We start from the raw sequence: 60,948 nt of genomic DNA, 5'->3' as shown, positions 1-60,948 counted from the left end.
TGAAGTTGATGCAAAGATATTTGCAGTGTTGACCCTTCTTTTTCAAGACCTCTGCAATCCGCCCTGGCATGCTGTCATCCTGACTGACGGCTGCCCATTCTTGCATAATCAATGCTTAGAGTTTGTCACAATATATGTTTTTTTTTTGTCCACCCGCCTTTTGAGGATTGACCACAAGTTCTCAATGGGATTAAGATCTGGGGAGTTTCCTGGCCATGGACCCAAAATATAGATGTTTTGTCCCCCGAGCCACTTAGTTGTAACTTTTGTCTTATGGCAAGGTGCTCCATCATGCTGGAAAATGCATTGTTTGTCCCCAAACTGTTCCTGGATGGTTGGGACAAGTTGCTCTCAGAGGATTCTTTATTCATGGTTGTGTTCTTAGGCAAAATTGTGAGTGAGCCCACTCCCTTGGCTGAGAAGCAACCCCACACATGAATGGTCTCAGGATGCTTTACTGTTGGCATGACACAGGACTGATGATAGCGCTCACCTTGTCTTCTCCGTACAAGCTTTTTTCCGGATGCCCCAAACAATCGGAAAGGGGATTCATCAGAGAAAAGGACTTTACCCCAGTCCTCAGCAGTCCAATACCTGTACCTTTCACAGAATATCAGTCTGTTCCTGATGTTTTTCCTGGAGATAAGTGGCTTCTTTGCTGCCCTTCTTGACACCAGGCCATCCTCCAAAAGTCTTCACCTCACTGTGCGTGCAGATGCACTCACACCTGCCTGCTGCCATTCCTGAGCAAGCTCTGTACTAGTGGTGTCCCGATCCCGCAGCTGAATCAACTTTAGGAGACGGTCCTGGCGCTTGCTGGACTTTCTTGGGCGCCCTGAAGCCTTCTTCACAACAATTGAACCGCTCTCCTTGAAGATCTTGATGATCCGATAAATGGTTGATTTAGGTGCAATCTTACTGGCAGCAATATCCTTGCCTGTGAAGCCCTTTTTGTGCAAAGCAATGATAATGGCACGTGTTTCCTTGCAGATAACCATGTTTGACAGAGGAAGAACAATGATTCCAAGCACCACCCTCCTTTTGAAGCTTCCGGTCTGTTATTCGAACTCACTCAGCATGACAGAGTGATCTCCAGCCTTGTCCTCGTTAACACTCACACCTGTGTTAACGAGAGAATCACTGACATGATGTCAGCTTGTCCTTTTGTGGCAGGGCTGAAATGCAATGGAAATGTTATTTTTGGGATTCAGCTCATTTGCATGGCAAAGAGGGACTTTGCAATTATTTGAAATTCATCTGATCACTCTTCATAACATTCTGGAGTATATGCAAATTGTCATCATACAAACTGAGGCAGCAGACTTTGTGAAAATAAATATTTTTGTCATTCCCCAAATTTTGGCCACGACTGTACAGTACAGTATGGTCCAGTTCTTGCTGAAGGGGTGAAGGTGTGTCTCCCTCACTAGTAATATATACATAATTTATTCGAAATGGATTTTAAAGCATTTTACCATACAGTTCCCTCAGAAACTATTCACACCCCTTGACTTTTTCAACATGTTGTTGTGTTAAAGTGGTATTAAAATGGATTTAATTGTCATTTTTTTGTCAACGATCTACACAAAATACTCATGTCTAAGTGGAAGAAAAATTATAACATTAGTAACAAAATAAAATAAGTCACTATTATATCTTGATTAGATAAGTATTCGATACATTTTAGTATCACCTTTGGCAGCAGTTACAGCTGTGAGTCTTTCTGGGTAAATCTCTAAGAGCTTTCCACACCTGGATTCTGCAACATTTGCCCATTATTCTTTTCAAAATTCTTCAAAATCTGTCAATTTGTTGTCGATTATTGCCAACCATTTTCAGGTCTTTCCATAGATTTTCAAGGAAATTTAAGTCAACGCTGTAATTTGGTGACTCAGGATCATTCACTGTCTTCTTGGTAAGCAACTCCAATGTAGATTTGGCCTTGTGTTTTAGGTTATTGTCTGGTGGAAAGCAGACTGGACCAGGTTTTCCTATAGGATTTTGCCCGTGCTTAGCTCCATTCTGTTTATTTTCTGTCCTGAAAAACTCCCCAGTCCTTAACGATTACAGGCATAACCATAAGATGATGCAGCCACCATTATGCTTGCAGATATGGAGAGTGGTACTCAGTAATGTGTTGTATTGGATTTGCCCCAAACATAACACTTTATGTTCAGGACAGAAAGTGAATTGCTTTGCCACATTTGTTTGCAGTATTATTTTAGTACCTTGTTGCAAACACTCTGTCAATTAGGTTAGAATTTTGGAGTAACTACAATGTCAGTTTTCTCCTATCACAGCCATTAAATTCTGTAACTGCTTTTTAAAGTCCCTGTTGGCCTCATGCTGAAACCCCTGAGCATGAGCATTTTCCTTCCTCTCCAGTAACGGAGTTACAGTAGGAAGGACACCTGTGTCTTTTTAGCGACTGGGTGTATTCATATACCATCCAAAGTGTAATTAATAACTTCACCATCCTCAAAGGAAATCCTAATAATACATACAAAAATACAAAAGGATATTCAATGTCTGCTTTTGACATTTTTAACCATTTACCAATAGGTGACCTTCTTTGCGATAATTTCATTAAAAACCCTCCCTGGTCTTTGTGATTTAATCTGTGTTTGAAAATCACTGCTCGACTGAGAGACCGTACAGATAATTGTATGTGTGGGGTACAGAGATGAGGTAGTTATTCAAAAATACTGTTAAACACTATTATTGCACACAGAGTGAGTTGATGCAACTAATTATATGACTTGTTGAGCTAATTTTTACTCCTGAACCTTTTTTTAGCCTGCCATAACAAAGAGGTTGAATATGTCTTGACTCAAGACATTTCAGCTTTAAATAAAAAAATGTTATTGAATGAAATTGAAAAACGTCATTCCACTTTGACATTATGGGGTATTGTATGTAAGCCAGCGGGGGGCGGGGGGGAAATCAACATTAAACCATTTTAAATTCAGGCTGTAATACAACAAAAGTGGAAAAAGTCAAGGTCTGTGTATACTTTCTGAAGGCACTGTAAATTACATTCCACCACTAATGATTGTATTAACCAGATGGTATTTAGTCAGAAATTCTATAGTGCTTCAGTGCTGTTTTCCAAATAAAATCTTCATGTATGACTGACTTATTTTGGTGAAAAGATTTCGTACTGATGTGATATTTTTTTAAAGGTGGGGAGAGGAAGGGAAGAGAGGACAGGATGAGAGAACATGAGGAGAAGAAGAAACAAGAGGACATGAGGACACAAGTAAAGACTATTGAGTAAAATCCCCTGTGTGAAATGTCATGGTCTCCTATTTCCATAGGGGGGCAATAGAGAATCAACACTAGCTGACTATCGGTGAGAGGACATTGGTGCGTCACCTATAACGTATTACATTAGCCACATTCAGTATAATAATTGTGAAGTGTATGTGAGATACAACTCAAAGGATTATCCTATCACTGTGTGGACAGGACATTGGATTCAGGGAAATCCAGATGGGGAGGGGTATGTCTCTTCATCAACAACAGATGGTGTGCAGACTCTAGTGCAGAGAAAGTCTTGACGTATTGTTCACCTATCTTGGAATACTTGATGGTCAAATGCTGACCCTTCCACCCTCCATCTGTTATCATGAATGCTTTATGGTAACCATAAAGAACAGCCTCAATTCGTCGGAACATGGACTCAACAAGGTGTTAAAAGCGTTCCACAGGGATGCTGGCCCATGTTGACTCCAATGCTTCCCACTGTTGTGTCAAGTTGGCTGGATGTCCTTTCGGTGGTGGACCATTCTTGATACACATGAGAAACTGTTGAGTGTGAAAACCCCAGGAGAGTTGCAGTTATTGATGCAAACCGGTGTGGCTGGCACCTACTACAATACCCTGTTCAAAAGCACTTACATTTTTTGTCTTGACATTCACCCTCTGAATGGTACATATACACAATCCATGTCTCAGTTGTCTCAAGGCTTAAATGTCCTTCTTATGGCTGCAGGGGCAGTATTGAGTAGCTTGGATGAAAGGTGCCCAGAGGTGCCCAGAGTAAACGGCTTGCTCCTCAGTCTCAGTTGCTAATATATGCATAGTATTATTAGTATTGGATAGAAAACACTCTGAAGTTTCTAAAACTGTTTTAATGATGTCTGTGAGTATAAAATAACTCATATGGCAGGCAAAAACCTGAGAAGAAATCCAAACAGGAATGAACAACATGAATGAAGTTGCACTTCCTAGGGCTTCCATTAGATGTCAACCATCTTTAGAAACTTGAATGAGGCTTTTACTGTGTTGTGGGACTGAATAACAGCTGAATGAGTCAGGTTACTGGCAGAGAGACATTTTCTGGTCACGCGTATTCCACATGATATCGACTTGTTAGTTGCTTCTATAGAGACAAAGAAATTCTCCGGTTGGAACTTTATTGAAGATTTATGAAAAAACATCCTAATGATTGATTCTATACTTAGTTTGAAATGTTTCTTCGACCTGTAATATAACTTTTTGATGTTTTTGTCTGAAGTAATGCACAAGCGTTTGGATATGTATACCAAACGCGTTAACAAAAGTAGCTACTTGGACATAAATAACGGACATTATTGAACAAATCAAGCATTTATTGTGGACCTTGGATTCCTGGGAGTGCATTCTGATGAAGATCATCAAAGGTAAGGGAATATTTATCATGTAATTTCTGGTTTCTGTTGACTCCAACATGGCGGCTAATTTGATGACCTTTCTGAGCGCCTTCTCAGATTATTGCATGCTTTTTGCTTTTTGCAAAAATTTAACAACAAATCTGGCACAGTGGTTGCATTAAGGAGAGGTATATCTATAATTCCATGTGTATAACTTGTATTATCAACTACATTTATGATGAGTATTTCTGTTGAATGATGTGGCTATGCAAAATCACTGGATGTTTTTGGAACTAGTGAACGTAACGCGCCAATGTAAACTCAGATTATTTTATATGAACTTTATCAAACAAAAGATACATGTGTTGTGTAACATGAAGTCCTATGAATGTCATGATGAAGATCTTCAAAGGTTAGTGATTCATTTTATCTCTATTTGTGCTTTCTGTGACTCCTCTCATTGGCTGGAAAAATGGCTGTGTTTTTCTGTGGCTTGGTGGTGACCCAACATAATCATTTGTGGTGCTTTCACCATAAAGTCTATTTGAAATCGGACACTGTGGTGGGATTAACAACAAGATTACCTTTAAAACAGTATAAAATACATGTATGTTTGAGAAATTTTAATTATGGGATTTCTGTTGTTTTGAATTTGGCGCCCTGCACTTTCACTGGCTGTTGTCATATCAATCCGTTAACGGGATTGCAGCCCTAAGCCTGTCTCCTCCCCTTCATCTCCACTGCTTGAAGTGGATTTAATAAGTGACATCAATAAGGGATCCTAGCTTTCATCTGGATTCACCTGGTCAGTCAATGTCATGGAAAGAGCAGGTGTCCTTAATGTTTTGAATACTCAGTGTATATTCCACCTGAGGACACCAAGCTGGCACTCTGTATGAGGCTATAAAAATAATCAGGAAACAATGTACCTGGAGGCTGCTTTTCTTGTTGCTGGTGAATGTAATTATGCGTCACAAGACGTGATGCCCAACCCGGAGGCTATGGCTGAGGACACAAACACATACAAGAAGTTACACTACGACCATCAAACAGGCAAAAGGACAATATAGGAACAAGGTTGAATCCTATTAAACTGGCTCCGACGCTCGTCACATGTCGCATGGGCAACAATCCATTATGGATTACATAGGAAGACCTAGCTTCAATCTATCCAATAATGCCTCTCTACCTGACAAACTCAATGAATTCTATTCATGCTTCGACAAAAACAACACAGAGCTGTGCATGGGGCCCCCCGTTGTCCCAGAGGACTGGGTGATGTGAGGAAAGTTTAATTAGGTCAACACTTGTACGGCCATGGGCCAGACAGTATTGCAGGGAACGTTCACAGAGCACGGGCAGACCAGCTGACAGGCGTCTTCACTGTAATTTTCAACCTCTCCCAGTCTGTAATCCCCACCATCATTCCTGTTCCCAAGAACTCTAAGGCTACCTGCCATAATTACTACCGCCCTGTAGCACTAACATCTGTAATTATGAAGTACTTTGAAAGGCTGGTCAGCGCAAACATCACCTTTATCATCCCAGACACCCTAGACCCACTCCAATGTGCATACCGTCCCAACAGATCTACAGATGATGCAATCTCAATTGCACTCCACACTGTCCTCTCCCACCTGGACAAGAGGAATACCTTTGTGAGAATGCTGTTCATCGACTACAGCTAGGCGTTCAACATCTTAGTGCCCTCCAAGTTCAAGACCCTGGGACTGAACACCCCTCCATGTGGAATGGTCCCTCAGATGCTCAGGAACATTTACAGCTGTACCATAGAGAGCATTCTAACTGGTTGTATCACCATCTGGCAAGGCAACTGCACCGCCCACGTCCGGAAGGCCCTACACAGTGTGGTGCAGACGGCCCAGCGATTCACTGGGGGTGAGCCAGATGGTGTCTGACTCCAGCCAACCGAGACATGGGCTGTTCTCCATGCTCCCATACGACACAAGACTCAGACAAACAGAATACTAAATAGCTTCTTTACCCTGGCTAACAACTACTGCTCTCTCTCTCCCACAGATTATGCACACTGACTCTATGCCCATCCACAGGTCTCTGCCCACTCAGACACAACCTACGCTGCTGCTAAAATTATTATTGATTACATTTATTACTCCATTACGTTGCTGTCCATTGGTTATTGAGTGCCATTATCATTAGTATTTACCTATTTATCCTACTAATAGTCACTATTATGCCTGTTTACGTGCATTTATTTCCATTACCATAAGTATTTATTTATTCCTGCTACCAGTCACTTTTCAGCTCTGTTTACATGTATGTCCTACTACCAGTCACTTTTTATGTATAAACCCATCTCAACCACTCCATTATCCCTACACATTGAATAAGGTACTGGCACTGACCTGTATATACTTGCATTCTCCTATTCTTTGACTCTCATCGTAGTTCTTGTGTGGTTTTTATTCATACTTAATTTTTTAACTTGTTGAATCTAGGGGTCATTTTTTTATTTTTGGAAAAATAACGTTCCCAACGTAAACGGGCTATTTTTCAGGACCAGAAAATAGAATATGCATATAATAGACAGCTCATGGTAGAAAACACTCTGAAGTTTCCAAAACTGTAAAGATATTGTCTGTGAGTACAACAGAACTGATATTGCAGGCAAAATAATGAGAAAAATCCAGTCAGGAACGCAGCGGTTTCTAAATAAGTGTCCCTTCCTATGATTCCCTATTGAGCAGTGAATGGGATATCAATGAGATTCCATTTTCTATGGCTTCCTTAATGTGTCTAGTATCACAAGACATAGTTTCAGGCTTTTATTTTGAAAAATTACCGTGTACAACAACATTGCGTCAGTGTCGACCTGATGGCTCTTTGTGTATTTCTCACGCAAAAGACAGAGGTAGCCATTTTTCCACCCGGTCTTACTGAAAAAAGCTTTGTCCCGGTTGATATATTATCAATAGATATTTGAAAAACACCTTGAGGATTGATTATTAACAACGTTTGCCATGTTTCTGTTGATATTATGGAGCTAATTTGGAATATTTTTCAGCCCGGTCGTTTTCTCAGCCAAACTTGAAGAACTAGCAGGGAGCTATTTTTGGCTACAAAAATACATTTTCGATAAACTTACACAAATGCTTGTTTTGCTTTGGCTGTAAAGCATATTTTCAAAATCTGAGATGACAGGGTGATTAACAAAAGGCTAAGCTGTGTTTGAAAATATTTCACTTGTGATTTCATGAATATGAATATTTTCTAGTAAGATTTTTTGTCCTTTGTGTCATGCTACTTAGTGTCAGTTGATGACAATTCTCCCGGATCCGGGATGGGTAGATCCAAGAGGTTTTAAATAATGTTTTATATTATTATCTATATTATTATTATTATCAGGGTATTGTTAGGAAAGAGCTCTCATGGTAAGAATTTCACTGTACTGTTTTAAACCTGTTGTATCCTGTGCACGTGACAAATATACTTTGAAACTTTGAGAATATGTCTCCACAATGAACACACATTTGGTTATCGGTAGGGTAACAATTTACTTTTGGCTATCCATAACGCATTTAATACACATCTATAAGTGTTTCATGAATGTGTTATAGCAGGTCCCAACCACATTATTAAAGGTTAAGTAAATATATCCATACCAAAACTTGAGCCTTCATGTCATGCACAAGCTCCTATTTAGGTTTCTTAATAGATGCATTATTACAATGACAGCACAGGGTTATCAATATGGCTGTTCTCAAAAGTGCTTCTGTTAGTGAATATGCCAAAAGGCCAAACCACTTTTGAAAATGATGCTGCTATATAGCCTGAACCATCCACATTTCCCCCACTGGCCAGTAAAGGCCCATGACTTACCTTCTTCTTCTCACTGAGGTCAATGGTGCATGAAAATCCCCACATGGTTGAATCTTCAGGGCAACTTTTACAAATTGTGTAGTTGAGGGTCATATCATAACTATTTCTCCCTCATTAACAACCCCCCTCCACATCACAATTAAGTTGGTCGATACCAACTTATAACACACGGTCAAAGTAAAGTCAAATCTATTAATTCATAAAACATTTATAGCTAAACACTTTATGGTAATTAACTGTGCAGTTTGCCAATGATCTATAACACCACATTAAATGTCTATGTTTGAATTCTATGCAGTCAATTTAATGTCATTTATATTTTCCCATTTATAAAGCATTTTCCAGATGTAGCAAATAAAACAATTGCTGAGCACATCCCCGAAAAATCTAACTATTGACATTTTTCTGTTTGAATTTTCTTAAATAGATTTAACAAATGTTAATATTCAATGCATTCAAATTCAATTCCCTGTTTCAGACTCATAGCTAGTAAGAAATGTTTTGGTGAGAAAAAATAAGAATCAGGGGATACATTTACATCAATAGATAGGTAGAGACTTCAGCATTCTCTTCATTTGTACATTATATCATTCCTATAAGACATAAAATGAAGGCATGGCACGTTACACAAGCCCTGCACTTTTAAAATGGCTGTGTTCCAATGGCAATTTTACGATGTGTAGAGCACCACCATCAGGTAAAAGATCTGATTCTTCTTGGTACAGGGGACATATTTGGGGACATATTTTATTTCCAACCTAGATTTTCAAATCTCTTATTCCTCAACAAGAAGAAAATTGTGACCCCAACCCTGAGAGACCAGAAGGTCATTGTTGGGCTGCAGCCTTCACACACTTTAGTTTACCCTTTTCTTCTTGGAGTTTGGGCGATATTCATTTGGAACAAAACCGGGAGCAAACGGGACAAAACAGGGAGAGACTACTTGAACTTGTCAATTAAGAATGCTACTTTTCATTTTCCGTTGCAAAGCGTTATGCTACGTGTGCAATATTGAGTATGACCCTGAACTGGTTTACAATACCTTCCTGTGGGAACCGGGCCAGGAAAAGTTACCACTTCTAATTAGTCACAGAGTGTAGGGCGGGCTAATCACCACTTAGGCTATGCGTTCTTGTGATATCGTTGGCTATCTAAGTGTGTTTGTGAGATCCTGTTGCCATATCACTATGATATTCATATCTCAATTTTGGCTCACTCTACAAAGCTTCGTGTGCAAATTCTTCTTTCTCCTTTCCATATCAAGTGGAAAGTGACTTTTTTTTAAAACCTGGACCCTATTGAGTTGTCATTGTCCTCTGTAATGTAAAGTCTCTATTGGATCAGATGAGTAGATCCGGCTATAATCATAGAAGCAGGCAGAACATAGTTTCCTCTCTAGGTATTTATATCCTGCAGCAGGGAGGGTCTCGCCCCTCTCCCTGGGCCTGAGCCTGGGTATGGGGAAGTGATCCACACACCAGAGCCCCTTTGAAAATTCCAGCCAGGCCAGTCTCACTTTCCCAATATAACCCACTTGCTGCTGACCACGCCCGTGTAAACAGCCTGGTTGGTCACCCTCTGCCTTAGAGTGTCACAGTTTGACAGTGTGTGAGTGTGTAGGTATTTTTGTGGGTGGAGCGAGTCTATTTCTGGCCCTGGGCTTGTGAGTCCTGTTGCTCTCTCGTGTTTGAATACTTTTTTTATTCAGTTCAAATCAATTCGAAAAACGTTTTGTTTGTTCTTTTGAATGGGCACCATGATGAGGGAAACAGATCCAGTGGGGACAGAGATTGACCTAGGAGACTCTGATGATGAAGACCTTGCCGAAGACCTGGATGAGGACCGTGAGGAGCCTCAGCTGCTATGGAAGGCTGAACTGGGGGATGGAATGGATGAAGAGGAGGCTGTGTCCCCGTTAGTTGACGTTAGTGACACCAAGCCCCTGCTGAAAGAAAGAGACCCTAGAGGAGTCAACGACTGTCTGAAGGTATTTCACACAACCATGTATCAATGCATCAACGCAGGCGCTAACTGCTAACAAGACCGCATTTGTTGTGTTAATTTGCATGACTTCATGAATGAGTTCTTTGTGATTTCTGGATTGTCATCTGAAAGGAGTAATGCTGTCACAATAGTAATATTAGGTGATGTGGGGTCAAGCATATAATCTGTCTTAACCCAATTAGTCAAACCTAATTACTAAAACTAGCAAACAGATCTGAAACATTTTATTGTTCTACAGTAATACAGTCTGTGGTTTGTCACAGTTGGTTTTCTATGCTTGTACTGCCCTCTTGTGGGCATGTTATTGACTGCACTTATCCATATTTATTTGAGTGGCGGAAATGTGCAGTAGTTTGAAAGGAAACTGTGGGAACGTCCACCCTGAGACTATGACTCTGCCTTTAGGTGACCTTTGAGGATGTGATAGCGGAGCCAGTGTCAGTGCGTAGCGGAGACAGAGTGTGGATCTGGAGTAATGCCCTGTTCGAGGTCACCAGGGTCTGGATCTACCGGATAGTAACTGTCTTGCTGGCCGTCCCTATATCCATCATCACTGCACTGCTCTTCGCCATCCTCAGCTTCCTACACATATGGTAGGTATATAATATCAGTTCAAGGCCCACTGATAGTATATGAACTATAAATGTTGAAACATGTTGAAATTCTCTCTTCTCTTTTCTTCTCTTTTCTTCTCTTTTCTTCTGTTCCTCCATGTATTCGCTATCTAACCGTGATAGGTTCTTCAGCCCATGCGTCCATTACATCCTTATTATCACATACTGGCTGCAGAGCCTATGGAGCATCGTACTGGACATTGGTGTCCGCCCATTCCTCACTAGTGCTGCAAGATGCCACAGTGGAATCAGACTTCGCCTGACACAGGAATGAAGGAATGATAGAACTTCACACAGGGATAATGGCAAAAACAGGATTGGGAATATGGGATTGTTTATAACATTACCCTACTATGGAATGCCCTCTGGGGAGACTGTCAGTGCTGGACTAAGCTTTGTAGGATGCTCTAGGATCCGACCAGGGGCACAACTACAGGCCTTTTGGTGGATCATGGGACCTTACAGCTGAACTGAGATCAGTGTGATTGATCAAGACTGAAGAAAAGTGTTTATCAAGCTCCAACAAGAAGATTGGTTACCTATTTGAGAAGTTGTCACAAGTGAAGGTGAAAAGGAGAATGTGTAAAGGATGCACAATCATTTAGGGTCAAATTTGTATCTAGTATAAACTGGAAGTGTGCTTTGAAGTGTACTTTTTACGCATTATGTGATAGCGTTTAGATCATTCACTTGTTTGATGACCACATTTAATATAATTCAGATACGTAACTGGAATAATGTGTTGTCTTTATCAAATCTGACCACGCAGTTCAAAATGTGCCTCCGCTATTTTTGTTGTATTGCAGAAAATGTCAAGTTTGTCTTCATCTATTCTGATAAAAAATGAAATATATCTTAAATAAAGTGTTATAGATTATGATCAATATATCAATATCAGACCTGTTTTCTTACACAAAATCAATCCATTAAAATATCTCTCTTCTTCAAAGAGACACACCCTTTTCTGAATATCAATGTTGTACTGAGTACAGAAACAAGATTCAAATGGATGGGTAAAAAGGCTCTTGTTCATGAATGGTGGTTCAATCCAAATCTTGAATTTATTCATTCACACCCAATCTGCTTGCAGGTGACCTCATTATGTATGATTAGCCTTTCTCATGCTAACATCCAGTAGGATGAACTCCTTGGCCCTCCCTTTATCTTCACTTCACAGCTCAGGGTATGGACGCATCTCTCTTCATCCTGGAAAGACATCTGCCTTCACCAAAATAGTACATGGGCAGTTCAATGAATTCAACAATAGCACAGGCAAACTCACTGTATTTGAAGTGAACCATGTTTCACAAATTCATCATTTTTAGTTGTATTTGTATTTATTACGGATCCCCGTTAGCTGCTACCAAGGTAGCTACTCTTCCTTCCAAAATTAAGGCAGTTATGCAATTTTAAAAACATTACAATACATTCATAACAGATTTCACAACACACCAAGTGTGTGCCCTCAGGCCCATACTCCACTACTACATATCTACAACACAAAATCCATGTGTACTTGTGCGTATAGTGCGTATGTTATCATGTGTGTCTATGCATGTGTCTGTGCCTATGTTTGTTTTGCTTCGCGATCCCCGCTGTTCCACAAGGTGTATTTTAATCTGTTTTTTGGAATCTGATTCTATTGCCTGCATCAGTTACCTGAGGTGGAATAGAGTTCCATGTAGTCATCACTCTATGTAGTACTCTGCGCCTGCCATGGTCTGTTCAGACAGCTCAGTGCTTTCAACATGTCAATACCTCTCACAAATACAAGTAGTGATGAAGTCAATCTCTCCTGCACTTTGAGCCAGGAGAGATTGACATGCATATTATTCATGTTTGCTCTCTGTGTACATCCAAGGGCCAGCCGTGCTAACCTGTTCTGAGCCAATTGCAATTTTCCTACGTCCCTCTTTGTGGCACCTGACCACATGACTGAACAGTAGTCCAGGTGCGACAAAACTAGAGCCTGTAGGACCTGCCTTGTTGTAGTGCTGTTAAGAAGGTAGAGCAGTGCTTTATTATGGACAGACTTCTCCCCAACTTAGCTACTGTTTTATCAATATGTTTTGACCATCACAGTTTACAATCCAGGGTAGTTTAAACTCCAAGTAGTTTAGTCACCTGAACTTGCTCAATTTCCACATTATTTATTACAATATTTAGTTGAGGTTTAGGGTTTAGTGAATGATTTGTCCCAAATACAATGCTTTTAGTTTTTGAAATATTAGGACTAACTTATTCCTTGCCACCCAATCTGAAACTAACTGCAGCTCTTTGTTAAGTGTTGCAGTCATTTCAGTCGCTGTAGTAGCTGATGTGTATAGTGTTGAGTCATCCGCATACATAGACACACTGGCTTTACTCAAAGCCAGTGGCATGTCATTAGTAAAGTTAGAAAAAAGTAAGACAGCTGCACTGGGGAATTCCTGTTTCTATTATGTTGGAGAGCCTTTCATTAAAGAACACTCTCTGTGTTCTGTTAGACAGGTAACTCTTTATCCAAAATATAGCAGGTGGTGTAAAGCCGTAACACATACATTTTTCCAGCAGCAGACTATGATCAATAATGTCAAAGGCTGCACTGAAGTCTAAAGAAAACAGCCCCCACAATCTTTTTAGAATCAATTTCTCTCAGCTAATCATCTGCCATTGGTATAAATGCTGTGTATGTTGAATATCCATCCCTATAAGTGTACTGAAAGTCTGTTGTCAATTTGTTTACTATAAAATAGATATGTAACTGGTCAAACAACATTTTTTCCAAAACTTTACTAAGGGTTGGTAACAGGCTGATTGGTCGTGCTATTCTTAGGTAGTGGAATGACTTTTGCTTCCCTCCAGGCCTTAGGGCACACCATTTCTAGCAGACCTAAATTTAAGATATTTCAAATAGGAGTGGCAATATTGTCTGCTATTATCCTCAGTAATTTTCCATCCAAGTTGTCAGACCCCGGTGGCTTGTCATTATGGATAGACAACAATCATTTTTTCAACTCTTCCACACTCACTTTACAGAATTCAACATTACAATACTTGTCTTTCATAATTTGGTCAGATATACTTGGATGTGTAGTGTCAGTGTTTGTTGCTGGCATGTCATGCCTAAGTTTGCTAATCTTGCCAGTTGAAAAATGATTAAAGTAGTTGGCAAAGTCAGTCAGTTTTATGATGAATGAGCCATCTGATTCAATGAAAGTGTCACACCCTGACCTTAAAGATCCTATATTCTCTATTTTGGTTAGGTCGGGGTGTGACTCGGGTGGGCATTCTAGTTGCTTTATTTCTAGGTTGGCTTGGTATGGTTCCCAATCAGAGGCAGCTGTCTATCGTTGTCTCTGATTGGGGATCATATTTAGGCAGCTTTTTCCCACCTGTTTGTTGTGGGATCTTGTTTGTGTATAGTTGCCTTGAGCACTGCACTGCACGTTCGTTTCTTTATTTATTTTTTTGCCGGTTCACATTAACTTCTTTGGGGGAGGGGGCAGTATTTTCACGTCCGGATGAAAAGCATGCCCAGAGTAAAGTGCCTGCTATTCAGGCCCAGATTCTAGGATATGCATATTATTAGTAGATTTGGATAGAAAACACTCTGAAGTTTCTACAGCTGTTTGAATGATGTCTGTGAGTATAACATAACTCATATGACAGGCAAAAACCATGTGGCCATGTGCTCAGTCAGGCGTGCGCCGGTGAGAGTTAGCTCTGTTCCTTTTCATTTCTACAGACAACGGAATTCTCCGGTTTAAACATTATTGAAGTTTGATAAAAACATCCTAAAGATTTATTATATACACATCGTTTGACATGTTTCTACGAACTGTAATATAACTTTTTTGACTTTGTCTGGACCTAGTGCCTGCGCATTTGGATTACTGTACTAAATGCACGAACAAAAAGAAGGTATTTGGACATAAATGATGGACTTTATCAAACAAAACTAACATTTATTGTGGAACTGGGATTCCTGGGAGTATATTTTGATGAAGATCATCAAAGGTAAGTGAATATTTATAATGCTATTTTTGACTTTTGTTGACTCCATAACATGTCAGGTATCTGTTTAGCTTGTTATGGTCTCTGAGCGCTGTACTCAAATTACTCCATGGTGTGCTTTTTCCGTAAAGCTTTTTTGAAATCTGACACAGAAGGTTGCATTAAGGAGAAGTATATCTTCAATCCCATGCATAACAGTTGTATTTTCATCAACATTTATGATGAGTATTTCTGTAAATTGAGCTCTCTGCACTTTCACCGGATGTTTTGGAGGCCAAACATAACAACGTGCCAATGTAAACAGAGATTGTTGGATATAAATATGAACTTTATCAAACAAAACATACATGTACTGTGTAACATGAAGTCCTATGAGTGCCATCTGATGAAGATCATCAAAGGTTAGTGATTCATTTTATCTATATTTCTGCTTCTTGTGACTCCTCTCTTTGGCTGGAAAAATGTCTGTGTTTTTGTGACTAGGTACTGACCTAACATAATTGCATTGCATCTTTTGTCGTAAAGCCTTTTTGAAATCGGACACTGTGGTGTGATTAACAAGAAGTTTATCTATAAAATGGTGCATAATACATGTATGTTTGAGGAATTTTATTTATGAGATTTCTGTTGTTTGAATTTGGCGCTCTGCACTTTCACTGGATGTTGGTCAGGTGGGACGTTAGCGTCCCACGTACCCTAGAGAAGTTAAATAAAGATGATGAACCCAAACCACACTGCATTTTGGTCCGATTCTTACAACAACGATCGTGTCAGAAGATCCCACCACCCACGGACCAAGCAGCGTGCCCAGGAGGAGCAGGGATCCTGGGAGTGGAGGATATCCTGGACTTGGGACAAAATATTGTCAGGAGACAAAAGCCTGCCATGGAAGCAGGCGAAAGCAGCAAAGGAGGGACAGCGACGACACCAGGGTTCACGGCCACGACGTAGGCCCAAGAAGCAGCCTCAAAACAATTTGGGGGCGGCACACGGGGTGGTCGGCGACGCTGAGTCAGAGACCATGGAGGAAGCGTTGGATAGATTGAGAGAGGGTGAACAGAGGGGTGAGATGGAGACCTTCGAGGAGTGGTTGGTGAAATGTGAAGAGAGTGAAGCGGAAGAGCTGTTGGTTTGGCTGGAGAGGCAAGACAGGAGGAGCGTGTTAGCCGTCCGACGCCTCCTGTGCCAGCTCTCCGCACTCGCTTTGAGGAGAGTGTCATCGTTACGGTACAATGTGTGCCGGTTCTCCGCACCGTGTCTCCAGTGCGCCTCCACAGCCCGGTACATCCTGTGCCATCTCCCTGTACTTGTCGTGCGATGGTTGTCATCTGTCCAGGACACGTTGTGCCAGCTCTACACTCCAGACCTCCAGGGCACCTCCACGGCCCAGTACGTCCTGCGCCGGTTCTAAGCACCATGTCTCGAGTGCGCCTCCACAGCCCGGTATGTCCTGTGCCAGCTCCCCGCTCTTGCCATGCGAAGGTTGTCATCTGTCCAGGACACGTTGTGCCAGTTTTACGCTCCAGACCTCCAGTGCGCCTCCACGGCCCATCCCTCTCAACCATACCATTTTTCAATTCTTCACCAATCCACTGGGATTTAACAGTTTGTACAGTCATTTTCTAATTAGGTGCATGCTTATTAGTAACCAGGGAAAAGCAATTTCTGTTTGCTCCTCATTACACACCATGGACCAACAAATATTCTTTACATCAACAACATAGGAATCACTACAAAACGTATTGTATGACCTTTTATACAATAAATTAGGCACAGCCTTTGGAACTTTGGTTTTCCTAAATATAGCTACTATATTGCGATCATTGCTTTCAAGAACATTTCTGCAGCATTAGTAAAGATCTGATCAATACATGTTGATTCCATTCCTGTGCTGTTTGTAACTACCCTGGTAGGTTGACTGATAACCTGGCACTGGCTACAGTTTGAAGTATTTTCTTGAGTGGGCAGCTTAATGAAAGCCAGTCAATATATAAATCACCCAGAAAATATACGTCTCTGTTGATATCACATATATTATCAAGCATTTCAAACATGTTATCCAGATAGCACTTGGTGGTCTATAGCAGCCTACCACAAGAATGGGCTTTAGTTGAGGTAGATGAACCTGTAGTGGTGTGGGGGCTGTGCTTTGGCAAAGTGGGTGGGGTTATATCCTTCCTGTTTGGCCCTGTCCGGGGGTGTCCTCGGAGTGGGCCACAGTGTCTCCTGACCCCTCCTGTCTCAGCCTCCAGTATTTATGCTGCAGTAGTTTATGTGTCGGGGGGCTAGGGTCAGTTTGTTATATCTGGAGTACTTCTCCTGTCCTATTCGGTGTCCTGTGTGAATCTAAGTGTGCGTTCTCTAATTCTCTCCTTCTCTCTTTCTCTCTCTCGGAGGACCTGAGCCCTAGGACCATGCCCCAGGACTACCTGACATGATGACTCCTTGCTGTCCCCAGTCCACCTGGCTGTGCTGCTGCTCCAGTTTCAACTGTTCTGCCTTATTATTATTCGACCATGCTGATCATTTATGAACATTTGAACATCTTGGCCATGTTCTGTTATAATCTCCACCCGGCACAGCCAGAAGAGGACTGGCCATCCCACATATGCTCTCTCTAATTCTCTCTTTCTTTCTCTCTCTCGGAGGACCTGAGCCCTAGGACCATGCCCCAGGAATACCTGACATGATGACTCCTTGCTGTCCCCAGTCCACCTGACTGTGCTGCTGCTCCAGTTTCAACTATTCTGCCTTATTATTATTCGACCATGCTGGTCATTTATGAACATTTGAACATCTTGACCATGTTTTGTTATAATCTCCACCCGGCACAGCCAGAAGAGGACTGGCCACCCCACATAGCCTGGTTCCGCTCTAGGTTTCTTCCTAGGTTTTGGCCTTTCTAGGGAGTTTTTCCTAGCCACCGTGCTTCTACACCTGCATTGCTTGCTGTTTGGGGTTTTAGGCTGGGTTTCTGTACAGCACTTTGAGATATCAGCTGATGTACGAAGGGCTATATAAAATAAATTTGATTTGATTTGATTTAGCCATATTACTTCAGTAGTACTGAACACATGATCCTCTTTAATCTTCACAGGAATGTGGTTCTGAATATAAACAGCAACACCTCCACCACTGGCATTTCTGTATTTTCTGTAAATGTTATAACGTTGTATTGCTACTACTTTCATCAAAGGTATTGTCTAAGGGGGTCTCACAGATAGTCAGAATATGAATCTCATCTGTTACTAGCAAGTTATTACATTTCATGAACCTTGTTTCTTAAGCTACATATGATTACAACATAATGGTAGTGATTAACTGATCTGGGCTTGGGTCATTGATAAGTCATTGTCTCAACGCAGCCTTATAAGGCTGTGAAAGGATCCAGGGACCCAAATGATTTGGGTGGATCCCATCCTCATAAAATTTGTTTTGTTTCCAAAAGGTATCGAAATTGTCAACAAAAGTTATACCCATTGAGCTGCAATAATCACGTAAGGCAGTGAAGAGAGAGATTCCTGCTAAAACATACAAAGCCACGATTCAGAGAGGGCACAGGGCCAGATATGATGGGTATTTTATTAGTGTCTAGCAGAGAGTCAATCAGCTCTTTGAAATTCAGTTTCAGCTGTTAAGAGTTGCCCTTCATAATGTCATTAAAACTCACTACGATAGAATCGATGTGCATGTCTTGGTGTAGTACATTTGGAAGCAGCATAGTAATGTCATTTACTTGAGCTCTGGGAGAGGACATTGTTTTGCAACCAGGAACAGTCACATTTCTTACCATAGATCTGCCCAAAATCAGAGCTGGAGAGAAGGACAAGGAAATCCATTCCCACGTTTCACAGGATGGTGCAGGCCTCAGACAGATGGAGAAACCCCGCTCGATCCAGAGCAGGGACGGAAGGTTGCCGACATCGACTTCGATTTGGTGGAGAAGGAGTAGGAGTAGGCACAACTGCCACAGACACAGGTACCCCACAGCAACGAAGGTGCAAGCTCCAGGGCGGCAAAACTTTCCGGACAAGCAATAGCAGTCCTTTTTATTATTATTATTTCACCTTTATTTAACCAGGTAGGCCAGTTGAGAAAAAGTTCTCATTTACAACTGCGAACTGGCCAAGATAAAGCAAACCAATGCAACAAAAACAACACTGTAACGGCTTTCTTCCTGGGAAGGAGAGGCGGACCAAAACGCAGCGTGGTTATAGTTCATGGTTCTTTAATAAGAGACACTTGACATGAACTAACTACAAAACAATAAACGTGAAAACCGAAACAGTCCTAACTGGTGCAGAAAACACAAAGACAGGAAACAACCACCCACAAAACCCAACACAAAACAGGCTACCTAAATATGGTTCCCAATCATGACTAACACCTGCCTCTGATTGAGAACCATATCAGGCCAAACATAGAAATAGACAAACCAGACACACAACATAGAATGCCCACCCAGCTCACGAGTGTTGTATTGCATTGAAATTTGTTTGAAGGTTTGTTAGCACAGTAGCCAAAGAAGGTATATGTATACAGAATGGTGTCGTCTACGTAGATGTGGATCAGAGAATCAACAGCAGCAAGAGCGACTTCATTGATATATACAGAAAAAAGAGTCGGCCCGAGAATTGAACCCTGTGGCACCCCCATAGAGACTGCCAGAGGTCCGGACAAAAAGCCCTCTGATTTGACACACTGAACTCTATCTGTGAAGTAGTTGGTGAACCAGGCGAGGCAGTCATTTGAGAAGCCAAGGCTGTTGAGTCTGCCGATAGGAATGTGGTGATTGACAGAGTAGAAAGCCTTGGCCAGGTCGATGAAGACGACTGTACTGTCTTTTATCGATGGCGATTATCATATCATTTAGGACCTCAAGCGTGGCTGAGATGCACTCATTACCAACTCAGAAACCAGATTGCATAGTGGAGAAGGTACGGTGGGATTTGAAATTGTCTGTGATTTGTTTGTTAACTTGGCTTTCAAAGATTTTAGAAAGGCAGGGCAGGATGGATATAGTTCTATAACAGTTTGGGTCTAGAATGTCTCCCCATTTGAAGAGGGGGATGACCGCGGCAGCTTTCCAATGTTTGGGGATCTCAGACCATTTCGAAGGTTGAAGAGACTAGTAATAGGGGTTGCAACAATTTCGGCGGATAATTTTAGAAACATAGGGTCAAGATTGTCTAGCCCAGCTGATTTGTAGGGATCTGGATTTGGCTGAAGGAGAAGCGGGGAGGAGGGGGGGACCTGGGCAAGTTGCAGCAGGGGGTGCTGAGATGTTGGCCGGGGTAGGGTTGGCCAGGGTGAAAGCATGGCCAGCCTTAGGAAAATGCTTATTGAAATTATTAATGGACAGCTGGGAGGGGGCGCTCTTTTTCTCCATGGACTTTACAGTGTCCGAAAAACATTTTGGAATTAGTGCTTCGGGATGCAAATTTCAGTTTGAAAAAGCTTTTCTTAGCTTTCCTAACTAACTGAGTATATTGGTTCCTGACTTACCTGAAAAGTTGCATATCACGAGGGCTATTCTTTGCTAATGCGGAATGCCCCAGGATGTCAAGGGCAGTCAAGTCTGGGGTGAACCCAGGGCTATACCTGTTCTTAGTTCTACATTTTTTGAATGGGGCGTGCTTATTTAAGATGGTGAGGAAAGCACTTTTAAAGAGCAACCAGGAATCCTCTACTGACGGAATGAGGTCAATATCCTTCCAGGATACCCGGGCCAGGTCGATTAGAAAGGCCTGCTCGCTGAAGTGTTTTAGGGAGCATTTGACTGTGATGAGGGGTGGTCGTTTGACCGCGGACCCATTGCGCACACAGGCAATGAGGCAGTGATTGCTGAGATTCTGGTTGAAGACAGCAGAGGTGTATTTAGAGGGCAAGTTGGTCAGTATGATATCTAAGAGGGTGCCCATGGTTACGGATTTAGGGTGGTACCTGGTAGGTTCCTTGATAATTTGTGTGAGATTGAGGGCATCTAGCTTAGATTGTAGGACGGCCGGGGTGTTAAGCATCTGCCATTTTAGGTCACCTAACAAACTCTGAAGATAGATGGGGGGCAATCAATTCACATATGGTGTCCAGGGCACAGCTGGGGATGAAGGGGGTCTATAACAAGCGGCAACAGTGAGAGTCTTGTTTCTGGAAAGGTGAATTTTTAATAATAGAAGCTTGAGTTGTTTGGGCACAGACCTGGATAGTATGACAGAACTGCAGACTATCTCTGCAGTAGATTGCAACTCTGCCCCCTTTGGCAGTTGTATCTTGTGGGAAAATGTTTTAGTTAGTGATGGAAATTTCAGGATTTTTGGTGGCCTTCCTAAGCCAGGCTTCAGACAAGGCTAGGACGTCCGGGTTGGCAGAGTGTGCTAAAGCAGTGAATAAAGCAAACTTAGGGAGCAGGCTTCTAATGTTAACATGCATGAAATGAAGGATTTTATGGTTACAGAAGTCAACAAATGAGAGCGCCTGGTGAATGGGAGTGGTGCTGGGGGCTGCAGGGCCCGGGTTAACCTTTACATCACCAGAGAAAAAGAGTAGGATAAGGGTACGGCTAAAAGCTATAAGAACTGGTCGTCTAGTGCGTTCGGAACAGAGAGTAAAAGAAGTAGATTTCTCTAAGCGGAAGAATAAATTCAAGGCATACTGTACAGACAAGGGTATGGTAGGATGTGAGTACAGTGGAGGTAAATCTAGGTATTGAGTGACGATGAGAGAGGTTTTGTCTCTAAAGGCACCATTTAAGCCAGGTGAGGTATGTGTGGGTGGGTGGAACAAAGCTCTACAGTGAAATAATACAATAATCACTAACCAAAACAGCTATAGACAAGGCATATTGACATGTGGCATGTGTAGCTGAGTGATCATAGGGTCCAGTGAGTAGCAATAGATGGGAGTCAGTGAGCCAATTCAGTAGTCGCTAATATGCTAGGCGAGCTGGAGACACGGCGATTCAGACAGCTAGCGGGCCGGGGCTAGCAGATGGGCCTCCGGGGACGTCGCAACGGAAGAGCCTGTTGAATCCACCTCGGACGGTTACGTCGGCAGACCAGTCGTGATGGATCGGTGGGGCTCCGTGTCGGCAGTAAAGGGTCCAGGCCAATTGGCAAAAGAGGTATTGTAGCCCAAGAATTGGCTGATGGACCTCTCCGGTTAGCCGGGAGACGGGCCTAGCTCGAGGCTAACTGGTGCTTGCTTCGGGACAGAGACATTAGCCAGGAGTAGCCACTCAGATAGCAGCTAGCTCGCTGTGATGATCCTGTGTAAAGGTTCAGCGCTTGCTGTAGCAATCCGGAGATGTGGTAGAGAAAAAACAGTCCGATATGCTCTGGGTTGATATTGCGCTGTGCAGACTGGCAGGAATTGACTGGGCTGAGGCTGGCTGATGTCCGAGTTAACGGTGATGACCGCTAGCAGTGGCTAACTGACTACTAGCTAGTAGCTAGTTAGCTGACTAGCTCTGATGGGGGTTCCGGTTCTAAAATATAACAAATAGCAGATCCGTACCACATTGGGTGAGGCGGATAGCAGGAGAGTATGTTCAGTCCGTTGATGGATATTGAGATTACGTAGCCGGAGTCCATGCAAAAACAAGTTTGAATGTGGTTGGTTTGAATGTGATTTGCTTGACAATACTGTTCCTGGTAGGCCGTCATTGTAAAATAAGCATTTGTTCTTAACTGACTTGCCTAGTTAAATAAAGGTTAAATAAAAAAAATACCAAAATTAGCTGCAATACTCCAGACCTCCTATGAGGAGAGGCGGTTGTACTGTACTGATGTTAGCATAAAAAGGCTTGATTTTACATAATCAGATAAGCATGGGTGTGAAGGAATAAATCAAACATTTTGTTTATACGGTACCACTTTTAAAAAACAAAGCAAAATATCATGTTACCCAACCCCATGGATATTATAATCAAGCGAAAGGGGAAACTGTGATTGAAATAAAGCAGATATATTTTTGTTGTTGTTGTAAAGTCATCCTACCATTCTATAACTGTATACTGCAATGGCGATGAAAAGAGTGTCACTTAATTAATGACATGGTTGCTGTGGAAACACAGGTGTGAGTGACAAGAAAAAAACAGTCAGATATTCATGGTATATTCCATTATCAGCAGCATGCTACATCTCCTGCCAAGTTGTGTTTTAGATTTATGGAGTTAATGTTAGAAGGGAAATAATTGTTATGTTGTTTATCACCACACTCGGCTCCCAACTGAATGTGTAGGAGTCAATGTATCATACTGCATAGGCATACATGTCAGTCTCAGATCGTTGCACAGTTCTCTGTCCCAGCAGCAGATCCACCCGCTCAGACATATACTATAAGTCTCTCCATAGAGGGAATAACCAGAACATATCTTGGTAGTGTATCACAAGGCACTATGAATAGATAGATGCCTCATAGAAAGTGTCAAGTTTCAAGTTTTCATAGTTGTATGGGATACGCATGGTATACACCGTCCACTGAAATTATTACTTGCAGGTTCTTTCGCATCAACGCAACAACAATAAGAAATACGAAAAGAGAAGAATATGAACATAAAGTAAATGGCACAGTAGAATTGAATAAACATTTTAGTATGAGTATCATACATTGAATGTCACACCGGTGTGTGTGTGTGTGTGTGTTTACAATATATTGTCATCACAGCATATGTAGGAAAGGGGACAGGGAATGCATTCAACCAAAATGTGTCTTCCACATTTAACCCAACCCCTCTGAATCAGAGAAGTGGGGCTGACTTAGTCAATGTTCACGGAGCAATTGTTGGGGATTAACTGCCTTGCTCAAGGGCAGAACGGCAGATTTCAGGGTTTCGAACCAGCGACCTTTCAGTTACTGGCCCCACGCTCTTAACTGCTAGGCTACCTGCTGCCCCTGTAGTCTATGTGTGTTTGTGTGTTTATGCTATTCTATGGCTACAGTGGCTACAGTCTGACAGGACATCTAGGGGCTGTCAGTAGTTGCAGCTGCCTGCTGGGTGCTGCTGGAATTCCAGGAGTGACATCACGTGATTGGTGATCCAGAAGCCTGGGCACAGCCACTCCCTGTCCCACTCCCCACTCTGCCCCTTTGACTACTACATCTACTACTGCCCAGCTCCAGGATAGGTAACAGCCCTGCTCAGACCACTCTTCTCAGACCCCTGTACTCTTCCAGGACCTGGGCCCTGCCTTGTACCTCTCTGCCGCCCTCCTCTGACTATCCTATGACCGTGACCATGGCTGACATCAACAACGGTTATGAACAGAAGTTCCAGACGGACAGACATCATAAAGAGATTGACCTGATCAACAGAGACCCCAAGCAAGTCAACGAGGATGTAGTGAAGGTAGGCTACATTACGTGTGCGTGCGTGTGCGCACCAGATAGCTAAGTATGGGCCTATTGAAGTATTGTCGCCCCGGACTGGACTTGGAAATGTCTTTTTTTGTGTCAGTGACAGAGCTTCTGGTTTTGCAATTTGTTGTCTCATTGAATAGAGGGTTCTGAGTCAGGTTGGAAGGAGAAGGACTGGAATCACTCTGTTATATGCGCACATTGGTCTATGTTAATGATTTATTCAGTTATTATTTATTGCTCGTGCTATGGAGTAGCCAGGTGGATATCTTGAGCTGGCAGTGTATCCTTTGGGTTATGATTGTGCCCCATCAAAATGTTCCCTGAAATAGCCTGTATTCCTATAGCGTTTTACCAGCCCAGCTACAGATAGTAGCTCTATTTCTGGGAAGGCCAATGTAAGGGCGTGAGATGCAGTTAAACATGTTTATCTGCCAATACTGCCATCATTGAATTTGTTCTAATCTTGTTATTTTAACATAATGTCTTTGATGGTTTTCTGTGGTATTCTTTGATTTGCTCATTAAGCATTGGCCAGGTCGCAGTTGCAAATGAGAACTTGTTCTCAACTAGCCTACCTGGTTAAATAAAGGTGAAATAAAATAAAAAAATTCAGCCTTAGTGGTTTTTAAAGCACACATGGGCCTCTGTATAGATATACAGTAAGTGTATTCATAAGTACCGTTAGTGATATCAGATACTGTTCCATTAATTAGATCTGTGACTTTAAAATAGGCAGGATGTTAGAAAGAGAACATCTATGTGTTCATGCGGTGAGAATGTATCCAATTGGTCTGTCTTAAGTGATTACTTAAAGAAACTGTTCAGTGTCTCCAGATTTCTATGAAATATGACCCAGAATGAATTACCATATAAGTGAAATAATTTTCCTTACAAAAATTGTCAAATTATGTATGTTAAAAAGCTTCTCCTGTGTTGGATTAGTCTGGGTGTATTTCAACAACAGAATGGTGTGGGCATATACTGGTCATTAAAATATTAATACGAATAGACCGCTGATTGGCCAGCTCATCCTCCTCACGAGGATAACATCATCCTCTGAGGAAATAGCAGACATTTTGAAATGGTCTGTTTGAGATACAAGTTTGAGGTCAGGCTTTTAAAGTTTTTTTTTGTCCTCTAAAATGTATACTTTGGCCACAAATATGAGTATAGGATGAGAAAAAAACTATTTCTGTTTGATATTTTCACTGGACAGTTACTTTAAGGTATTTGCTCGTGATATAAGTATTTGCATTGGACAGTGAGAGGTATCACACAATATAATGATGGTTAAGCAACAGTTTTGCGCAAAAAATGATTTATCTAAAAGAAGGTCTAGCTGTGGATGGCTGTAGCATGATGTACTACAATACCCATAATGCTTTGAGTAAGACATTAGGTTTTATTTTAGTACAGATGTGCCTGAAGCTAGCATAATGGTGTCTTGTCTAATTAGCATTTGTGTCAGAAGTGGAATTCTGATATCAATTACAATGGCCTCTCTGTCTCCAACTGCAGGTGGACTTTGAGGACGTGATCGCTGAGCCTGACGGGACTCACAGTCTGGACGGGGTGTGGAAGGCCAGTTACACCACCTTCACTGTGTCCAAATACTGGTGCTACCGTATCCTGTCTGCCATTTTGGGGATCCCCATGGCTCTACTGTGGGGCTTCCTATTTGCCTGCCTCTCCTTCTGCCACATCTGGGCTGTGGTGCCGTGCATTAAGAGCTGCATGATAGAGTCCCAGTGTTTCAGCCGTATCTACTCCCTGGCCATACACATCTTCTGCGACCCACTATTTGAAGCCCTGGGAAAGATATTCTCAAATGTTCGGGTGGTGCTACAGAAGGATGTGTAAGGTTCAGAAGCATGGGTCAGATTAATAATTGGATAGGGTAGTGATGGTGCTGCACTGTCTACTCTCCACTCTAAAGTAGGCCACTTCCCTGGCCACATGTCTGGTTACTGATGCTGGGTCTGACTCATTTTCCAAAAAGAGCTTGTGATTGATAGAGATTAGTGTGTTCAATCGGAAGACAAAAAGAATAGTGCTCTTAATTTGACCTCTCTTTTGTTGCTGAGAATTGCAAATGTTTAGTGTATTCAAGGTTTAAAATGCCTTCTAAAAATTTTAATTCCCACTTTAAAATGTCAGAATTTACTTTAAAATGTTTCAAGTCCCTGTTGTTGCAGGATTATTTTCCTGCTGTGGCAAACTGCCTTAAAATAAGGTCCTACTGTACATTTGTACATGTAGATGGGGGGTCAATTATGGTCTATACAACATGGTACACTACAAAAAACACTCATCCATGATTGATATAATGGTATTCCATACTTTATTTTACAAACTTTATTTAAAAAAAAAGATATGTTGTGTTATTTTTTATTTTTGTAATTTTTTTTAGTCATTTTTCACACATTGATTCTACAACAAATGAATTATTGTAACAGTTAGCTGTTATGTCAGTCTTTAGCGCTAGTTGTGACTTGCCTACAGTACGTAATTGATATAGAAAATATTTAGTGAAAGAATTCCCAGTATGTTCAGGCAAGGGTGAGGCCAGATGGATCTGCACACTCATGTCTTAGTACCAATGGGGAACATTATACCTAATGTATCTATTTGTTGAATGATATGGAAATGCAATCTATAGGAACTGACAGCATGTTTAGCCATAACAGAAAATAATCTTATGACCCAGAGATGAAATGTATAAAGACGCCACGTTTGGTCTTATTCAACCCAGGTAACCATCAACAAAGGATGAGGAATATTCTGTAATCTGATCCAAAGATACACCATAAAATCCAATTTTAGATAAAGAATTTATTTTTTATTTTTTTTTAAACAGGAAGGCCCACACACTGTTTATGCTCCCAATTCACTGCTTTATTGACAATGACTGAGTGCTCACATCCTAAAATCTAAACATTTCACCTCACATCAAATTCAAATCAAATCAAATCAAATTTATTTTATATAGCCCTTCGTACATCAGCTGATATCTCAAAGTGCTGTACAGAAACCCAGCCTAAAACCCCAAACAGCAAGCAATGCAGGTGAAGAAGCACGGTGGCTAGGAAAAACTCCCTAGAAAGGCCAAAACCTAGGAAGAAACCTAGAGAGGAACCAGGCTATGTGGGGTGGCCAGTCCTCTTCTGGCTGTGCCGGGTGGAGATTATAACAAAACATGGTCAAGATGTTCAAATGACCATTACGCACACGACGCATGGTGGGTGGGGAAACAATTCAATTACCATTTGCGCATAATCACAGAGGTGCATATGGTCATAACGGGTTATATACATACAAATCTGTTCAAGTTCCTATACAACAGTAAAAAATGAGATTACATTGGAAACTGTTGGAATACCCGCCCATATGACCAATATGCGCATGACAAGTGGTGGCAGTAGATATAATTAGAGTGACCTATTTCAAAAACAACTCTAATAATTGTATATGAATGAGATGGGCACATGTAGTAAATACAGAAAATATGATATGATCAAATGGGGAAAAAGGATTGAAACACGGAGTGACTACCTGGACTTGTCCAATATGAAACAGTCATTTTAGTTTTTCATTGCAAAACATTTTGCATTGTGAGCCCTAAAGAACACTACCCAGCTTCAGAGTAAATCCACACTTTTTTTTGAAAGACATAAACCTTTTTGGCCACTAGGTAGAACTAAATGGTACATTTTCCAGCCTCTACATGCTGTTCAATGCTATCTGGCAGGGAGTGACTTGATCTGAATCATAGACATTGAGAGGACTTGAGTAAAACAAGACCTTTACAAACATGACACCTTATTCATTCATTTGTTCATTCATTCATTCATTCATACTGACAACAATCTGACTACTTATTAACTTATTTAGTGTGGATGGACCAAGCTCCTCTATCTATGCATTAAGAAGAACAGAAAATGAAGCACACACAAATCCTTTATTTTTTTCTCATACATTAGTGATACATTTATTCTATTTACATTGAAATAAATAATTGATATAAAGGGAATCTTTACTTCCTGAATATATTGTGAACACTGTACGTCAGAGGTCTCCAACAGGTAGATCGTTAGCTACCAATTAGCTCTCAGCCCACCTATGAGTACCTCGCCAAGCAATTCTGAAAGTACATGCATTTTTTTAACGTGTTCCATCACAAACTTCCATCAACACAAAGCTACTATCCAATCAAAGCCAAATTGACATTATCCCACTACTGGTTAGCCTCTATTGCTTGTAAAGCCAATGGTAACACAATATCTACCACTTCATTTCCAGCAATATTTCCCGTCTGTCCATTTGGTGCGTGCATTTGGCTATCATTCTGTATGTAGCCAGTTATCGATGCTAATGATAACCATCTAGTGGGTAGATAACTGCAAAGTAGGCTTACCGCTGCAACCTGGTCTCAGAGCATTTTGTTTTATTCTGTACTTAAATCCGAGACACCCCATTTAGTATGATATGTTATGTTTCAAATGGTATTTATTAATTTGTGGATGTATATCACCAATTTCGTATTGTATGTTACGAATTACAATTTGTATTATATGTTACTAATTTGCAAAACATATGATATGTTACGAATTCTAGCTAGGTGGTGAGGTGGCTATCGTCAGCTAGCTTGCTAACATTAGCTAGGCTAGGGGTTAGGGGTTAGGGTTAAGTTTATGAGTTAGGTTCAAGGTTTAAGGTTAGGGGAAGGGTTGGCTAAAAGAGTTAAGGTTAGGGAAGGGTTGGCTAAAAGAGTTAAGGTTAGGGTTAGGGGAAGAGTTAGCTAAAAGGGTTAAGGTTAGGGTTAGGGTTTGTGGGAAGGGTTGGCTAGCATGCTAAGTAATTGCAAAGTAGCTAAAAAATATTAAGTAGTTGATTCAAACTCACAACCTTTGGGTTGCTAGACGTTCGCTTTATACGCCTACCCCACTTTCGTTGTTGCCTTAAGTAACCATCTGTCTTACGTAACCATACCAAACGTAACATACAGTATCATACTAATTTGAGTGTTCCGGATTTACATTTACTATGTTACCTCTAGTCTATAAGACCAGGCTGGCTTACCTGATATTATGACAATTTGCATCAATTGGGTGGCCCTTGTTTTGAAAACTCTGCCATGACATGTGCTGCAGCAGTACACTTAACAGGAGAAGATCAGCTAGACCAACACATTCTTCTCCTACTTAAAAACAGATACATTGGACCTTTATCTCAAAATCAAATCATTTCTGAGTAACACTTAAGTACCTTGCTGTGATTGTTTCCGAATTAAATATTCAAAAATAAAATAAAATTGCTTCTTAACAAAGACCAATTTCTCGAGCAATAATTTAACTAGGATTGTCTAGGAGTGGTCTGAGTGGGGAGGGGAAAACTGAAAATGTGCTGTTATTGACAGAAAGGTTTGGAAATATCTTTCTTATTGGTCTATTAACGAATTGCCTGCATGGTTATGTCACCATGGAAGGTCAAAATAGTCTGACATTTTCAGGCAGTCTTACACATCATTTTCAAAAATGTATGGGGCCCCATTAGAGTTGTTTATTAACCATTATTTTCGAAGGTGAAAAACGAATAGCCTATTTAAAAGCTATGAAATTCAATTGTAGCTCGCAACGTTTCATAATTAAAAAAAAAAAAGTAGCTCTCACGCTAGAAAAGATTGGTGAAACCTACTGGAAAGGTGAATGAGCAGATACATATATACACAAAATAACACCTGCGTTGATCTACTGTAATCACCCACACAACAATAAAGAAAAAATATACATGTGTTGGAGCACATTTCAAAGCATATGCACGTTTATTATTTTACAAAGCTACAGTATAACTTACATTGCGTCAGAAATTGAGCCCTGTTCCTCTACACTACATTTTTACCAGAACCCTATATGCCCAGGTCAAAAGTAGTGCAGTGTATAGGGAAAAAGGTGCAAATTGGGACACACAGCCTTAGATAAATAACAATAAAGTGTCTTTAATATCCCCTCCATGGTTTGAAGATATAGGCAATCTAATCTAACATCTCTCTGTGTAGAGATCAATAACAATGCAATATCCCTGGCTGAGCAGTAAGGTCACCAAGAGAACAGGTTTCATTGCGAAACTTCATTCTATTTCCCATTTTGTTATTGTGGTGACTGAAAGGTCAGCTTGGTGTGTGAATAAGCTCTGCTGAGTTTCTCTACCTAGACCTGAGAAATACAGAGAGTAATAGAGCTGTGTGTAGAAACAAATCTTACGTCAAGTGTATATAATAAGAATTCAATATAACCTTTTTTTGCTGAAGAAGAGGAGGAGGGGAAAGGTTTGCGCGGAAACACAGTCTCTTTTAATATTTTCCTTAAAAAAAGCAATACAGGTAGAGATGAAAATCTTTAATTTATGGTACACATTGACTGACAGTCTGATCATCAGCTGTACAGTATATGGAAAACTCAAATGAAACAGGAATGAATATGTGTGCTACAAAGACATACCATAACAACAACTTATGGGCAAAGTACATTTCTTCCTCAGAAAATTTTCATTTTAGAGGGATTTCAGTAAGGTGCTGGAGAGGTTTGTGAGACTAAAACACAGAGTAAATGTTATAACCGACGATAACAAGCATACACTACCCATAACATGATGCAGAACCATGTTTGAAATATGAAAAGTGGTACTAAGTGAGGTGTTGGATTTGCACCAAACATAACACTTCGTATTCAGGACATAGAGTTAATTTCTTGGCCAATTTTTTTGCAGTTTTACTTTTAGTGCCATATAGCAATAAGGACACATGTTTTGAAATATTGTTTATTCTGTACATGCTTCCATCTTTTCACTGTCATTTAAGTTGGTATTGTGGAGTAACTACAATGTGGTTGATCCATCCTCAGTTTTCTCGTATCACAGCCATTAAACTCTGTAACTGTTTTAAAATCACCATTGGCCTCATGGTGAAATCCCTAAGTGGTTTCCTTCCTCTTCTGCAACTGAGTTATGAAGGACGCCTGTATCTTTGTAGTGACTGGATGTATTTGGATGTATTAATACACCATCCAAAGTGTAATTAATAACTTCATCATACTCAAAGGGATATTCAATGTCTAAATGTTTTTTTTACCCATCTACCAATAGGTGTCCTTCTTCGCGAGGAATTGGAAACCCCCATGATCTCTGTGGTTGAATCTGTGTTTGAAATTCACTGCTCGACTGAGGGACTTTACAGATAATTGCACACAAAGTGGCTCGATGCAAATTATTATGTGACTTGTTAAGCACATTTTTACTTCTGAACTTATTTAGACTTGCCATAACAAAGTGGTTGAATACTTATTGACTCAAAACATTTTAGCTTTTCATTTTTTATGCATTTTTAAAAGCACATTTCCACTTTGATATTATGGGATATTTCAAATCTGGCTGTAGCACAACAAAATGTGGAAAAAGTCAAGGGGTGTGATCATTTTCTGAAGGCACTGAATAGGCCCATGAAGCCTATTTATCTTTCAATGAAGTCATCTCAGTTTTAATTTGAAGCATTGTTTTATCCTCCACTTATAACAATGGCAAATACTTGGGCCACTTTATATCTGTATTGAACTTCGCTCAGAAGTTATCGGCGGTCACAGTCAGACAGAGGGCTGAACATAGAATCAAGATGTTTAGGCTAAGATATTCTGTGAATAAAAGGGCAATGCACACTAACTATGCACTTAGCTGTTCTACGAGTGGTCTGAGGCATTCGGAAACTAATGAGGGTTTTCAAGTGCAATTTTAGTAATGATGGTTTTGGGAAACAGCTTGGCTACTAAAGATACATCGTAAGATCATTCTAACGATGATCTTAACGCTACAAAGGTTCTGGGAAATGAGGCCCTGGTCTTACAGGGGTACTTGGCCCACACCAAGCCTCGGATGAAGGTCTTTCAGGTTTAGAGTACGCAACTTAACCTCTCTTCATGGTCTTATGTGCTGGAGATCTGTGTGCTGCACCTCTTGCTGGTATCTGGCCCACCCCATCGATAAGCATTGCATGGTGAAGATCTAAGTCTTCACCATGCAACCCACTCTTTGACTGATATGAAGAAGGGCTTTCAGTAGTAGTGAGTTCCTGTCCCACCCCAACTCATCTCCTCCATGGTCCTCACTCCTCATGTGCTGGTGGTCTGAGTGATGCTCCTCTGACTACTATGGTTCTTGATGACGAAGGTGGAGGTGGAGGTGGAGATGCTCCTGCGGCTCTGCTGGCGGTCACACCCTCCGCACTGTGAGGCCTTCAGGTACTGTGAGGAGCAGCAGATGAAGCACCTCATCAGGTCATGGAACAGGTGGCCAGCGAAGAACATATAGATCCACGGGTTACAGCAGCTGTTCAGACTGGCCAGCAGCATGGCAATGATGAACGCCATGTCTAGGATAAAGAGAGAGAGAAGGAAGGCTTTATAAATACTGTAATTTTCACCTGTCGACAGCTTTCAATACACAGGTCACTGCCAAAATAAAGGAAACACCAACATAAAGTGTCTTAATAGGGCGTTGGGCCACCACGAACCAGAACAGCTTCAATGCACTTTGGTATAGATTGTACAAGTGTCTGGAGCTCTATTCTACGGATGCGACACCATTCTTCCACAAGAAATTCCATCATGTCGTGTTTTATTGTTGGCGGAAATCGCTCCAGAATTTCCCATGAGTGTTCAATAGGATTGAGATTTTGTGACTGAGACGGCCATTGCATATGGTTTACATTGTTTTCATGCAAACCATTCAGTGACCACTCATGCCCTGTAGCCACGGTAGCCAAAATAATGGCCTGCCCAGCATCTTTATACATGACCCTACATGCTGACCACACCAGTCGCGTCGCGTGCGTGAACTCTACAAAAATCAATTTACACATACGTGTTATTCAATCATTGCACCCACACTGCTCGTGCGCACCAATGAGCGTCTGAGTTGCTAGGTGCTAAAATAATAATAATAATCAATTAGGAGAGTTGAGAGCTGAACAGCTGAACAGGTGTCAATTATAAGTCACCATGGGCGTACCCATGTATTAATCATGCACAGAGAGAGACTCTTGTCAGGTGCACTCATCATTCCTGAAATCATCCAATTAATATTGTGTTGGGCTACCTCCACTAGACTAGAGAGAGAGGGAGAGAGAGAGGAAGAGGGAGAGGAAGAGGGAGAGAGAGAGGAAGAGAGAGAGAGAGAGGCCATCTCGCTGGATGTTGTCATTAAGACTGTAAATCCTTCTCTGGTCTTGGATCTTAATTTGTGCAAAGACACAGGCCTTTTCTCAATTAGATTAGCTCAACTCTGCATCCTCCTCCTCTGTCCTCTCTGGCTTCCTTTTGAAAAAAGGTCAAAGGTAATCTCGGAGAGGCGGCCAGGAGAGGGAAAGTGGACGAAAATGCGCTTGTATGAAATGACTCCTTGTCGTGCTCCCTCAGGAAAATTATGTTTACAGGGTGGAATCCCAGAATAAATGTATAAAGTGATAAAAGCAAATACAGTTTGTTGTGCAGACATTGTATAGATAAAGGGATAAGTAGTTAATTGCTTTTAAATGTTTGCATGCTTTTCTCCTTCATGAAAACAGCAGCTGATTCAATGTGGGTTTTGGCAGATTTAAAACTCTTCTGGGAAGGACTCGGTTTCCGGGTCATGGAGGAGAGAGGACGGAGGAGAGAGCACGGAGAATGGACTTTTGCCCAAATAAGGCCTTGAATTTTAGATTAGCCTGGCGCAGGAGGCCATGGCCATTATGAAGCATGGACCAGCTCATGATTCTCACCATCCAGAGAATGAATCACACGCCAAACGACATAGTCATACAGTATATCCACTGTTCTATTTCCTCAACATTAATGGCCTTGACAGGCGTTCAGAGCTAAGCTGACAAATAGGCTCACGGTGACAACTCAGGCAGACACCAGTGCAAATCATTGCCACAGACACCATCTATATCACTTATGGACCGAAGGCCTAAGGCATGGCCATGACCACACGACATCAGACCTAAGTTCAAAAAAGTTTTAAAATCTTTCTAATACATAGATGTTTTGCTTTAGCATGCCTGGAGTACCAGGTGGGCGGGGTTCGCATTTTGCTATTGGTTCATTACAACATGCAAGCTACATTAAATCAAGCATACTTTTATATTTATCAAAGGATCTTATCCAGATCAACTTACAGTAAGTGCATTCATCTTAAGACAGCTAAGTGATACAATCACATATCACAGTCGAAGTATGTGAAAGTATTACAAATAGTATTTGAACCCAGACCGGTGGAAAATCCCATTTTACTGATGAATGGGTAAACAAAAGAGGGGGCTGAAGCTTTCAAACACTTTTTTGTTGGCTGAAGGAGCCATTTTTACACAGATAGGCCATGTCAAGAACATACATTTATTTTTTAGATTTGACTTTTCAAATTACAGTGCTCATTCAAAACCTGAGTTGCTCACAGCTTCCCCCACTTCCTGAGGTCCCAAGGCTGACACATTGATGTCACAGTACATTTACCCCCCCTAACGCTCAACGGGCTCTTCAGGGCTATTGGAATGTATAACTGCTACTTTTTCCTCCTCATCCCCTAATTTGGTTGTTTCCATTTTGAGGTGTATTTATGGATTGTATTTAAAGCTTTTGTGCGGCTGCTCGGCCATTGAAACCCATTTCATCAAGCTCCCGACAAACAGTTATTTTGCTGACTTTGCTTCCAGAGGCTGTTTGGAACTCATTAGTGAGTGATGCAATCAAGGACAGATGATTTTTACGTGCTACGGGCTTCAGCACTTGGTGGTCCGGGTCTTTGTGCTTGTGTCCTACCACTTTGCGGCTCAGACATTGTTGCTGCTAGACTTTCCGCTTCCCAAAAACAGCACTTACAGTTGATCGGGGCAGCTCTAGCAGGGCAGAAATGACACAAACTGACTACTTGGAAAGGTGGCATCCTATGACTGTGCCACATTGAAAGTCACTGAGTTCTTCAGTAACGCCATTCTACTGCCAATGTTTGTTTATGGAGATTGCATGGCTGTGTGCTCGATTTTATACACCTCTCAACAACGGATGTGGCTGAAATAGCTGAATCCTCTAATTTGAAGGGGTGTCCATATACTTTACTATTATTATTTATGTATTACCTTTATTTAACTAGGCAAGTCAGGCACAAATTCTTATTTACAATGACAGCCTACACCGGCTAAACCTGGACGACGCTGGGCCAATTGTGCGCCGCCCTATGGGACTCCAAATCACTGCCGGTTGTGATTATATTATACATGTTGGCATTTGTGACTCATTTAAGAAAACTAGGCATATGTCGCACGTCACTACTTTACAGGAGAGGCATTTGAACAAAAACGTAAATGTTTTATCAAAATGCGTTTTTCGGCAGAAATGCCTGGAACATGTGAACTTTCATGTGCCTTAATAACACAATTGTATGCCATCTGTTAATACAAATAAAATGGTTAAATTACGATCATAGTTGGTTTAGCCACTGAAAAAGACAGGAATCTTCCCTCTTGCCATGATTGGCTTAGATAATGGATGGGCTGGACATGCCGATAATGAGTTTGGATAGGTCTGACATGTAGCATGCTCCTGTCTATAATTTGAGCTGCTCAGTATGTGTAGGTAATCCCTCATAACACGGCTTTTGGAAAGATACCACGAAGAACTGTAAAAGTGTTTAATTGCAAATATGGGAAGGGAGTCGAAAAAAGAATGCACAAAAGGCTGTTGTAAAGAACACCTGTCTCTGGATTACATCTTCAAACTAAGGGCAACCATGGCATCTGTGACAGAGAGGGAGAAGTTTTTTTCAATTTATTCGGGTAAGATAGTCTAGCTAGCTAGATTTTCAGATACTATACGTTTCTAAATTTGTCAGAAAGTAATTTTCATTGCAAGTTAAAGCATACTGTTAGCTCGCTAGCTAACGTTATGTGTACGTTCTGTGTAGTAATATTATTGGTATCTCAGAACCATTTGCATTGCTAGTTATAGCCCAATGTTAGCTAGCTAGCTAACATTGAACTTAGTTGATTAGCTTTAGCTACAGATTCATGCAGGATAGTAACATTATGAGTTGGGATTATGGTTCATTGTTTAGCTAACTAGTTGATTACATTTCTAAACAAAAGACCATGCAAGTAACCATTTCACTGTACCATTTACACCTTCTATATCCTGTGCATGTGACAAATAAACTTTGATTTATTTGATACAGTGTGTGTGTTTACCAGAGACGGTTTTGTGAAGAACAACATGACCTGCACTAAAGTCAAATTGGGATATAACTTTAGCCCAACGAGACAGTGTCTAAGTTCTAAATTTCTCCGGTAGAATGCCCTGCTTTTATTTTGTCACACTCACAACCGTAAGCTATTTTCTGCAATTAGCTCACCATTAACTTGTAAATAAGGATCTTGCTGTGAGTTTATTTTCCTGTAATAATGAATACAAATTAGCTAAAGTTAAGGTGTTGTAAGCTATATGATATGGTCATTATTTGAACTGGCTAGCCAGCTAACTTAACATTAGCTAGCTAGCTAACAAGCTAGAAACAAACAAAAACATTGGTTAGAAAGTTGCTTTTAGTTGCCTGGTTTTCTAGATTGACATATACTAAATTCATTTTTAAACAGATGAGTTTATTGGTGTTAAAATATACCCGCTTTCTTTGGACCACCAGGCTGTTGATGTCATGCAGCCCGTCATTTTTGTGTTCATACTTTTTCATAACGACAAAAACAAGTTTGATGTCGGACGACAATAGAATGGACAACAATAGAATGTTCATAATGTAACTGTATCAGTCATAATGTAACTGTTTACAGACGTAGTTAAAACCAACCAATCTTTGGTTGTTTAGTACACCACCGTACTCACTCTGTTTAGCACATGGCCTCACATGTGAATCCTTAAAGAGATGGGTGGGGATCGGGTTTAAGAGGGTGTGAATGGTTCTGAATGGGTGTAGAGAAAGAAGAGCTCTCTAAAACATTCAATGGCCATTTTCTCAAAAGTGGGGTTACAAGTTTATCAACTTTCAAAGCAGAATTACTTTCCATTGTTCCTCAACTGTAGTGTATAATATAACATTTTCTAGCTCTGAGTCTCTACTTTTATCCAATGTAAAAAATAAAAAATAAATCAAATTTTGCTACATAAGACAGAATTGAGCCGGTCATTTGAGCCGGATCAAAAAGCCATTGAAAATGCCCTCTTCCCTCTTATGAGCAAATCCATAACTCTCTTACTAAAACAACATTTGACCTGTTCAGATAGTGACAAATAGCACCAGGAGAGAGACAGGAGAATGAGACATTCTCCAACTAATGACATGTCACTCTCTCTGACTCCCTCCTTATAACCCCATCCATATATAAAGCAGTGTATAATTCATGCATAAAGCCCTTTATAGTTTACCTTCTCTGGGTGCAGCAGGGTCCCATGCCGACCACATTTGTACGAAGAAAAAAGGAGTCCAACAAACAATATAAGCTACGACAATGACAAAAGTCATTTTGACAGTTCGGATCTTCGCTTTTGATATGAGCCTCACGCTGCTCACCCGAGAGAGCGCTGCACCTTTGGACGTCCGCGGTGTCAGAGACATACACTGATCCCGTCTGGTTTTCATTTTAAAGTTTTGCCATATTTTAAAACTTATCAGGCCATAGCAAATACTTAAAATAGCCACTGGAATGATGTAGATTGTAAGACTAATCCATGTAATGTACGCCTTGGCGCCCCAGGGTTCTACGAAGTCTCCCCAACAGTCATAAACTCCGTTGCCCACCTCCCTCAAGGAAAATATGTACACTTGAGGGGTACTGAAAACCAGACTAAGCATCCAAGAAGCAATCACATAAAAACAGTCCTTCCTCTTGTGCAGAGAGCGAAGGGGCTGACATATCGCCAAGCATCTGTCTATGGACATTAGAACAAGCATGTAGGTGGACGCGAACATCCCGACAACCTGTAGGTACTTCACCAGCCTGCACAGTAAATCAGACCCGTAAAAGCGAAATGTAATGTCCCATATGAGCTGCGGGAGGACCTGGAAGATTGCCACCACCAGGTCCGCAATACTGAGGTGTTTCATGAAGTAGTACATTCGAGAGTGGCTGTGCTTGCTCGTATGTATAGCCAAGAGGACGCAAAGGTTACCGGCCAACGCGAGCAGCAGGACGAGGACAAGAACGGTCACCTCCACTTTGGCCACCTCCTCGTTCCGCTTCAGGGGGTTCACGCCGGTCTGGTTCCTGGTACCCGTCTCGTTTCCACCGCGACTCGAGTTGGTCCATGAATCGTTCATCATCGCCCACACGTCTTGGTCTCGCTGGTCCTCCATCATTCATTCGTTAACTGGCCACTAAAGCGTTTCACCCTGAGCGCAAAAACACTGCTTCCAGCACCAGAGATCAGTGAGGTGAGAGACTTACTGGATACTCATCTGTTCCTTGTTCATTTATTTATCATTTCCCGTTTTTCCAAAGTTTAACAAGTTTGTTTTCCGTTTACGTGTTTCGACGGTTAATTCCAATAGTAAGGAGGTGTCCCAATTAGGCGTAGTCTATGAGAGATAGGCCCACGTTCTAGGTAAACAAAAACAAAAATACTGTTTACAAGTCAAAGTGACAAAAAAAATCGAACATGGATGAATTAATACATAAATATATGATATGCGCAATGTGCAATTATACTAGCGAAATCAATTAATCAATCAATGTCGCCAATATTAATAGGCTACAAATAATAGACTAATTATAATAATCACAATAATCTGACTAATTATAATTCCAATCATACATGCTAATCATGATCAAAATGATAACTTTAGAATAATTAATATTCCTTTACATACCGTATTATAAAGACTGAGACCTTCCAACCTTACACAACTCGTGTGCAGATATTTTTTCAATAAAGGCTTTTGCTTACCGCATCCCTAGGTGTCTGTGCAGCGTGCATGAGGTCTAATGAAATGCTTCAAGCACAGTATACCAAATTGAAGAAGCTTCGAACCGCCCTCTGCCCGCGCGCAATGTGTCCCGCATCCTTATTGGTAGCACTATCGTCTCGGCGGAGGAGCGGCTGAGATACTAACGGTCATCGCTAGATGGCTATGCAAGCCACCGTATGAATGATCTTCCAATCTGTAATTAACGCAGGACATGCATTTTTTTGTTTTGACAGTAATTAAAACAAAAACAAAATGCGTTATCAGTGGATTCACCAATAGATGTTTAACTGGCACACTGTTTTACGCATGAAAAGTATTTGCTCTATTCAGTATCAATTCATACAGAGAATGTTACCTCGACATCTCTAGGCTACAATCAATCTCCAGACGCCACAATTTTATTTTCAACAGTGTTTGCTGGATGTGCGTTAGGGGTATATCAGTGAGAAACGTAATTTGCATGGAGGGATAGCAACAATCACAAGTATCCATTTATTGAACTGTAGTTCAATGAATAAAATAAAATAAATAAACTTACATGTTTTATTTGAACCTTTATTTAACTAGGCAAGTCAGTTAAGAACAAATTCTTATTTACAATGATGGCGTACCCCGGCCAAACTCGAACGACGCTGGGCCAATTGTGTGCCGCCTTATGGGACTCCCAATCACGGCCGGATGTGATACAGCCTGGATCCAAACCAGGGACTGTAGTGATGCCTTTTGCACTGAGATGCAGTGCCTTAGACCACTGCACCACTCAGGAGCCCTACTAGGCCTATGTACTCTATTACTAGGCCTATGTACTCTATTACTAGGCCTATGTACTCTATTACTAGGCCTATGTACTCTATTACTAGGCCTATGTACTCTATTACTAGGCCTATGTACTCTATTACTAGGCCTATGTACTTTATGAAAGCCCTTAATCCAATAATTCCAGTGCATGCATACAGTATACCAACACATGGCTAATAATCTCAAATGTAACTTCAACCTGAAACTTAAACTGAGCAGATTTAATAGACAAACCATGTTAGGGGTTAACAGAATATGAATATGATAATTCAATCATTTTCCATAACTCCTCTTCCCCTGCCTCCATTGTCCTTATTTTAACAAATAAAAGGCCACACCCATTGACCTCTTGTTTAGTCTGATTCTAACTGTTTTTAATGTACTGCCATGAAAGTCCCGAGGGTGTGAAACTCAATTATCCCTGGTATTGTTAATGAGGGACAATTCAATTCACAACCTCAGAATAGGAAAAGTACTCTCACATCTCCATCGGCTTGCGTGGGTATCAAACAAATATTAACTCCAGCACCCTACATGTGTCAATATACTTTATTTATACAATGGGTGGGTCTAATCCTGAATGCTGATTGGTTAAAACCTCATTCCAGCCTGTGTCTATTCCACAAGTTACCACCAGCTAAATGTATTACGTTAACATTTATTCTGTTCCATCTGACTGCGCAATCCACTGTCTCATCAGCCCAGCCAGGCACTTTGTGAACTTCATCTCCACCATAAAAAGCATCTAGACATTATCTTACATTTCTTTTAGACTAACATTTCGTTTTCAACAGTGGAGATTTGTATAAACCTTGCGAACAACACCCGTGACAATATATTCGCTTAACACCGGCTTCTCCGGCAATGTCACTTAAATAAATAAAAACAGCGTTTTTTTAAATGTTTTCTAGTCAAACACATAAGAACATTCCCTAAGAAAACTACCCCCTATGATGTTCTAGGATGTTATATGCTATCCATGAACTGATTAACTTAATGTGATTACTGTATATTGTGCCAATTCCAAACAGTAAGATTTTGTTCCAAATAGCAACCCATTCCCTACATAGTGCACTACTTTTGACCAGTGCCCTATGTGCCCCATAAAGGGAAAAGGAGTGCCCTATAGGGAAAATGGTGCTATTTGGGATGCTTTCTCAACTTCTACTTCATGGAAACACTCCGACCATTTAATTTTAATTTGAGAGGGTTGCATAGCACCCTATGATGAGCTGTTACCCTATTATTACTCATGTATTTTCATACCAATGTATTCTAAATCATTATTGGCTCAATGTTCCAAGTGTCTAAGAGTCAATGTCCTGTGTTACTGTTGAAAAGTTTGTAAGGTACTCTTTGAAAACTGGCACACAATGTAGAACTGCACTACACACGGAGTGCACTCCACTCCCAGTGCTGAGAAAGTGCAATTTATTTGAGTGGTGGAGGTACAACATGCCTAAAAGCCTTATACTTACAGCAAAAGAAAATAGTGCAATTTAATGGCAAATTGTGTGAAATGGATGTGTTGATTCCATTAAAACAAAGCACAGCTACCATGCAGGAACAGTGGGACTACTGAATGTGTCAGTCAGCCTGTGTCTGAAAATAGATATTTACTTTGTGCTGTTGTGAGAAGAACTCCAGGTGACTCACAGTCCTCTCTAGTTTTCCTCCAATTGACCACAACAAGTCTGCTTTGTGTCTGATTAAACATTTTGTTTCCTATCCCTCACGCTCTCTCACATTTGGCTCTTAAGCATAATCAGGATGCAGAGAACGTCATAGAAAATGCTGCCAATCTTTCCCCTCAAAAATAAACCTCAAAAAGACATTTCTTGAACGCAGGAAACAAACTGAAAAAAAGCACTGTGATGTCTTCACGACGAAAAGGCCTGCAGGGTGCATGTGAAACCATTTTAGGTGTGTTTGCGTGTGTGCGCGTGTTTGTGTGTGTGTGTAAAAGAGAGGGAGAGAGAGATGTGAGCATTTTAGAGAGAGTTTGATGTCTATTTGAGGGTCAAGGTAGGAAAGGGATTTTCAGATTTAGTCCCACAGGTGGATGGAGAGTTAAGGGGGAGTGGGGACGTGACAAGGTTTACCATCTGGGCTTGGATCACAATCACATTCTCACTGGACGTGTGCCAAGGTTTTAAGGTTGTAGAACTGTAAAACATTATCACAGTAAACCTCCACCCTGGAGAATATGTATATCAAAGCACTATCAAACATTATATTTGGTTGTTACAAATTCCAGGAATAAACATTTCGATGAGCAATACAGGAAGAGTTTATTTCCGAAACGCTATATACACCAGTTTTTCCACATTTGTGTCTTTCCATCAGAAATTATTGTTTATGGGTGCATTCATGTGTGTGAAAAATAGATTTTTATTCATGGATATATCTCCATTGTTAAGCTGGAATGGGATGGAATGCTGGAATGTTTGTATACTGTATAGTTGACTGTGGTTGTACCACCTAGCTATCTTAAGATGAATGTACTAACTGTAAGTCACTCTGGATAAGAGCATCTGCTTAATGGCTGAAATGTCAAATGTAGATGTTTTACATACAAATCTAATATTACTGTATCGATTCTCATAAAAAATATTTTCACTTGTATCATATGTACAGTTCTTTATTAAAAAATGTAGTTACTTGTTACATTTGCCTGTGTAAAACCTAGCTGTACTAATTATTTATCTGAGAGGGAGGTGGATATATATCACATGGTCTCTCTGCAATGAAACCATCAAATGATAGATTTCAAACAAATATAATATGCCACAATTAGATAGTGAAACAATGATAATCGTCTTAGTGTGTGAAATTTAGCAAAATGGTGTGTCTGGTACTAAAAGCCCTGTCATGTCTGCTCTTGGGAGTGTGCGGAGATATCACACACTGGCTCCTTTCCTTGCTCCTCACATCTCGCTCAAATTCAAGGCTTTTAGATAACTTTTAGATAACATTCTGTGTCAATTATAGCTCCTACTTTGTTTACACCACCATCAATGTTCCATCATACATATACAGCTCTCAGAAAAAGTACATACAACCACAAAGCACCAACATTTTTTGCTGTGTGCCCAAGTTTCCTCAAATCCTCATATTCAGTATGACCTTTAAAATTAATCTATGCTCTTATCTTGTATCTTCTCTTTTCATCTCTTTGGTTTATTTCTTCTGTCTCCTCTAACGATGCTCTGAACATCCATTAGAGCCAATGTTTTGATGTACTTTTCTGTGGTCAGTCATCCTCTCTTATGATCTGATGGTCTTTGCTGTGATTACTTCGGTACAGAGTGATGTAGAAAAAGGTTATTTGGTCTTTGTTCTGATGATTTTGGTACAGCGTGCTGCGGAAAAAAACATCTGTTGGTCTTTGCTGTGATGATTTTGGTACAGAGTGCTGTCATTGGCAAAATCCTATTGCTAAATAGTACCTCTAGAAATATGGAATTATAGTTCCTGATGACAGTACAGTAGTAGCATGATAGGGGATTGTGTGTGTGTGTGTGTGTGTGTGTGTGTGTGTGTGTGTGTGTGTGTGTGTGTGTGTGTGTGTGTGTGTGTGTGTGTGTGTGAGAGCTTTTCACATCTGGATTGTGCAACATTTGCCCAATATTATTTTCAAAATTCTTCCAACACTGTCAAATTGGTTGTTGATCATTGCTAGACAACCATTTTCAGGTCTTGCCACATATTTTCAAGTAGATTTAAGTGAAGACTGTAACTAGGCCACTTGGCCACATTCACTGTCTACTTGGCAAGCAACTCCAGCATAAATGTGGCCTTGTGTTTTAGGTTATCGTCTTGCTGAAAGGTGAATTCATCTTTCAGTCTCTGGTGGAAAGCACACTCAAACAGGTTTTCCTCTAGGATTTTGCCTGTGCTTAGCTCCATTCAATTTTATGCTGAAAAACTCCCCAGTCCTTAACAATCATAAGTATACACATAACATGATGCAGCCACCGCCATGCTTAAACATATGAAGAGTGGCACTCAGTGATGTGTTGTATTGCCCCAAACATAACATTTTGTATTCATGACCAAAAAATAATTGCTTTTCCACGTTCTTTGCAGTATTACTTTAGTGCCTTGTTGCAAACAGAATGCAGGTTTTGGATTTTTTAAATTCTCTACAGGTTTCCTTCTTTTCATCTGTCAATTAAGTTAGCATTGTGGCGTAACTACAATGTTGTTGATCCATTCTCAGTTTTCTCCTATCACTGCCATTAAACTCTGTAATTGTTTTAAAATCACCATTGGCCTCATGGTGACATCCCTATGCGGTGTCCTTCCTCTTCTGTAACTTAGTTAAGAAGGACGCCTGTATCTTTGTAGTGACTGTAGTATTGATATACCATCCAAAGTGTAATGAATAACATCACCATGTGCAAAAGGATATTCAATGTCGGGGGGGGGGGGGGGGGGGGTCTTTGTTGTTGAATCTGTTTTTGAAATTCACTGCTTGACTGAGGGACCCTGCAGATCATTTTATGTGTGGGGTACAGAGATGAGGTAGTCATTCAAAAATCATGTTAAACACTATCATGTTAAACACTGCACACAGAGTGAGCCCATGCAACTTATTTTTACTCCTGAATTTATTTAGGCTTAATTGCCAACAAAGGGTTTGAATACTTATTGACTTAAGGCATGTCAGCTTTTCATTTGTAATTAATTTGTAAAGAATGTCTAAAAACATAATACCGATTTGACATTATTGGTTATTATGTGTAGGCCAGTGACAAACAATCTCAATTTAATCGATTTTAAATTTAGTAATTCAACAAAACGCGGAAAATGTCAAGGGATGTGAATATTTTCTGAAGGCACTGTATAGGACCTTCCAACCCACTTGATCATTTTTGTATTTTGCACTGACTCTATGCACACTCACAAGACTACACACACACACACACACACACACACAAGACTACACACACACACGCACACACACACACGCGCACACGCACACACGCACACACGCACACACACACACACACACACACACACACACACCTTTATATATCCACCTCTACCACTCCAGTATCCCTGCACATTGTAAATATGGTATTGGAACTGACCCTGGAACTGACCCTGGATATAGCTAACTTACTTTCTTGTGTTCTTCTCATTTCTTATATTTATTTGTCGTGTTTTTATTCTACATTATGTTATATTTAGTACTACATTGATATTGATTACTGCACTGTTGGGAAATAGCTTACCAAGAAAATAATTTCACTGTAATTGTGCACATGACAATAAAAACTTGAAACTTGATATCAATGGATACCAAATTAGTAATGTTCTATATCAAATCACAGTCTAATAATGATCATATACAGTAAAACCATAAGGTTCCAATTGGTCATGACATATCCTTTCCTCATTAGCGCAGTGTTCTCTCTTTACAGTTTTTTCTGAATGCTAACACACTAACAGTGATTCTTGAAGCACTATCTCTGAAACCATTAACACTTGTAGCCAATGCATTTACCAAGTGTGCCAAACTCTGCTTTACACTCAGTTTGTAATTTTATTACACACTTTTTGCAAAACTGTAAACACAACTCATTGCTTTACACTCAGTTTGCAATTTAATAACACACTGCTAGAAAAACTGTAAACATTGGTCTCTACATTGCTACACTATTTCGCCAATTGCCTTTCCACATTGACACATGTGAAAACACTTTTAGATAATGAGTTCACTTACAAATCAGCGCTTGAGCACTATAAATAGGCCACAGGTAAACATTTGGTTTGGACAACAATAGAGGCCAATATTGGACAGAGAGTAAGAGGGGTGAGAACTAGAGGAGGAAGAGGAGGAGGAGGAGGAGGAGGAGGTGAAGTAGGATGGGGGAGAAGGAGAGGACGGGGAGTCAGGAACAAAATAACTGATGAAATCAGAGTGACCGTGGTTGACCATGTTGCCATTGCATGAGGGAGGCTGGGCAACGGGTTCAACCAATTCTGAGCCGCTATACTGTTGCATATATCATCCAGATATTTTGAAATGAGAACCGGTAAGTAACTCTAAGTGCTGTAGTCTTACTGGTACAGTAATATATACTGTAAATTCATAATGAGAAGGATCTATCACTAGAACCATTCAAATGTTTTAACAGAACTGCAAGAAAACCAGTATCTGGTGGAAGAGGTCGACTGTTCACCCCAATAGTAGGAGACCCATATTGTAAATATGGTCATTGCAAATAGCTGCATTAGACTCAGAGAACTGCAGGACCACATAATGGCAGATAGCAACATATTCCAAAACGTCAACAGAGTGAGTCTCTCTGCACTGTCTCATCTACTGAAACACAACAAAATTAGGATGAGGCAGCTGTACAGAGTCCCTTTCAAAAGAAACGCAGATCTTGTAAAACAACTGAGATATGAATATGTGCAGGTAAGCTATACTATCCTATCATTGGTACTGGATCTGGAAGTGGATGGTGCTATATCATATTGACGGATCCCTGTCTTTTCATACTGTGCTACATTGTTTTGTCTTGTCTCTTTCAGAGAGTCATGGAGCTAGAGGTAGATGTAGTGCATCATGAGCTAATATATGTGGACGAGGCAGGTTTCAACCTTGCAAAAACAAGGAGCTGAGGCAGAAATATCATCGGACACCATGCCATTGTCAATGTCCCTGTCACGCCCTGGTCTTAGTATTTTGTGTTTTCTTTATTAATTTGGTCAGGCCAGGGTGTGACATGGGTTTTTTATGTGGTGTGTTTTGTCTTGGGGTTTTTCGTAGGTATTGGGATTGTGGCTTAGTGGGGTTTTCTAGCATAGTCTATGGCTGTCTGGAGTGGTTCTCAATCAGAGGCAGGTGTTTATCGTTGTCTCTGATTGGGAACCATATTTAGGCAGCCATATTCTTTGAGTGTTTCGTGGGTGATTGTTCCTGTCTCTGTGTTTGCACTAGATAGGGCTGTTTAGGTTTTCCCTCATGTTTGTTTTGTTAGTCTATTCATGTATAGTTTTCTTCATTAAAGAACCATGAATAGAAACCACGCTGCATTTTGGTCCGCCTCTCCTTCAAGTCAAGAAAATCGTAACAGTCCCGGGAATATGAGGTTGCAACATAACAATGTGTGCGGCTATTAGTCAAAACGGCGTCCTTCACCATCATGCAATCCTAGGTCCATACAACACTGCACACATTATCACATTTCTGGACATCCTCCACAACAGACTAATCCCTGGTGACCAGGGGCCAGAGCAGGCCAGGTACGCTATCATCTTTCCACCGGACTGCTGTGGTCCGCAATTGGTTCACACTTTTCATCGCACTCAATCGACCCCCCCCCCCCCCCCCCCCCACACACACACACACACACACACTCCCCATTCTTGAATCCTTTTGAAGAATTCTTCTCTGCATGGTGTTGGAAGGTGTATGATCGCCAGCACCACCAACGCATACCCCTTCTACAGGCAATGGAGGAGGCTTGTGGAGACGTCAATCAGGGGTCATGCCAGGCCTGGATACGGTACACATCGGATGTGATGTGGAGGAAGTCTGATGGCCAGACCCACAAAGAAGGTGAGATGTAGCCTCATTTCTTTCTGTCCTTTTTTTTCAAGCACAAATGCTTTGTCTGAGTCCACCTCCCGTACCACTGGTGCTACACGTTTCTACTTTTTTTAGGATGTAGAAACCTCATGCAGTAGCCTAAACCTATCGCTGTTACATTGAACTGGGTGAATGGAATAGGAATGAGAGTCAAGCCTCAACCTGGATGCAGATAAATGTCCTGTCTTACATGGAACGCAAACGGGCTGTGTGCGTGCGCCATTTTATCCCCCTACACCAAACGTGATCACAACACGCAGGTTAAAATATCAAAACAAACTCTGAACCAATTACATTAATTTGGGAACAGGTCGACAAGCGTTAAACATTTATGGCAATTTAGCTAGTTTGCTTGCACTTGCCCCACTGTATACAGTATGCACCTGTTCTGAAAGGCCCCAGAGTCTGCAACACCACTAAGCAAGGGGCCCCACCAAGCAAGTGGCACCATGAAGACCAAACGGGTCAGGGACAAAGTTGTGGAGAAGTACAGATCAAGGTTGGGTTATAAAAAAAATTCAGAAACTTTGAACATCCCATAGAGCACCATTAAATCCATTATTTAAAAAATGGAAAGAATATGGCACCACAACAAACCTGCCAAGAGTGGCCCGCCCACCAAAACTCATGGACCAGGCAAGGAGGGCATTAATCAGAGAGGCAATAAAGAGACCAAAGATAACCCGAAAGAACTGCAAAGCTCCACAGTGAAGATTGGAGTATCTGTCCATAGGACCACTTTAAGCCGTACACTCCACAGAGCTGGACTTTATGGAAAAGTGGCCAGAAAAAAAAGCCATTGCTTAAAGAAAATAAACAATAAGTAAATGTTTGGTGTTTACCAAAAGGCATGTGGGAGACTCCCCAAACATATGGAAGAAGGTACTCTGGTCAGATAAGACTAAAATGTAGCTTTTTGGCTATCAAGGAAAATGCTTTGTCTGGCGCAAACCCAACAACTATAATTACCCCTAGAACACACCATGCTGTGGGGATGTTTTTCATCAGCAGGGACTGGGAAACTGGTCAGAATTGAAGGAATGATAGATGGTGCTAAATACAGGGAAATTCTTGAGCGAAACATGTTTCAGTCTTCCAGAGATTTGAGACTGGGACGGAGGTTCACCTTCCAGCAGGACAATTACCCTAAGCATACTGCTAAAGCACCACTCGAGTGGTTTAAGGGGAAACATTTCAATGTCTTGGAATGGCCTAGTCAAATCCCAGATCTCAATCCAATTGAGAATCTTTTGTATGACTTACAGATTGCTGTACACCAGCGGAACCCATCCAACTTGAAGGAGCTGAAGCAGTTTTGCCTTGAAGAATGGACAAACATCCCTGTGGCTTGATGTGCCAAGCTTATAGAGACATACCCCAAGAGACTTGCAGCTGTAATTGCTGCAAAAGGTGGCTCTACAAAGTATTGACTTTGGGGGGGGGTGAATACTTATGCGCACCCAAGTTTTCTGTTTTTTTTTTGTTATTTATTGTTTGTTTCACAATAAAAAATATTTTTCATCTTCAAAGTGGTAGGCATGTTGTGTAAATCAAATGATACAACCCCCCCCCCCAAAAAAAAAATAAATAAAAAATCCAGGTTGAAAGGCAACAAAATAGCAGAAATACCAAGCAGGTGAATACTTTTGCAAGTCACTGTATCTGCTGTTTACTTATTTCACTTGCCTTGAAATCATCACTTTTCAAAGTGCAAGGATGTCTCCGAATCCGTATCACCAACTAACATAGATACAGCCTCTTTCACAGTGAAAACTCGTGTCCACTTCGGTGCAGTCATTTTGAGTAATGAAGTTAAAAAAAACATTTAAAAGTCAAATGACAGCGTTCCCTGTTTCCGGTTTCTGGTTGATGACAACTGTCACGTGAATACACAGCAGGTTGTTAGTAAGTTAATTGTGCGATATTGACACAGATATTATTTTTTAGAAAAACAAGGCTGTTCGTGCTCGCCATAGTAATTTAAAGAAAACGACCGAAATGGGTTCTCAAGAGTTAAGACAACTGTACCTACCTCATTCTTTAGTAATAAAACGTTGAACTAAATCCGTTGTTGCATTGAAGTCCTTAACGAGCGATTGGATTCTTGAGCTCGACCCCCATTCAGAATAAGAAAATAGTAAATTGACTGTTGAGTAAATTATTGTTGATTTTAGGAATAATTATTAAACTGTCAATCAAATGCCGACCGCATTACCTCCTGAGAAAATTCTCTCCAGTCATCGTTACAGCTGTGTATATTCTCTCTAAAGCCAATACCACGATGGCTTGGGACTTTAATAAATCCTGAGGCCCTCCCCAGCCCTCCCTTCGGCAAATCAGATCACGCCTCTATTCTGCTCTTCCCTTCCTATAGGCAGAAACTCAAACAGGAAGTTCCTGTGGTAAGGACTGTTCAAAACTGGTCTGACCAATTGGAATCCATGCTTCAAGATGGTTTTGATCACACAGACAGGGATATGTTATGTTCTGGGTTGCCTCTGAGAATAACATTGACGTGTACACTGACACAGTGACTGATTTAATCAGGAAGTGTATAGGGGAAGTTGTTCCCACTGTGACAATAAAAACATATCCAAACCAAAAACCGTGGATAGATGCCAACATTCATTCAACTGAAAGCGCAAACCATCGCATTTAACCATGGCAATGTGACGAGGAATATGGTTGAGTACAAACAGTCTAGTTATGCCCTCCGTAAGGCAATCAAAGAGACAAAACGTCAGTACAGAGACAAAGGGGAGTCAATTCAACGGCTTAGATACGAAAATACAGTGCTGTGATAAGTATTTGCCACCTTTCTAATTTTCTCTACTTTTGCATATTTTTGATATTGAATGTTATCAGATATTCAACCAAACCTAATATTAGATAAAGGGAACCTGAGTATACAAATAACACAACAATTATATACTTATTTCATTTATTTCAGATACAAAGTTATGCAACACCCAATGCCCCCGTGTGAAAAAGTAATTGCCACCTTACACTCAATAGCTGGTTGTGCCACATTTAGCTGCAACAACTCCCACCAAACGCTTGCTGTAGTTGTTGATCAGTCTCTCACGTCGCTGTGGAGGAACTTTGGCTGACTCTTCCATGCAGAACTGCTTCAACATTGACATTTGTGGGTTTTCAAGTATGAATTGCTCATTTTAAGTCCTGCCACAACATCTCAATTGGGATTAGGTCTGGACTTTAACTAGGCCATTCGAAAACTTCAAATGTGTTGCTTTTTAGCTATTTTCATGTAGACTTGATTGTGTTTTGGATCATTGTCTTGCTGCATGACCCAGCTGGGATTCAGCTTCAGAGCAGACTTCATTGTTCCTTTAATTAAGGCAAGACGTCCAGGTCCTGAGGCAGCAAAGCATCCCGAAACCATCACACTACAACCACCATGCTTGACCGTTGGTAAATGGTTCTTACTGCTGAATGCAGTGTTTGGTTTTCGGTAGGCATAATGGGACCCGTGTCATCCAAAAAGTTAGACATGTGACTCATCTGTCCATAGAACATTCTTTCAAGAGTCTTGATGATCACCCAGGTGCTTTTTGACAAACTTGAGTCAACTATTTGGACAAGATGGGAGGGAGCTTTGCTGGAATCTCATCGTCTTAGGCCAAGCTTGGATTGAATGTGTTCAACCATAATAATAACAGGGCCAGCTGTCACACCCTGATCTGTTCACTTGTTCTCGTTATTGTCTCCACCCCCTCCAGGTGTCGCTTGTTTTCCCCAGTGTATTTATCCCTGTGTTTCCTGTCTCTCTGTGCCAGTTCGTCTTACAGTATATGCCTACCAGCGGTTTTTCCCGTTTTCCTGCTTTACCTTCTCCTTTGTCTAGTCCTTCGGGTTTTGACCATTGCTTGTTCTGGACTCTGTACCCGCCTGCCTGACCTTTCTGCCTGCCCTGACCTCGAGCCAGCCTGCCACTCTGTACCTCCTGGACTCTGATCTGGTTATGACTTTTTGTCTGTCCATGACCATTCTCTTGCCTATTCCCTTTGGATTTATTAAACATCTTAAACTCCAACCATCTGCCTCCTGTGTCTGCATTTGGGTCTCACCTAGTGTCATTATACCAGCTGCCATAAAAGACAATGTAACACATTTTTATTAATGTGAAACAGACAAATGTATCCTCCTGAGATAGGATTTTATCTCAGATTTGCTAGAATAGAGTTCGGAAATAACGTCTGCTGTCAGATCTTGGTTTATAATTTATTTCTAATAACCATATAATCTATCCGTCTTGTAAAAATATAACACTTGCATGCTTTTAGACAGTCAAAACCTAGATACTGTATGCATCACTTCTATATTGAGTTGGAAATCTTACAACCATATAAACTGATTGATGAAAAGATAACAAAGTTAAGAAAAGGTATAATTGATTCTGACAGGGAATGGCTTGTAGAGTTGAGGAGTAATCACCTGTTTTTACGCCCTGGCTAGCTAGTGCTCGGCTGTTGACTTGCTTGCTACACAAATCAAATTACTCTCTCCCCTGTGGTGATTGGATAAAATATAAAACAGTGACACTCTTAATTAATCCTTAAATGTCAATCTAAGTAACATAATAAAAGAATCCCCATCAAAATCTGTCAGTTTAAGCTAGAGATATCAGTGCATCTACGGTGGAAGGTAGCCCAGCTCCAGCAATGTTTGTCAGACCATGAGACATCCTGAAAATCGGTCTTCTCACGAAAATGTCTGTAAAGTCTGAACGGTTTGGCCTAGAAATTAGGACCACTCTATGGAACCCAAACAAACGAATGGAAGTATGGAGGTAGTTTTGTGTCAACAAAAATAAGAGGTTAAATATGTGTCTTGAACTTTCTTATATCACCTAAATATAAGACAGACTCTTCAAAACAGTAATGAATGTGTTATTCAATGTGTTTCTATGGGCTATAGTAGTAAAGGCCAAATTCAATATTTTATCCCCAAAAAATCCTATATTTTATTTGATAACTAAAGGGATCCTAAAATTTGAAATCAAGCTAAATTGTTGAAGTTATGACCATCAGCAATTCCATATGCTAGCTTAGTAGTCAGACATGACATGAATTACCACCATAGCTGGATCCTTCATTTATTTTTGCACCCCACAATAAACTGTAATGAGAACAGTCAGCCCTCAAATGCTAGCTACCTAACGTTAGCTAGCAAATCAGAGTTGAAACAAACTAGCTAGCTAGCAGGAATTTTATCTGGCCAAGTCGTTTTGAAAGCTAGCTAGCAGCTACATCATATCAAACCTGTATTCTGGTTTGCTTGGTTAGCTAGCTAGCTAATAGCCAATGCCATGGCAAGCAAGTTAGGAATTAAGCTAGCTAGATAGCCGGTTAGCGTAGTGACAACGCCAAGCGTTTTAGCTAGCTTTTAGCTAGCTAGCTAACATCAACAAGCTAAATACATGGATCTGAGTCAGGAGAATGGGGTAACGTGGTGAGGGTGAATTAAATCCTTCAACATCTTGATAGCTAAACTGGGCCAGGGTGTGGACAGGGCTCACGGGAGGAATTTCCTGTTCCATGTAGAACCCTGTTAGTTCCTGGTGCTTGACAAGGTCCCCGTGCTCAAGTCATGGGATCTTCAGGGTTGTGTCCCAAATGGCACCCTATTCCTTATATAGAGCCATGGGCTCTTGTCAAAAGTAGTGCACTATAAAAGGAATAGGGTGCCATTTCGGACGCACACCAGCTGTGACAGGGGCAATAGCGGCCATGTTGGAAAGGATGTGTTCCATAAAAGGTTACATAATATCATATCCAGTCCAAATGGATTCTGGCAGTTCCCTTGTATGTTGTTTTACATTCTTTCTGGGGCTTTAACAGTGAGATAGAATTACAGAAGTGGTTTCAGTGAGTTGGCATGTGGGATTTGATGATACGGATGTTGAGAGGCTTGTTGCATGAAGTTCAAGCGCCTTTTAATTATTCCGTGCAGAGACAGTGAGCTTCCCATGGACTGACAATGGGAAGAATAGTACACAAAGTGGTGACAACTAACCACAGAAACAAACTGATTGGAAGAGATGGGAATTTAGTTAAGACTTTTGATGAGAAGTTTCAGTCAATTGGACACAGATTTCTCCAGTTGGAATGAAATTGGATTAGAAAAATGATCACATTTTAATCCCATTTATTTCTGCTTATTACTCCGTGGGAAGATTATATGGAGAATGGAGCCTTTCCCACGATAATGAGGCTGTAGTCTGTACTCTTGTGGGAACTTATCATATCCAAATCCATGTGAACCTACTCACTGGACACAGACGTCATTCCAACGTCTAGTTTTGATTTACATTTGGTTGAGTTGTCAACTAATGTGAAATCAACAAAGAATTGCGCGTTGTCACTGGATTTAGGTAAAACGTTGGGTGAAATAAAATGAAATCTCCCTAACGTTGATGACTTTTTCAAATCCAATCAGTTTTCCACGTTGATTGAATGTCATCACATTGGTATTCTTTTTTTGAATTACGTGGAAACAAAATTGATTCAGCCAGGTTTTGCCCGGTGGGCATACTGTACTATTCCACTACTTAATATGTGACCAACCTGCTCGATTCGGTCTTATGTAGCAAAATTTGAAATTGTGTTTTTTACATTGGACTCAGAGCAAAAAAAATGGTATATTGTACACTACAGTTGAGGAACAATGAAAGTAATTCTGCTTTGAAAGTTGATAAACTTGTAACCTTACTTTTGAGAAAATGGCCCTTGAATGTTTTGGTACCTACTGGAGAGCTCTTCTTTGTCAACACCCATTCAGCACCGTTCACACCCTCTTAAACTTTAGCCCCTCTCTTTAAGGATTCACATGTCTAAAGACCAGACTAAAGGCTGGTTTATATTACGGGTGTGTTCGTAAATTTAATCTGGAGTGCCAGAGTGTGCTCTGGGCGTTTGTAAACTTTGTCAGATTGTCTGTTCGTAAATTCAGAGCATTTCGCTCTCAAGAGTGTTCAGAGCCCACACTGGGCGCTCTGACTGAGGGGTAGGGTTGATCCGAGCATTCTGACCTAGCAACAGCAGTCAAGCACCCAAGTTAAGTGTCTAACTTTGGCTAGCTTGCTAGCTACTTCCAGACACAAGTGAGATAACAGCTCACTCTGACCATTTTACTCGCCCTAGCAGAGCCGGTGAGGCTGTTTTTATGTTATCCAGAGCGTTGGTGACTGCAACTGTGCTGCTGGCAACAATTTAATTATGTTTTTTTGTCAACATTTACTGATACCGGCCACATTCAACGGGTGTTGAGCGTTTGTAAATTCGTCAATTATTCTGCGCTCTGGCACACCCAGATGAGAGTGCTCTGAAATCCTAGTAGATTTACAAGCTACGTCTATCGACAGTTGTCGCGGTGACATCATAAACATTCTATTGAAATATTTACTTGTGGAGTCTTTTGTTTAGACATGTAGCTAGCTGGCTAAACAACAGGGCTAGGTAGGTTACTTTCTAAATGTAATCCATTACGGTTGCTAGTTACTTGTCCAAAATTGTTAGCAGTAATGTAACTTTTGGATTACCCAAACCCAAACGTAATCTGATTACATTCAGTTCCCTTTAGATTACTTTCCCCTTAAGAGGCATTAGAAGAAGGCAAAAATGTATGTTACCAATTGAACCACATCTATTGCAGGATAAATTAATGTTAAAGTTTACATAGCTGGCCACACATGGATGTAAAATGTTACTTTATGGATTGGTTATGTAGGCTTCTTCTAAACTATCGCTTTCTACTACATATAATAATACAATTCAATTATATTTTTACATTAAAAACCAAAGTCTATCAGAATTCCAGTCATTCCAGTAAATGTTATACCCCTTGATCTTCAAGAATAGGACTTGGAAATATGGGAGTATAGATTAGCCAAATTATTTTACCCGAGCTTAACCCCAAAACTAAGGATTTATTAACTACAGAGTAGTTGTTTAGGACTTATTAACTACAGAGTAGTTCTTTATGATTTTGTCGACATGGAATACTGATTGGGCTCATTGATTCCAGTTGAAAAATAAATGCTGCGCTCATAGAATGTCATGCTTTGAGAACTACTGAAAAGTGCTATTTACATGTGAAAAATGAAAGCCATATGCTGCATTTGCTATAGGCCTATTGTTTACCTTTTTGTTGGTGACACTTTGATATCTTGATAATATGCAGCTGTTTAAAGAGCAAATCCACAGATGAAACAATAACAAAACAGCTGCCCCGCCTCTGTTTTGGTAAAAAGCTGATGGATGGGCCTGGAGAAATGTTACCACTCTCAGATTATTAGACAGAGCTATGGATGCAAGGACTGACCATCCATGATATCAAAAGTATAGTTTTAACCATGTTATGAGGCTATACAGTGTTTATTTACATTTACAATAGAGAAAAACAAGCTTATATGTTGGGTTCTCATGGAGTCCATCAAGAATCAGTGGATAGATATATATATATATATATATATATATATATATCCAAAAATGGATGTAGCAACTACAGGTTGCCTCTTTAAGTCTATCAAAAGTGTGAGAGTTTAAGCATGTGTCCGTTAGGCCGATGGATTTATTTTTAATCAACATGAATTAGATTGAACAATAATTAGATTATTAGAAAATTAAATAATTTGATCAATATATTGATCCCCACTTTTATTCCACAGGCTGGGATCGCACTATGCAGCTGTTGCAATAGCCCATTTTTCACTGGCTGTCCACTGCTTTCAAAAACAATGATTGATAGGCAGCTTAAACTTCTTGAATTCAACCATTATTGGGTTCAAATACACATTTAGATTTGTGAACAGCCATCCACAACAACCACAATCCGTAGGCGCAAATAGCTAAATGAGAGAGCAGCAGTGTGATTCACATCAATGCGCCGTGTAGATATCAATAATAAGTGATATCCGTATGGCCATAGAATACAGCACTGCTGTCATCCTTACCTCCAAGTGTTTATTCAAGTTGGATAATTTTTGGAATGCCGACAGCAGTTGCACCATTGGAAGACAAAAGTCTATTCCTGCTCTTTTCCCATGATCCATCAAACACTTTTGGTGGTGTCATCATAGTGGTCTCTGACTCAGGCTCCCGAGTGGCACATTGGTCTAAGGCACTGCATCTCAGTGCAAGAGGCATCACTACAGTCCCTGGTTCAAATCCAGGCTGTATCACATCTGGCTGTGATTGGGAGTCCCATAGGGTGGTGCACAATTAGGCTAGCATTGTCTGGGTTTGGCCAGGGTAGGCTTTCATTGTAAATAAGAATTTGTTCTTAACTGATTTTCCTGGTTAAATAAATGGTGGTTAGAAAATGTTTAACTTGCTCCTTTTTTCAATGCTGATTTGAATGACATTTTTTCCACAAACATCCTTTCTGAATTTAAAAGTAATTCTCGAAGTAATCTAGTTTTTCAAAAGTATCTGTAGTCTGATTACAATATTTTATCATACTCTAATTCCAAAACTCGGAGAGTGGAGAGCAACACTTACGCAGTTCTACTATCTGATATCTTTCAAAAAAGCCTTGCTAGAAAGGAATACCTACACATACAGACCAGCTCATGTTATAGACAGACTCATTATCTCAGCCTATCATGGTTAGCTGGAAGGTTGCTCCCTTTTCCGTGGCTAAACCAACTAGGCTCGTAATTTAACAAGTGTATTCGTTTGTTATTAAGGCACATGAACGTTCACATGTTCCAGAAGGCATTTCAAATGGCGCTCCAGTGAAGTAGTGAAGTAGCAACAATTTTTGGGAAAAGCCCTCTATATTCACAGATTTTAGTCTAAGCCTAACACTAACACACAGATCTCTGGTAATGCTGTTATAAAAAAAACAGCAGTGTTAATATGCTAAACAGTATGTCAAGACTGTTCGATTTCTCAGCTGTTTAATACCACTGTCCTACGGGTCACTGCAAACGTAACAGGTGCCAGAAGGAAAAAAAACAGAGCTTTTAGTGGTCCTTTAGAAGGTTACATATACATTTAAGTAATTTACCAGACACTCTTTTCCAGAGCGACAGGGAGTGCATATAGAATTTGTCCTTTTTCGAACTGGAACCCACAACCCTGGCGTTGCAAGTGAAATGCTTTACCAACGGAGCCACACCGGACCCCAGGAGCCCAGGTTGATTAATGGTCTCTTTCCTACACCTACTGAAGGCTTAAAGCTTTTCAACGCCTTATGGGAACAGATGTGAAAGTGAGTGATCACTGGATAGAGAGCGAGAGAGAGAAAGAGAGGGCATCACTGAATGTCCCTTTGCTGTTTGACTGAGATTCTATTCAGGGTTCTTAACATTCAGATGAGCACCTCTCTCTCATACATCTGAAGTAATGACCTCCTCTTCAGCAGCCGTAACACTCGTCAGAGCTCTGGCTCTGTGCTTCACAGTGCTATATGGATTTTTCTGACAGATGTTCTGAAAATGAGCACCACGGGTGACAAGAAGTTGCCCACATCCCTCGTGGTAATTTGGCAACTTTTGAACTTTTTCTGGGTTCTGAGTGAGGTAAATGCTGCAAATTAAGATGACTCCTTGCATTTTGAAAGATGTTGAGTATTATAATGCGTACTGCTTTAATGTCATACAAGCAAGCACTTCACATTTCCAAATCATAAAACTCATGTCATATACAGTGTCAACATTTATGATCAGTACGTTTGAAGTACAGTTACAAGATGACATGGTGTCATACACTGGGTTGTTTTGAACAGAATGAGCCTATGTTTGTTTATTGCAAAGAAAATTTGACAGTCACATGCACCTGAATGCAACCATCATGACTCCATTCTATGAGCACTAAAATTACGATATGTTTCTCTGAATTGCCTTGTGAAAGCCTAACACTGTAAGATTGAATTTTATAGTGTAACTTAGCTAGTCATGTTGACAATAGAACAAGCTTTCAAATCATGCCCAGCTGACACAATTTCTAATGGATCGCTTTTGGATAAACAGCAACAGTAATTGTGTGATGGTGGGGATGCAGCGTTGTGTTCCAAATTAAATAACTACTAGCACACTAAGTGTGCTTGCTCTAGTTCCTCAACGGCACAGCTAGGAAAGCTTAAATAATGACCTTATCGATGAAGACTCTTCTTTGAAGAAAGTGCATTGAAATTGCTTAGGAACCGTGCACACTTTGGAGAGGTGTGTGGCTACTTGGAGACATCAGTTAGTCCTCTCTGTCAAACTCATGTACTTTTTTTTTGTCTTACTGTCTGTTGTACCTACCCAAGAATTATCAGAGCTGTCATGTAGTTAGCTAGCTAGCTACCTAGGCTAATCACCATATTTTAATTAGTTGGGCTGCAAAATTAGCCCTCAACAATCACAGGCAGCTAGCTAAGGTAGCTAGCAGATAAACCACAGTCAAATATGGAGCATGGTGTCATGATAGAATAAGTTGAGGTAACAGTTGTTAGTGAGTTTAGACGTGCTGCCATAATATAAATAATAGCTTAGCTATAAATTCACATGGATGCCATGTCATTTGTCATAGCCACAAAATGGCATGAATATTTGTTTTCAGCTCTATTCTTGCCATTTAAAGACATGAATCATGAAGTACGCAAACTGATACATGAATCTTAAATACAGCAGTGGAGGCTCCTCAGAGGAGGAAGGGGAGGACAAGACTCCTCACTGAATACCTCCTCAGTGAATGTGATCATTTTTAAATTTAGTTAAACATTTAAAAAGTTATCCTTTTTGATAAAACTATAAAAAATACATTAACAAGGGGCCTCCCGGGTGGCGCAGTGGTTAAGGGCGCTGTACTGCAGCGCCAGCTGTGCCATCAGAGTCCTGGGTTCGCGCCCAGGCTCTGTTGTAACCAGCCGCGACCAGGAGGTCCGTGGGGCGACGCACAATTGGCCTAGCGTCGCTCGGGTGTGTGTCCTTGTCTCATGGCGGGCTGGGCGCAGTGTACGCTAGTGCCCCTTTTTCTCCCCAATTTTGTAGTATCCAATTGTGTAGTAGCTACTATCTTGTCTCATCGCTACAGGGGTAAAATCATCATCGTCATGTAGTGTAGCTATATTTCTTTCTTTTTTTTCACTTTCATTTACTTAGCTAGCAAATGCAGCTAGCTAGTTTAGCCTACTCAAACACCCAGGTCAAAAAAGGGGTAACAATTCAAACAAAAAAAAATACATTAACATCACCAAATAATTTTTCAAAAAAGGTAATGGCATCCATGTGAATTTATAGCTAAGCTATTATTTATATTATGGCAGCACGTCTAAACTCACTAACAACTGTTACCTCAACTTATTCTATGCAGCCTCAACAGCACTCTGTAGGGTAGCACCATGGTGTAGCCGGAAGACAGCTAGCTTCCATCCTCCTCTGGGTACATTGACTTCAATACAAAACTGATGAGGCTCATGGTTCTCACCCACTTCCATAGACTTACACAGTAATTATGACAACTTCCGGAAGGACATCCTCCAACCTATCAGAGCTCTTGCAGCATGTACTGACATGTTGTCCACCCAATCAAAGGATCAGAGAATGAATCTAGTACTGAAAGGATAAGCTACAGTTAGCTAGCACTGTGGTGCATAACATGTGGTGAGTAGATGACTCAAAGAGAGAGAAAGACAATTTTTGAACAAATAGATTTCTTCCAAAATGAAGGAGGAGCAAGAGTGAGTGCTACACTATATATATACAAAAGTATGTGGACACCTTCAAATGAGTGGATTCGGCTATTTCAGCCACACCCGTTGCTGACAGATGTATAAATTCGAGCACACAGCCATGCAATCTCCATAGACAAACATTGGCAGTAGAATGGCCTTACTGAAAAGCTCAGTGACTTTCAATGTGGCACTGTCATAGGGTGGTCAACTGCAGCCACGGTCAACTGTAAGTGCTGCTTTCTGTGAAGTGGAAACATCTAGGAGCAACAAATGTTCAGCTCACAGAATGGGACCACCGAGTGTTGAAGCGTGTAGCCTGTAAAAATCATCTGTCCTCGGTTGCAACACTCACTACCAAGTTCCAAACTGACTCTGCAAGCAACATCAGCACAATAACTGT

At 40.8% G+C, this 60,948-nt stretch overlaps 3 protein-coding genes across 3 annotated transcripts; 2 read left to right on the top strand and 1 right to left on the bottom strand.

The window, feature by feature from the left end:
* Nucleotides 1–7,523: 7,523 nt before the first annotated feature.
* On the top strand, nucleotides 7,524–11,999 carry LOC110494092 (caveolin-2). Its single transcript, XM_021568801.3, has 3 exons — nucleotides 7,524–10,482; nucleotides 10,905–11,092; nucleotides 11,237–11,999. Exons 1-3 carry the CDS (start codon nucleotides 10,243–10,245, stop codon nucleotides 11,385–11,387), a joined length of 579 nt encoding a protein of 192 aa, XP_021424476.3. The 5' UTR covers nucleotides 7,524–10,242; the 3' UTR covers nucleotides 11,388–11,999.
* Nucleotides 12,000–24,132: 12,133 nt separating this feature from the next.
* LOC110494091 (caveolin-3-like) lies at nucleotides 24,133–27,296 on the top strand. The gene is made up of 2 exons (XM_021568800.3): nucleotides 24,133–24,455; nucleotides 25,985–27,296. The coding sequence occupies exons 1-2, from the start codon at nucleotides 24,333–24,335 to the stop codon at nucleotides 26,324–26,326; spliced, it is 465 nt and encodes a 154-aa protein (XP_021424475.2). The 5' UTR covers nucleotides 24,133–24,332; the 3' UTR covers nucleotides 26,327–27,296.
* A 3,496-nt stretch (nucleotides 27,297–30,792) lies between these two features.
* On the bottom strand, nucleotides 30,793–38,956 carry LOC110494090 (oxytocin receptor A-like). Its single transcript, XM_021568799.3, has 2 exons — nucleotides 37,921–38,956; nucleotides 30,793–32,882 (listed from the first exon to the last, which is right to left on the bottom strand). Exons 1-2 carry the CDS (start codon nucleotides 38,849–38,851, stop codon nucleotides 32,623–32,625), a joined length of 1,191 nt encoding a protein of 396 aa, XP_021424474.1. The 5' UTR covers nucleotides 38,852–38,956; the 3' UTR covers nucleotides 30,793–32,622.
* Nucleotides 38,957–60,948: the final 21,992 nt, after the last annotated feature.

The sequence above is a fragment of the Oncorhynchus mykiss genome, chromosome 17, assembly GCF_057628025.1.
Source record: "Oncorhynchus mykiss isolate SJ-2025 chromosome 17, ASM5762802v1, whole genome shotgun sequence".
Taxonomy (NCBI): Eukaryota; Metazoa; Chordata; class Actinopteri; order Salmoniformes; family Salmonidae; genus Oncorhynchus; species Oncorhynchus mykiss.
The sequence above is the reverse complement of the archived record's forward strand: the minus strand, read 5'-3'. Positions and strand labels throughout refer to the sequence as shown.

Coding starts and splice junctions, on each gene's coding strand:
- LOC110494091 (XM_021568800.3), top strand. CDS start 24,333: ATGACCGTGACCATGGCTGACATCAACAACGGTTATGAACAGAAGTTC. Junction 24,456..25,984: donor TCAACGAGGATGTAGTGAAG/GTAGGCTACATT, acceptor CTCCAACTGCAG/GTGGACTTTGAGGACGTGAT.
- LOC110494090 (XM_021568799.3), bottom strand. CDS start 38,851: ATGATGGAGGACCAGCGAGACCAAGACGTGTGGGCGATGATGAACGAT. Junction 32,883..37,920: donor CCCTGCTGCACCCAGAGAAG/GTAAACTATAAA, acceptor TCTTTATCCTAG/ACATGGCGTTCATCATTGCC.
- LOC110494092 (XM_021568801.3), top strand. CDS start 10,243: ATGGGCACCATGATGAGGGAAACAGATCCAGTGGGGACAGAGATTGAC. Junction 10,483..10,904: donor GAGTCAACGACTGTCTGAAG/GTATTTCACACA, acceptor CTCTGCCTTTAG/GTGACCTTTGAGGATGTGAT. Junction 11,093..11,236: donor CTCAGCTTCCTACACATATG/GTAGGTATATAA, acceptor TAACCGTGATAG/GTTCTTCAGCCCATGCGTCC.